This window comes from Juglans microcarpa x Juglans regia, chromosome 3D (genome assembly GCF_004785595.1).
Source record: "Juglans microcarpa x Juglans regia isolate MS1-56 chromosome 3D, Jm3101_v1.0, whole genome shotgun sequence".
In the NCBI taxonomy this organism is placed as follows: Eukaryota; Viridiplantae; Streptophyta; class Magnoliopsida; order Fagales; family Juglandaceae; genus Juglans; species Juglans microcarpa x Juglans regia.
This window is the reverse complement of record NC_054598.1, coordinates 13,662,277-13,734,365: the sequence shown is the minus strand read 5'-3', so window position 1 is coordinate 13,734,365 and position 72,089 is coordinate 13,662,277. Positions and strand designations below refer to the sequence as shown.

The 72,089-nt window shown below is 36.8% G+C and overlaps 3 protein-coding genes across 12 annotated transcripts in view; 1 reads left to right on the top strand and 2 right to left on the bottom strand.

The window, feature by feature from the left end:
* LOC121254922 (pyruvate dehydrogenase E1 component subunit alpha-1, mitochondrial-like) overlaps positions 1 to 8,160 on the bottom strand; it is a 12,111-nt gene extending 3,951 nt beyond the window's left edge. Inside the window, exons 1-3 of the mRNA XM_041155155.1 lie at positions 7,292 to 8,160; positions 7,125 to 7,204; positions 4,547 to 4,624 (exon numbers count right to left, since the gene is read on the bottom strand). Of these exons, the coding sequence (XP_041011089.1) occupies positions 4,547 to 4,624; positions 7,125 to 7,204; positions 7,292 to 8,006 (873 nt within the window). The 5' untranslated portion in view covers positions 8,007 to 8,160. The remainder of the gene's footprint in view (positions 1 to 4,546; positions 4,625 to 7,124; positions 7,205 to 7,291) is intronic.
* A 31,993-nt stretch (positions 8,161 to 40,153) lies between these two features.
* On the top strand, positions 40,154 to 47,263 carry LOC121255626 (DExH-box ATP-dependent RNA helicase DExH15 chloroplastic). Of its 9 annotated transcripts, none has more exons than XR_005938817.1 (9): positions 40,154 to 40,700; positions 40,860 to 41,035; positions 41,129 to 41,242; positions 41,966 to 42,074; positions 42,162 to 42,248; positions 43,162 to 43,280; positions 43,708 to 43,885; positions 44,020 to 46,589; positions 46,803 to 47,263. XR_005938817.1 is itself a non-coding variant. In XM_041156035.1 (9 exons), the coding sequence occupies exons 1-8, from the start codon at positions 40,221 to 40,223 to the stop codon at positions 46,273 to 46,275; spliced, it is 3,519 nt and encodes a 1,172-aa protein (XP_041011969.1). In that variant the 5' UTR covers positions 40,154 to 40,220; the 3' UTR covers positions 46,276 to 46,295; positions 46,803 to 47,263. The 9 variants fall into 9 exon arrangements, 5 of the variants coding, with proteins under 5 accessions (XP_041011969.1, XP_041011968.1, XP_041011966.1 ...); XR_005938815.1 differs by having other exon boundaries at positions 46,788 to 47,263; XR_005938816.1 differs by having other exon boundaries at positions 44,020 to 46,608.
* Positions 47,264 to 48,005: 742 nt separating this feature from the next.
* LOC121254061 (paired amphipathic helix protein Sin3-like 4) lies at positions 48,006 to 65,711 on the bottom strand. Of its 2 annotated transcripts, XR_005938565.1 has the most exons (25): positions 65,276 to 65,711; positions 65,019 to 65,160; positions 64,368 to 64,523; positions 64,061 to 64,247; positions 63,889 to 63,987; positions 63,588 to 63,755; positions 63,173 to 63,512; positions 62,432 to 62,568; positions 61,364 to 61,439; positions 61,261 to 61,290; positions 60,772 to 61,076; positions 60,513 to 60,667; positions 59,899 to 60,026; positions 59,515 to 59,769; positions 58,321 to 59,016; positions 58,077 to 58,147; positions 50,548 to 51,195; positions 50,329 to 50,429; positions 50,077 to 50,215; positions 49,824 to 49,976; positions 49,537 to 49,700; positions 49,348 to 49,459; positions 49,049 to 49,224; positions 48,721 to 48,773; positions 48,006 to 48,281 (listed from the first exon to the last, which is right to left on the bottom strand). XR_005938565.1 is itself a non-coding variant. In XM_041154025.1 (24 exons), the coding sequence occupies exons 2-23, from the start codon at positions 65,090 to 65,092 to the stop codon at positions 49,075 to 49,077; spliced, it is 4,344 nt and encodes a 1,447-aa protein (XP_041009959.1). In that variant the 5' UTR covers positions 65,093 to 65,160; positions 65,276 to 65,711; the 3' UTR covers positions 48,006 to 48,281; positions 49,049 to 49,074. The 2 variants fall into 2 exon arrangements, 1 of the variants encoding a protein (XP_041009959.1); XM_041154025.1 differs by lacking the exon at positions 48,721 to 48,773.
* Between the last annotated feature and the right edge of the window lie 6,378 nt (positions 65,712 to 72,089).

The following is a 72,089-nucleotide window of genomic DNA, read 5'->3' as shown; positions in this document are numbered from 1 at the left end:
ATAAATATTTTGATCTAAGGTGGTTTAAAAACATAAAAACAAACAAAAATGAGTCAATGACTCAATTAGAAACCCAATATAACGTAAACATACTTAACATAAGGTTTTTCACAAAACATTTCATGCTGAGAACTTAAAATCATGACTATTCATACATATGTTATGACATACATGACTTATCTGAATTAATTGACTTGTCTGGCTGATCTAAATTATCTAATTAACCAACACACTTAACCATGTGTGCAATATTGTACACCGGTCCCACATCCTGTGGCCAAAATGGGAACCGCTGATATAATCTAATAAAATAGTATGGTGGACCACGCGGAGTCTGTGACTTGCACATCCATCCTGATTGCATTGGTACCATGCATCTGAATGAGACCATATGATTAATTGTTCTAAGCTTATTTACACTTGATCTTATAAAAGCTTATGTGTTTTATACAACGTGAGATGCATGAGATGCATAATACATATATAAATGTAATATGCAGAATGAAACATAATGAATGACGTGCTTGCAAATATCATGACATGTGTGGTACATAAACACCGACTTCCAAAGAAATGACTTTAATAATAATATATATAACTAGCTAACGTATGTTAATCATAATTTATGATCAAGCTACTTACCTTGTAGCGCTAATCCGATATTTTCGAGACACGATTGATTTCCTTTCATGGGCTCGGCTCTGGCTAGAGAGAAATAGATTAACCGAGAGCTTGAGAGAAACCAAATGAGAGAGGAGAAAGAAAACGTGAGGGATGTTGTGAGAGGAATTAGGTAGTCGGCTATTGGCGTGGTGAACGTGGGACACGCACGGTGCTGGACTGGATATCTTGGGTTTGGCTGCTGCACTTCTGGAGGTTTATGATTTTTCCAAATAACACAGAAGGGAATATATTTATAGAGAGATTTGGGAGAGGGTGCTGATGAGTTCGAGTTCAAGTTCGAGTTGGACTTGGTTGCAATCACTCAAGAAGAGAGTTTGAATTTAAAAACACAATCTAGTAGTTCATTCAATGTAGGATTGGCAATAATTGAGACTGTTTAGGGGACTTGAATCAGTGATATTTTAAATTGAAATAAATTTCTAATGGGTGATCTTTAAATTTTAAAACGAGTCTAACTCGTTCAATAATTAATAAATGAGATTTAAACTAGTTATTGAACCTAATTAAAACTCTTAATCAATCTCAATAATTTATAGCTCGTGGGCTAATCTAATGGCCCATTAAATATAATTTAGGGCCAATAAAAATTATCAATATTCCGACCTTAGAATTATTGAACCGAGTCGTTACAATCCTGGATTGTCTTAGGAACAAAAGGTTTTGAAAGTTGAGAAGCAAAACATGAGAATGAAGGAGATAAAATCATGACAAGAGACAAATTGGCTAACTGAGTGTTGAGTAACCCAAGAACAAGTACCTTTCCAAAAAACAATAGGCTGAGAATCTGAAGTACTAGGTAAATTAGGACATGAAGACAGAGACGAGGTTGGTGGAGACATGGGAGCAATGACCACAAGCGACGCGAATAAACCTGTAAAGGAACGGTGGAAGCCACTGGGGAAGAATGAGTAAGGGTGGGCAAGGGTGAGAAAGGAAGGGTCAGAGTAGGTAATGGTAGAAGATCACACTCATCAGTCGAAGATGTGTCCGGGAAATAGAATATGGACTCAAAAAACGTGACATAAGCACTATTGAAGTAGCGTCTAAGAACGGGACTATAGCAACGATATCCTTTTTTGAGTCCGGGAATAACCAATAAAGATAGCTTTGGTAGCATGTGGGTCAAGCTTTAACAAATTCTAGGCCAAGGTTATGAACATACTAAACAAACCCAGAGATTTTTGGAGGAAGAGAAAATTAAGGAGATCTAGGGAACAAGATGGAGAAAGGAGAGGCACCATCGAGGACTGATGAAGGCATGCGGTTGATAAGGTGACAAGCAGTAAGGACAACATCACTCCAAAAACGTTTAGGAACATGCATGTGAAGTAAAAGTGCTTGGGTTACATTTAACAAATGACGATTTTTGTGTTTAGCCACACCGTTCTGTTGGTGGGTATAAGAACATGAGGTTTGATGAACAATTCCTTTATTAGTAACTTAAATAGCATAGGAACTAGATCAATATTCTTTTTTTTATAACGGGGGAACCACCCCACAGCAGAGCCCATAGAACTCATCCATGGAACCTAAACCCTAGGGAGACTAGCACAGCAATCCATTGTCATGGCCTTCCACTTCAATATTAGTTTGATTCCAAGGAGAATCGAACCTGTGGCATGGGGCACATGCACCCTTGTTTTAAATACAATACTGTACCGGCCGGTACGGCCGGTATATGCAGTACCAACCATTGGTCCAGTACAGGTATTACAGATATTTCGTACCGGCCCAAATACCCGTCGATATTTATATATAATTTATTGACCCCCAATTCAAACTAGGCTATTTATAATTCATATATATGTATTTATATATAATTTATTCATATATAGACTATTATTTTAGAATATAATATATATATATTTATATATATAATTTATTCATATATTGACTATCTCGAAACGGTACACGAAACGGTACCAGTACCGAAATATTTCGTTTCAATGCCTTGACCGATACGACGTCCGGTACGATATTCAAAAATTTGACATGCACACAAGTGCGCCTTACCACTTGGGCTATCCACAATATTCTTTAGCATTTTTAGAACAAAAAACTTCAATTTTATATGTTCTAGGTTTATATAATATATATGCCCTAACTTGAGGGGGAGTGTTAGAGGGTATTATTGTAATAAGTATAACTTATGCAGGTATAATCGTCAATTGCATGTTTAGTATATATATAGTGGAAACGTAATGAATAGCGTGAGAGTTTTTTTTATCAAATGGTTGTTTGGGTTTGCTCCACATTTCACAACATGGTATCAGAGCGTGCTTCTTGTTGATTCCATTTGTAAGTTTGATTTCGCCCGGTCTATCTACATACATTAAAAAAAGAAACTCACGCTATTCATTACCGTTCCGCTATATATATATATATACTAAACATACAATTGACAATTATACCCTCACAAGTGATACTTATTACAATAATGCCCTTTAACAAAGCTAAACTAAAAGCAAATTATTATCCAACACTTAAATATAAGAAAGACTTCTATAGCCACCCTAAGGAGATGGATTGAGACCATCTTGGGCATGCGTTTCTCCAAATACATGATTGATAAATTCAATCCTACTACATTTATATTGAATTCAAAGTGTAGATTTGCATTGTTTTTACTTTTTACCAAGTAATTATCATATTCTTTGATTAATGATGTGAGGAAATTAAGTGGACTAGAAATTAAGTGGAAATTTAACTACTATCAACAATAGCTTCTAGAAGGAACTCCAAAAATATTAATACCGGAACAACTGAAAAAATAACTCACAATTGGCCTTAGGACTCACCCATGGAACCTAAACGCCCGGGGAGACTAGCACAGCAATCAACTGCCATAGCCTCCCACTTAAATCTTAGTTTGATCCCAGGGAGAATCAAACCTGTGACATGGGGCACATGCACACAAGTGAGTCCTTGCCACTTGGGCTACCCACAATTTTCTTTAGCATTTTTAGAACAAAAAACTTCAATTTTATATGTTCTGGGTTTATATAATATCTATGCCCCAACTTGAGGGGGAGAGTTAGAGGGCATTATTGTAATAAGTATAACTTATGAGGGTATAATCGTCAATTGCTGTTTAGTTATACATAGTGGAACAGTAATGAATAGCATGAGTTTTTTTTATCAAAGGGTTGTTTGGGTTTTCTCCATGTTTCACAACATGGTATCAGAGCTTTTTTATCAAAGGGCTGTTTGGGTTTTCTCCATGTTTCACAACATGGTATTAGAGCGTGCTTCTTGTTGATTCCATTTGTAAGTTTGATTTTTCCCGGTCTGTTTGCATACAGTAAAAAAAAAGGCTATTCATTACTGTTCCACTATATACATATATACTAAACATACAATTGAGAATTATACCCTCATAAGTTATACTTATTACAATAATGCCCTTTAACAAAGCTAAACTAAAAGCAATTTTTTTTTTTTTTTTTTATAAGTGCTGGAAACTAAAAGCAAATTATTATCCAACACTTCAAATATAAGAAAGACTTCTATAGCCACCCTAAGGAGATGGATCGAGACCAACCTGGCCATGCTTTTCTCCTAATACATGATTGATAAATCCTACTACATCTATATTGAATTCAAAATGTAAATTTGCATTTTTTTTTTTTTTGATAATTAATATGAATTTTATTACCAAGAATAGGCACAGCCCAAGTACACAGGAAGTATACAAAGGAAATTTGCATTGTTTTTACCAAGTAATTATCACATTCTTTGATTAATGATGTTGGGAAATTCAGTGGACTGGAAATTAAGTGGAAATTTAACTACTGTCAACAATAGCTTCCAGAAGAAACTTCAAAAAATATTAATACCAGAACAACTGAAAAAAATAACTCACAATTGGCCCATTCTTCAAAGCATGCTCCTTGGCAAATTTGCATGCCTGTTTCACAGCAAGGACATCCATGCCATCAACCTGTTTTGTATATACAAATATGTGAAGCCATTAGCAATATTTTAATTCAAAAACAGCAATATAAGTGATCCCCTAATATTAGAAAAGAAAATCTGCCAATAGTCTAGTACTGTAATCATTTCTGCATGCAAAGAACATGATATTTTCTTTCCTCCAGAAGACATTGATTCTATTGATACTCAAACCACCGACTCCAGAATGACCAAATAATTTTCAACAGACATAAAATTTAAATGTGTTAAACATACTTCATAAAATTAACAAGTGGATGTCTATCAGAATACTTTAATCCATGTATTCACCACATGGGCAACAATAACTCTTAGAGCTGCTCTCTCAAAATAATTCCCATTATCAAAAGGTTAACCCTCTAGCTTTGATTGCTGAAACAAAACATAACATATAAAAAATATAAGATAACATGAGTTGTTAAATGCTATTTAAAAGTGCAAGTTATGGAGACCGCACATATGCAACTTGTTATAAAAGAAAGGAAAGGAATATCAAAGCATAAAACTCTCCTATCCGGATTGATGACAACAATTCTTTGGAAACACACAATTGGGCTTTTCCTTCCCCCCAACCTTTTTTTTTTTTTGGGGGGGGGGGGGGGAGGGGGAAGAAAAATAACCGTGTTGAAAAAGAAAATAACAATATGAGAAATGCAAAAGATGTCCAATAATACATAAGTATGAAACAAATAGCTCGTTTATAGTTCTTAAGAAAAAGCCAATTATATGTCACACTCACACAGCATACAAGCAGCAGCCAAATTCAGATAAGAGTTAAATGTATTTTCTTTTACTTATCATAACAAGAAATCAGATAGAGGAAACCGGACTCCTTCAATGTCAAAAGCATTTTCCCCACTACCATTTTGTGTCAGCATTCTACAAACCAATATCCCTAAGACAGTTTTCCATCTAGAACACAAGTTTCCAAAGTGATACCTCAAAGGAAAAGGAAAAAAAACTATGGAAAATAAAATAAAGCTATTCAGACACTCTAAAAGATTGAATATATGTTATATCTTAATCTTGAACATGCAACTCATAAACATTTTAGCATCCAAAAAATCTAAAAGTCATAGCAGGTTAACCACATCTAAAATGCACCAATATTTACAAACAGCAAGCATTTCCATGTCCTGTTCATAAGAGTAAGAGTGTGTTTGGATGTTGAATTGAGTTGAGTTGAGATGCTAAAATATTGTTGGAATATTATTTTTTAATATTATTATTATTTTGAGATTTGAAAAAGTTGAATTGTTTATTATATTTTATATTAAAATTTGAAAAAGTTATAACGATGAGTTGAAATGAGTTGAGAATAATTAAACATCCAAACAAAGCCTAAGTCACAATAAATGGACATTAAAGACATCAGCGCCACATTCTTTAATCAACTTACCTAAAGAAAAAATGTGAATTGCAGAAGAGTAGAGAACTGATGCACCTAACAGGACCGGCAATTAAAATGATAACGATATCAAACAAGAAAATTACTGAATCACAAGACAGGCTAAGCAGTCTCGGGACTTTTGAAATGCAATTTGAACACTCAAAACACTAACGTGGCGTTAGGATGTGGGTTTTTTTCAGATTTCCAAGTCCTAAAAGATGGGGAATATGAATAACTTCACAACCCACTTTTGTTGAAAATGTGGATTCTCTTGTATAGAGATGAGAGTCCACATTCCCCTAGCCCAGGGATTGTTTTTTCTAAATTGAAAAACATTCCTTTTTTCAATTGCATGCTCTCTAGGAAGACTTTAGGCCATCTAAGTATTTATATGGAAATGCTACAAAAACACAAAAATTACTGTTTCAGTTGCTTTGACTTTCTTATCTGTTCTTTACCTCTTTGTCGATGTGCACAAGCAGAATTTTGTATGGTAAAAAAAAGGGATGAATGTTTGAATGAAGAACATATTGCTAGTTAATACTTTGTGGTTGCTGTCAAATCCTATAAACAAAGGAAAATGAATCTGATTATTTGGTTTGAGACAAAAATTAAAATAAATAAATAAACAGACTAGTATATACGATTTATATGTTGAGAAATGAAAGAAAAACCACAATTTATGTTTAATTTGTAAATATTTTTGTATAGAACAGTTTTGTGCACCTGAAGAGGGATACATAAGATATTTCGGTATCCATAAATGCATAAGAAGAAGTCAAACATAGTAATTTAATATTCCCAAAAAACTTATTAGATTCCTAGTCATTTCCAAACATGTGTTTAGTTACATTCCAACACAACCGAATTCCCCCTCAGGAGAGAATGTAGATTATTGAACCAAACGCCATTTTAGAAATACAACGCCACACTGATCTTATATTTTATGGCACATAGTTACTTCCTAGAAAACAGAAGCATATCGATTTTTCACTAACCACAACTTTTAATTACTGATAACAATGTAGTAACAACATGTGCAGAACGAGAGGATCCAAAATTTGATACATCAATCAACTAAAACGTGGATCAAACTCGCCTTCAATCCAGGAGCATAATCCCCACGCTTGTAATAGGCCGGACTCTTTGCCGCTCTCCACTCTGCCGTTCCCATACCATCTGTGATATATCAAGCACATCCAAATTAAAGCGCGCAGCATATACAACAAATAAACCATATTTTCCCTCAATCTGCCATTTCCTTACAATGATTGTTCTCGCAGACCAGAATCGCCGGCAAATCCCAAAGCGCAGCTATATTCAAGGCCTCGAACAGCTGGCCCTGATTAGCCGCACCGTCACCGTACAACGCGAACGCCACAGTCCCATCTTTAGAGTACTTCTGCGCGAAGGCCAAGCCACAACCTAGCGGTACCTGAGCCCCGACTATACCGTGACCGCCATAAAACCCAGCCTCCTTCTTATAGAAGTGCATAGACCCTCCCTTCCCTCTGGAGCACCCAGCCTGGCGGCCCATGAGCTCGGAGAAAACCTCGAGGAGGGTCCCACCGCGGGCAAGGTAGGTACAATGGTCGCGATAGGCGGTGACGATGCTATCCTTCTTAGTGATGGCGGCCTCCATGCCCACGGCCACAGCTTCCTGGCCGTCGTAGAGGTGGCAGAACCCGCGGATCAACTTGGCCTTGTAGAGAGAGTCTGCAGCGATCTCCATGCGCCGCATCGTTGCCATGTCGCGAAAGAAGGTGAGGAGCTCCTCCGGGGTGGTGTCCACTAAGCGCGACGGCGCCTCGCATTGATGGGCGGTGAAGGGCACGGAGGTTTCTATGGTGAGGGTGCTGCTGTCGTCGGCGGCGGCTGAGAAGATCGGACGGCGGAGAGATGGAGTGGAAGATAAGGCGGCGAAAATGGGCTTCAGGAGATTGGAGCGAGATGAGGATGAGGCTAGGTGCGCTAGAGCCATCTCGATTGTTAGAACGCAGTGGGCCGTGGACGTTGTGCTCTGATTTGTTAAGAGGCTTTAGGAGAGAAGAGGATTTGTTCGGAGGGACAGCGACGGAAGACTCGAAGCTAAAAAGACAGTGGAGCACAAATACTCTTCGTGTTGCTGCTTGGACTTCCTATTAAAATCGGTTTATCGCGCAAAATAATACAAACTTAATGATTTATATATATATATATATATATATATATATATGTATTTTATATATAATAAATGCCAATAAGTAATAAGCTGTCGTACAATTTCCTTTTTTATTTTTGTCCTTAGTTTTGTATTATATATTATTATTATATAATTTTTACAAATTTTCTTAATTAAAATATCTTTAAATAAAATATTCGATCACCTGTAATGAATCTTTTAAAAAATTATACTCATAATTATCGTCATACTATATATTACATAGAATTTTTAAATTTTTTTATCAAATGTATAATATATAAATAATGAATAGAATAATTTAATTAATTTAAGAAGAATAAAATTTAAAAAATAATAAAAAAATAAAAATACATATAGTGTTATATATAAAAATAACTAGAAAGCTTTTCTTTAAAAAAACGAAGCAAGCTTATTGCCTACTGGTGTGCGTAAGCTTGAGCCTGCGTAGTTCGTACAACTAAAACCATTTTCACAGTCAAATGTTGACTTCTTTGCTCCCTGGACGGCTGGAACGGCAGAGAGTAAACAAAAATGTGCTGCGCGTCTGAGTAGCCGCATTGACATAAGATTGACTTTTTTATTCTTTAAATTTTGATTAATATATAATTTTTTTATTTTTAACTAATCATTTAAAATTTAAAGTCTATATTAATTAGTTATTACACTCTCTATAATAATAAAATATTATTATTTTTAATTTTTATATTTTAATAATTAATTAATTCTATTTTCATAATCTTCTATAATCTTTAATAATCACGTTCATTTTTATTTTCACAATCTAATAAACAAAATTTTATCACATGATATCAAGAAAAAGAGCCGTAGAAGAGAGAAGGTGCCGAAATATAATAAACAATAGGTTTAGACTTGCTACAAGACTTTTCATCTTTAGAAAGAAAAATAAAATTACTATAACTCTTATTTGAAATAAAAATATTTGACTAATTCAATGTGAGCCAGTTATTATTAAAATTAGTCAAATATAAAGGTAAAAAGGCATTTGATCAATCTAATGTCAATGCTCTTACACTCTAAAGTCCAAACAACACTTAACTTTTTTTTTTCCTCAGCCAAAAAAGTCTTTTATTTTAAAAAAATATATATTCGTTACGTTCAAGGTTTTTTTTAAATCAATACTCAAACATATTGGCATATTGCTAATAAAATTCAAACATCACAGAAGGTCCTTCCTCCATGCAGACCTTTTTTCCCCTCTAAAGTCAAGGCATACTTAACAAGCAAACTGCCACAGTATTTCCTTATGGCATATCTCAGCTTTCGATGATATGACCAATCCATGAAGATCCTCAGCTCGCAGCATTGATGATTGCAATTACATTCCCGAGGATAGGTTTACTACTTTATTATAATTTATTTATTATTTTATTTTTTTTTATTTTACTTAATGATTAAGAAAGTGTGTATTAATAAAATTATATTTTTTTAATTTTTTTTAATAATTAAGAATGTTAAAAAAATACTTAAAATAAAATGATAAAAATAAAATTTGAAATGCAATTGGATAGTAAATGGGTGGGTAGTAACCCTATCACTACCCCTTCCAATATCACATTCCTGAAAGCTAGGTCATTACATACTTCAAAGTGCAACACTCTCTGCTAAGGTTGGCTCATCAATATTCATTCTATTAGCACACACAGAAGCCAATATCTCCCCATCAGCATATCTTATGAATTCTTAACCCCCTCCTCTTACTCTTTGAATCTAAAGTAGAATCTCAATTAGCCTTTACACCATTAATATCTAGTTTTTTTCCAACATTTAATTAAACTACTTGTATCAACTGGGTATGTATCCCTTTCAGCAACACCTGGGTAGATTGGAAGTGTTTCATCCCTTCTCGAGTCATCTGAATCACCTTTCTTGGCCTATAGAATTGATTCTCAAAAATAAATTTGTTTCTTCTTAACCATATTATGCACATGCTAATTGCATTCCACTCCATCTCATCCCTTTTAAACTTCCACATCAATTTATCCCACATCTCAAGGAAGTCCTCTTCAACTGTGACCCATTTCTGCACTGGACTTAAATTTTCTGCCCATACATCACTGGCAGATGGAGAACTCCATGGGGCATGCATCACTATCTCCTCGTGTCTTTCATAGATTGGACACAAAGGATTGCTTACTAGCTTCTTGCTATAAAGATTACTCCTAGTACGCAAAATGTTATCCCTTGCTTTCCAAAGAAGCATCTTCACCACCTCGGTGACATTTAACTCTCATATATTCTTCCAACTTGCTTCACTTGAGTTTGCCCCTTATGATTCCCCTTTTGATTTACTTTTTCTATTAATATTAGTATGTAAGCACTTCTAACAGAAAATAAATCCTCTTTAATGTATCCCCTTATTAATTTATCCTCTAATCCTAGTTTGCTTAAAAGTATCCTGCATATTTGATCAGCTTCTTCTTTCACAAATATTTCTTTAACAAGTGCCTCATCCCACTCCCTAGTTTGTGCATAAATAAGCTTCTTCACTCTAGCTTCCCCGTTGAGAATCTTAGTAAGAGATTGCACACAAAAAGATGAAGGAGTTGATAACCATTTGTCGCCCCATATTCTGATTTTTTTTCTCCATTGCCTACCCTCCACTTTAAGCCCTCTCTTAGTAAACCAATAGCCAACCATAAACTCCTCCAGATCAAGGATGGACATCTCCCAAGTTTGGCTTCCAAAAGATTAGTACTCTAAAGTACTTACCTCTATAAACCTAAGCCACAATTGATAGAGACTTCTGAATCATTCTCCAGCCTTGTTTTACAAGCATTGCTAAGTTAAAACTCTCTAAATCTCATGCCACCTTTAGCTTTTTGCAATCCCATCCTCTCTCGACTCCTCCATTGGATTTTCTTAGCCATCTCTCTATTGCCCCACCAAAATCTTGATAGCATCAAATTTAACTCCTTACACAGTGTTTTTGGTAGTTTAAAAACACTCGTTGTATATGTAGGTAGCAAGTTTTGATTAATACCTCATTCCTAGCTTGAGACAAAAAATTATTCTTCCAATTGTATATCTTTTGCCAAACTCTCTCCTTAATACATCTAAAAGTGTTATATTATATCTTCTGCCAAGCTCTCTCCTTAATACATCTAAAAGTGTTATATTTTGACTTCCCCGCCGTAGCGGGACGGCTCAAATACTTTTCATAATTACCACACACAACTCTTCTTACATCTATTAGGATCTTCCTCTTTTTCAGCTTCAACAGTTAAGGGTGGACAGCAGAGGCTCGCACCTCTCTACCCCGCCCCCGTCCCCCTCGCAGGAAGGAACCCCTGCAGGGGCGAAGGGAGGGCTGGCCCCATCGAGGCCTCGCACCTCCCCTTGCTTCGCCTACTTACATATATTTTATATAAATATATATTTATACATGTTTATAAATATACGTTAATAGTTTTACCATATATAAATATAGTAATATGTATTAAGTATAATTTGTACTTAATACTTTGTGCAAGTTACAATGTGGCATAGTGTAGTCTTTATATAGGAGATCAAGGCAATACAAATGTTTCACTTAAGTAATGTGAGACTCTTGTATTGCCTTATATCCCTATGACCACATTCTAATACTCTATATCACATTATCCATATGGCATAATTTTATTTATAAAATTTATTATTCTAGCCACACATCATGTTGCTAAGCATGCTAATGTAATTGCCCACAATAACTTATATTGGAGGAGTTAATATTGGTCTAGCTCAAACTAGGGGCCCAATGACCATCATTCATAAATGATAACTATTCAAAGAAGTCGTGTGGATCGAACGTAAGCCCTAGCCACCCTGTTTATTAGGGTGGATAAACCATCATTTTATGAATATGGATAATGTGGTGATTAGATAATTTCGATACATCAGGGATAAGGCTCATAATGGCTAAGCATTGTGCAAAGTTGACCAATTTATGGTGCTCATCCAATATTCCCCACGCTTATATATAGTGCAACAGGTAACACTTGAATCATCTGATTGAGTATTGTTGAGTTATAATCTCTCACTTATTGCTGACTTAGGCATCGGAGGTGTCACATGCACATCGTGCCGCCTATGTAACGATTTGCAGGTTAACGATCACAACTAGTGGTAGGACACATCCTTTACAGTGGCGCCTTCTATGAGATTCTGTAATCTGTGATTTCAATTTTTCATTGGACTTCAACATGGTTCCCTCATGCTGACCGTGACACATTTTCAAGCAACTCGTGAACCGGAAGTAATACCTACAGGCATGGAAACACGGTTAACAAAAGAAGAAAAGCTGAAGATGGCGTTAGACGCCATGGAAAACCTAAGGAAAGAGAACGAGGAACTAAAGCATCGCAAATCGAGCTTAGTGATGCTACCATACCCAGCCATAACGAATAAGGAGAAGGAGAAGCGCATAGCAATGAGGAAGTAAACACGGAGGATGTGGAAAAGAAGAAGCTGCATGACGAGCTATGTACTCGCCGGCAAGTACTAGGAGATGGCAAAGAAGATGTGAGGATCTTCTTTAGTGGAACAACTGTTAAGCCGCACGGGTTTGCCTTATAGAGTGCCACAGATGGAGATGTATGATGGGTTCAAGGACCCAGTAGATCACTTTGAGAACTTCAAGGCGCATATCACACTCCACAGTTTCTTAGGAAAAATTGCTTGCCGATCTTTTCCCTTGATCCTAAAGGGAATGGTGAGAGGATGGTTTGAAACACTTCGGCCGGGATCGATCGATAGCTTTGAAGAGCTATCCAAACAGTTCTTAACACAATTTATGCCCAGTAGGAGGCATAAGTGCCCAACAACATTCCTCCTGACTATCAAACAAAGGGAAGAGGAGAGCCTAAAAACATACCTCACCCATTTTGATAAAAGAGGTTGACGACAGATGATCAAGACGAGAAGATTACTCTAACCACCCAACTGGGCGGAATCTGGCCACGCAGCCCATTCATGACTGAGTTGGCTAGAAAGACCCCCTCTACCCTGAGAGAGTTTATGGATAGGGCAGATGACTTCGTCAATGTCAAAGATACATTGCAAGCTCTTGTAAAACCAAGGAAAGAGGAGCCAAAGGCAGAACACAAAAATAGTTCGGGGGACAGGAAAGCTACACCGAACCACCAAGACAGGAGGCGTGAAAGGTAACAAAGCATAACACCCAACTCATCCACAATAATTTGAATGTGCAAGAAAAAGAAGAATCAGAAAGAAAACACCGCCAGCCCAGAACCGGCAAGTGCTACTGCAAATATCATCAAACGGACTCACACTGGACAGAGAACTGCACGACCATGAAGAAAAAGGGTGACTGAACTGGCAGGCACTAGAGAGCTTGAACGAATGGTCGCGAAGTAAGCAAAACCCAAACGGAGATTTGAGAGAGGACATAACCCACGTAGAAGTAGCAACCCAGATAGGCGGCACCCATCGAGGGAAGACAATGACAAAGCGCCTCAAAATAAAGATAGGGACAGGGCGCATCTAGGCGAAATCAGGACAATAGCAAGCGAATTTGCTGGGGGTGGCACATCCTTGACTAGCAAGATGGCGCACACCCGAAGGGCGAGATACGAAAAAATCTATGTAGCAGACAAGTCGCCCAAGCACCAAAAACTTGACGTCTCAGTAGCTATATCTTTCAGGGAAGAAGTTGTGAAGAAGTACTGTACCCTCATGATGATGAGCTGGTAGTAACCCTCCTGGTCGCTAATTACATTACCAGGCGCATCCTTATTGATAATCGGAGTTCAACAGACATACTAAGGAAGGCTTTCGTAAAGATGAGGATACACGCCACTAAGCTGAGATCCTCTTCAACACTGCTGAAAGGCTTCTCTGGAGATTTGATCCAATCGGTGGGTGCCCTTACCCTCTCAGTCACGGCATGAAGATGGACGTGCACTGCGACCACCATGACCGATGTTTTGGTTGTGAAGGCGCCCTCCTTGTATAATGTTATACTAGGGTGACCAACACTGAACAATTTCAAAACGGTTACATCCACGTACCACCTCAAGATGGAGTTCCCAACTGAAGGCAGAGTGGGAGAAGCATGAGGCAAGCAAACCCTAGCACAAGAATATTATGTGCAGAAACTGAGGAGTAAAGGAGGAGAAGTATGCACTATCGCAAGCAATGGTGACCAAGCCATCCAAGAGGACGGCCAAGCTACATTGACCCCACCCATCACAGTCCTTTTGGACAAAGGCGTGGAGGTGAGGGACGAGCAAAACTTACAACAAGCAGAGGCGAATGAGCTCTTTGAGATCGTAACATTATACCCAAATCGCCCCAATGCAACAACACGGATTGGAACTCAAATCCCCCTAGAAAATCAAAAGGCCCTAAAGCAACTGTTAGTAGAGAACCAGGATGTGTTTGCCTAGAATCATGAAGATATGCTCGAGATCGACAACAACATTATCGAACACCAACTGTGCGTGGACCACATGCATAAGAATGAGCGTCAAAAGAGAAGATCATTCAACATGGAGAAATATATAAACATTGTTGAGGAAGTAGAATGCCTGCCTTGCCGCAGAGTTCATCAGGGAAGCTCATTACTCTGAATGGCTATCCAATGTTGTCCCGGTAAAAAAAAAGAAACAAAAAGTGGAAATTGTGTGTTGACTTCACCAATCTAAACAAAACCTGCCCCAAAGATAGCTTCCCCCTTCCACAAATCAATGTCATCATAGATGCCACTGCGGGGTACAAGATGTTGAGCTTTATGGACACCTATTCAGGCTATAACCAAATCTAAATGCACCGAGCAGACGAAGAGAAAACCTCATTTATCATAGACTGTGGGTTGTATTGCTACCAAGTCATGCCATTTGACCTTAAGAACACAGAAGCAACCTACCATAAGCTAGTTAACCAAATGTTTGAAAACCAAATAGGACGGATTATGGAAGTTTATGTGAATGACCTATTAGTCAAAAGTAAAGAGCCCGCCCAACATCTGGCCAACCTAAGAGAAGCATTCACAATACTACGGTAGTACAAGATGAAGCTAAACCCATCGAAGTGCGAGTTTGGAGTAAAGTCAGGTAAGTTCCTAGGGTTCATTGTGTCAGAAAGAGGAATTGAAGACTCCAAAAAAAAAAAATTGAAGCAAGCATGAACATGAAGCCGCAAAAAAATCTAAACAACATGCAACGGTTGGTGGGAAGAGTAGCGGCCCTGAATAGGTTCGTATGTAGATGCACAGACAAATGCCTCCCCTTCTTTAAGGTATATAGAAGTTATACCCCTGGAACGAGGAGTGTGACTAAGCTTTCCAAAAGCTGGAGCAGCATTTGACCAATCTGCCACTTTTGAGGCAACCTATAGAAGGAGACACGCTCTATACATATCTAATGGTATCACCCCACACCGTTTCAATTGTCCTTGTCAAGGAAGAAGGGGCGGTGCAATTGCCTGAGTATTACACAAGTCGCGCCATAAAGGGAGCGGAAGTCAAATATCCACGAGTAGAGATGTTGGCATTTGCCTTAGTGACAGCGGCCAAGAGGTTGGACCCATACTTCCAGGCCCACTTAATCAAAATACTCACAGAAAGCCCGTTGGCAAAGGGTATTGCGGAGACCAGACAACTCAGGGATATTAGTCGGGTGGTCAATTGAGCTCAGCGAGTTCGACATCGAGTACTTGCCAAGAAAGGCCGTAAAAGGGAAGGCATTGGCAGACTTTGTTGTCGAATTCTCAGGTTTCCCACCATAACTAGTCGTCGTCCCAACAGGAAAATCATAGATCCTTTTTGTGGATGACTCCTATTGTCATGTCGACGGAGGGCTAGGAATCCACATAATCAGCGACAAAGGGTAAGAGCATCGCTACATGGCAAAACTCACGTTCAAAACCACCAACAATAAAGCAAAATACGAGGCACTTGTAACAGGGCTCTCAGTGACTGAAGCATTGGGGGCGACTGAGGTAGAGGTGAAGTCGGACCCTCAAGTAATAGTCAACCAAGTGTTGGGAACATATGTCACGAAAGGAGAAAAACTAAACAAATACCTAAGCCAAGTTTGGGAGGCACGCGACCGATTTTCCTATTTTAGCATAACATAAGTGCTTAGAGAAAACAACGTCGTGGTGAACAGGCTAGTGTGTATAGCCTCTGGGATGGAGGACTCTCTCCTCCACAGGGTAGTCAAGAGAAGAATAATAGAAGTCTCAGCAATAGGACCAGAAGTCTACATGGTAGGCGGTAATGAGCCCGAGTGGGCCAGAAATATCATCAAGTACCTAGATGCAAGCGAACTCCCCGAGGGGAAAGAGGAGGGAAGACAGGAAAGAAGAAGGGAGGCGAGATTTGAAAAGGTAGATGGGATCCTTTATAAGAGGGATTTCACTGCCCCCTTCTACGATGTATATTACCATAAGAAGCACAATTCGTTTTAGCAGAAATACATAAAGGGATATGTGGAAACCGCTCCAGGGGATAGGCATTGGCCAAATAAGTGATAAGGGCAGGATACTACTGAGCCAATACACTCAAAGACGCTAAATAATTTACAAAGAAGTGCATCAAGTATCAGATGTACGCACCAGTATCACATGGCCCCCTAGAAGAGCTGACTTCCATGATAGCCCCTTGGTTGTTCGTCTAATGGGGGTTGACCTAGTTGGGCCCTTCCCTCCTGGAAAAGGTGGAGTCAAGTTCATGATCATAGCAGTGGACTATTTTACCAAGTGGGCAAAAGCAGAACCTTTATCAACCATCACGACCAGAGCCGTGACACAGTTCGTGGAAAAATGTCATTTCTTGGTATGGAATTCCGCAAAGCATAGCCTCGGATAACAGGTGGCAATTTGATTCAGAGCACTACCACAAGCCAAAGATACAGGTCAAATATTCATCCCCAGGACACACCCATAGGCGAATGGACAAGTAGAGGCTACGAACAAAGCATTGTTAGTAATTCTGAAGAAGAAACTTACGGACAAGAAAGGGAAATGGAAGGAGGATCTACTAGGAGTATTGTGGGCCTACATGACCACAATAAAGACCCATATAGGAGGGACCACATTCACCTTGGCATATGGGAGTGAAGCAATACCCCCTGTGGAAGTTGGTTTGCCAAGTTATCGAACTCGCCATTTTTTAGCACCCGAGAATGATGAAGCTATGAAAGAACACCTCGACATTCTAGAGAAAGAGAGAGATGCGGCTGAAGTTAGAATGATATTCGACAAGGAAAAGGCAGAACATTATTTCAACAAGAGAGTCAGACCTAGGAAATTCAAGATAGGAGACATAGTGCTAAGAGAAAGCAGGGTCACCACAAAAGAAGAGAGCAAACTCAGACCCCGATGGAAAGGACCATACGTGGTAGTGGCTAACCGTATGCCTGGGTAGTACCGCCTGAAGGATAGCCAAGGTAAAGAACTACAACACCCCAGGAGTGCAAACACCTGAAGAAATTTTACCATTGATTATGTTAATTTCTTGTCATTGTTAAAACTCTACTGTTGAATTCTTAATTATGTTTCGTAGTAAATAAAACATTTGTTCAAGGCCATTGCTAACTCACCCAAGGAAAAAGGGCACGGAGGTCAACAGACCACGCGACCCTTAAATACCAATGACGAGTTCGAAGACTCGCAATACGAAAAAATGGCACAGAGGTCAACAGACCACGAGACCCTTAAACACTAATGACGAGTCCAAAGACTCGTGGTGCCGAGGAAAAATGGCATGGTGGTCAACAAACCACGCGACCCTAAAACACCAATGACGAGTCTCAAGACTCATGGTGCCAAGGAAAAAGGGTGTGGAGGTCAATAGATCATGTGACCCTTAAACACCATTGACGAGTCCAAATACTCGTAGTGCCAAGGAAAAAGGGCGCAAAGGTCAATAGACCACGCAACCCTTAAACACCAATGAAGAGTCAAGACTTGCGGGGCAAAGGGAAAAAGGGCGCGGAGGTCAACAAACCACTAGACCCTAACACCAATGACGAGTCCCAAGACTCGCGATGCGAAGGAAAAATGGCACGGATGTCAACAAACCATGCAACCCTTAAACACCAATGACAAGTCCAAAAACTTGTGCTACCAAGGAAAAAGGACGCGGAGGTCAACAGAACACGCGACCTTAAACACCAATGGCAAGTCCAAAAACTCTTGGTGCAAAGAAAAAAGGGTGCGGAGGTCAACAGACCACGACACCCTTAAACACCAGTGACGAGTACAAAGACTCAAGGTGCCAAGGTAAAACGGCGCGAAGGTCAACATACCATGCAACCCTTAAACATCAACGTCAAGTACAAAGACTCGCGGTTCAAAGGAAAGGGGCACGGTGGACAACAATGACAAGTACAAAAATAAGCCACTCGTAGAGTAACAAGAAAGAGCCTCATGAAATCAAAGCAAAGTATAACATGATAAAAATTCAAAACCAGCTAAGTTTTCCCAACATACACAAGTACAAAAGTGTTCATATTGTTTACAAAAAATTGTTACAAGTGTAGAAATGGAAAACAACTATTACAAAAAGCTAAGTGCTAGGATTGTAGGAAGATGGAGGTGGGAGAGGACCATCAAAGGCATCAGGCATGGTGTCCCGACCAAAGGTGTCAACAAACTAACGCAAGGTTGCATCAAGTTTAAACGTCTTCAAGTCTAAGCGCCTCAAGTTAGTACGAGGATTGGCCAACATGTGTGATTTAAGCCGCAACACACCAACCACATACCCATAATCAAAAGCACGATCCATGACGCCACGGCCGACGCCAGCTGAGGGTGAAGGCAGACAAGTTCCTCCCTCGCAGTCGCAAAGTTAGACTCCAACGTCTTCACCTACTAGGTTTGTTCCTTCAATCGGGTATCCATGTGAAGAAGTGCTTCGCTACACTTCCTCTGTTGTTTGTCTGCATCGGCATGATTTTTCTTATATTCCTCATGCCGTTTGGTTAGCTCCTCTAGAGTATCGTGCTCCTCAAAGAGGTCAAGGTTAACTTGCCGCTTGCTTTCTTTTGAAACTGCCAGCGCCTCGCCTAGTTCGGAGTAGTGCCGCCGAGAACTAGACAACTTCTGGCGGATAGAATTTAGATCCTCCTCGAGGGTGGAGAGTTCAGAGCACGCACGATCCCACTCTGACTCTAACTCCCCCTGGGCAAGAGAAAGTTGAGCTCTGGCAGAGTCATGCTTTGATTCCAGTAGTCCCAATGAGAAGCTATCCTGGACCTTTACCCCCTAGCGTGACGGAGTTCATCACGAAGGTGGCAAACCTCGTCGCGAAGAATGTCCAAGTCACCTATCAAAGAGTACGCATAGTCATCCGCTTGCTCGAGTAGGATCTCCAACTTCGCCCTTTCAACCTTTAATTTCTCAAATTCCCTCTTGGCGTAGAAAGAAAAGACACACCTATAGCGAACTTCATCCTCCAAGTCAGCACTATCAGCCATGATTCAGGTTGCCAAATCGTTGACACCCTACAAAGGTAAAACCAAAGAATGTTAGAGAGAGAGAGAGAGAGAGAGAGAGAGAGAAAGAATCGAAGGTACTTCATAGAGGAAATTCCTTAGCCGACTAGCCATGCTGTTCACGGCTTCATCCCTAGCAAGACTAGAGGAGGTGGAAGCACCTCCCAAACACCTCCCCATCATCCCTCGCCTCAAGACTATAGTGGGGACCAAGGGAGAAAGCCATAAGAGACGTTGTCGCCGCTGAACCCGCCCAAATCCTGAGGGCCTTACCCAAATCTTCCACCGGGCGAACAGCGTCGGTGTAAGCGAGTTCCACATCCCCTAGGCCGATGTCCTCACTCATGAGGCCGCCTAGAGGAACACCCTCATCTAGGGAAAACGATTCAACATCATCCCCAAAGGAGGAGGCACAAGAAGAAGGGATAGAAACCTAGTCGCCGTCAGTCCCCAGGTCAATCGGAGGAGTCTCTCCCTCTAAGGCAGTAGTGGGCAAAGAGTGGGGAGGTGAACTTTTGCCATAACTCTCTTCTTCAAGTTCTTCTATAACAAGAGTGTCGCCGCCCTTGTCCCCAGTCTGGACACCACAGTCGCCTAGGGCACCATCTTCAACAAAAAGGCAATGTCCACATCCTCATTGACCTCGCCATTTTCCTTTGGCAAATCAGAAGCTTCAAATGTAGGGAACTTGTACACTAGACTGGACGCCGAATCGAGCTATTGAGGAGGAATATCAAAATCAAAAGAGGTCATAGGTCACAAAGGACTTGACCCATCAAGCCATCAAGGTTTCAAGACTTGGAGAAGGTGTGCGTGTTGGCGAACGATTGGAGGTAGAAGGCAGGGCACCCTGATGTTGGTTAGCCACAGGGGAGGCACCAACACTTGTGCCCACAGCCCCCTCTTCGCCGCAAGAGAAGGCATATCCGTAGTAGCAAGGCGAGGGCGCTTTCGCAAGGCTTTTGGAGTAGACTTAGAGGAAGCCTTCGTTGGGGGAGATGGCGCCATGACCTTGATCAGAAACAGGCGACCCTTGATGATAGGAACCAAGGTGGGCCTACTCTTAAAGATCCTTTGCAAGTTTCAGATGGGCCAATTACAAGATCAAGGGCCAAGAAGATCAAGGAAGCAATGCAAGGATTGGTGCAATCCACTTGAGATGAAGCCAGCAAGAGCCCAACACTGAAGATGGGTCTGAAAGAAGAAGAACCAGCTTTGATCCACTTTATTCATGCTGTGGAAGACATGACTTAGAGATACGGCCTATTGTTATTGGAGGCTTCTAATTTGGTTAAATGATTTATTTTACTAGTTTAGAATAAGTGGGATTGAAAATGCTTGGCTCACATGTCTTATTTCTTATGAACTATGTTTTTGGGAAGGCCTTGTATTTTGGCCAAGGGCTTATTTGGAAAGTTACATTTTAGGAACTAGGGTTTCATCAATTTATTGTTGGGGTTACTGTAGCCGCGGGTACTGTAGCCTGTACTGTTCATCAAGGGTAATTTTGGGAAAAAGAGGCTTTATTTTGGCTAGGGTTTTGATTAGGTTTGGGTATAAAGACTCTTTGTAGCCTCATTTGAGAGATTAGACAATATTGAATTTTATTTGTGAGTTGAGTTTTCTCCTCTTGTTCTTAATTGAACTCTTGAACTTATCAAAGGTAAATCACAACCTTTGTGGCGTTCCTCCTTTGTAATCTGGGTTCTTGAGATGGGTTCTTCAACGGGTCTAGATTTTAATATAATCTAGGTTCTTGAAACGAGCTCTCATCGGGTCTAGATTCTCCATCCTTGACTTGATTTTTGGCTTTCTTGGGGAGTTTTCAAATTGATTGTGGGTTCAAGGAATTCATTCCCACGGGTTCATATCATTTGGTATTCAGAGCAAGGTTTCCAATCAGGTCTGATTCTATCTTTTAATTTCTTGCATCCTTAAATTTAATTCTAGGGCTACATTGTCCTAGAGTTGCCAAAAAAAAAAAAATTGCTGAAACGAAAAGTGGGCTGCCAAAATTCTACGGGTTATTGGGTTTGGCTGAAATTTGCATCACCTAGGGTTTCAAAATTCTAGGGTTTAATGCATATCTGAGTTTGTCAATTGCTTGAAATGTCGTTCCATTGATTCTCTTCTATTTCGTTGTCAATTCTTGTGTGCTTCAATTCAATTGCTTGATTTTTACAATTGAGTATTTCTGTTTGTGATTGGATTAGAAAAAAAGAAAAGAAAAGAAAAGAAAGGAAAGGAAAAGAAAAGAAGAGAAAAGAAAAGAAAAGAAAGGAAAGGAAAGGAAAAGAAAAGAAAAAAAAATTCAAAAAAAAAAAAAAAAGAAGAAGAAGAAGAAGAAGGAGAAGAAGATAAGGAGAGGTAGCATATTTAAAGGTTGCTACATAGTGACAATAAAGACAAAGAAAAGCATTTGTTGATTGAGTTTTGTCCTCAAAGGGGCTGAATACATATTTATAGTTGGTATCTTCTTCTATAATTACTCTTTCCCTCGTATAAATTCCTTGAGTCCCGTGTCATTTTATTCCTTCCTTGTTTCTTGTTTCTTGGATCTATATTACTGGTTGGAATAATACAAAGTTGTATTGTCTTGATTTAGTTCAACTAGTTCTTAAAGAACTTGAGCGGGAAAACTATTGAGGTAAAAGGCAAAAGAGTGTGAGACTATTATCGGGGAAAAGCCAATTAGGAGTGAAACACGAGTGGAATGCCATTATTCGAGCGTAAACACGTAAGGGAGTGTGTGAGGTTTTTCCACTAACATTCATTTGTGCAGCACTTTACAATGTCTCATCGGAGTGGCTCTTCACCAAAGGGGATGGTAGATAACTCATCATTTGTGTTGCAATCCATGCAACAACAGTTTGAGCAGTTGAACTTGGTGTTAGGTGAAGTGAGGGATAGGATGGATCATCAAGAAGTGGTAATTAGAAATTTACAAGGCAGGAGAGATAGGAGGAGGAGTGAACCTTGTACTGAATATAACTGTAAGAATGAAGAGTATGGTGAGTCTCTTGTTGCCAGGCATGCTCTCAATATACAAATTAAGATGGATGATACAGAGAAGCAGAGCGAAAACATTTTTCATACTAGATGCCACATCAACAACAAGGTATGTAGTATGATCATTGATTTACGGAGTTATATTAATTTGGCTAGCACTACTTTAGTTGAGAAATTGAATTTACCTACCTTAAAACACCTTAGACCATACATGTTGCAGTGGTCGAATGATTGTGGGGAGGTTAGGGTCAATAAGCAAGTGCTAGTTACTTTTTCAGTTGGAAAATACCAGGATGTGGTCCTTTGTGATGTAGTGCCTATGCATGCTGGTCATATTTTGTTGGGGAAGCCATGGGAGTATGATAGGAAGGTGATCCATGATGGGTTAAGGAACATGTACAGTTTTGAAAAGGATGGAAAAACAATCAAACTTGCTCCTTTAACTCCAACACAAGTCCATGGGGACCATTTGAAACTGAAAAGTGAGGTTGCTCAAAAAAGAAAGAATGAAAATGAGTGTGATCAAAAAAGAAAAAGTGAAAAAGAGATTGAGCTAAAAAGTAAGAGTGAAAGTGAGATTGAGAAAAAAAGAAATAGTGAGGCCGAAAACGAGAGAGAGAGTAAAATGAGAGAGATAAAAGATGAGGGTGAGGTTGAAACCTCAAGAGAAAGAGAGAATGAGTTGAAAAACAGTTATCAGGTCGAGAGTTTAAAACAAAATGAAGGAAAAGAGAGTGACAGAAAAAAAGAGAGTGAAAAGCAAAAAGAGAGTGAAAAAGAAAAGAATTGTGGAAAGAAAAGAGAGGGTGAAGAAAGTGAGAGAAAAACAAAAAGAAAAGTGAGTTTTTATGCTAAGGCGAGTCTTAATACTAATGAACTTGACGTATCTTTGCCTAGTGTTATTGTCTTTTTGTTGCAGGGATATGAGGTCATGTTTCTTAGAGGTGTGTTTAGTAGATTGCCACCTATTAGGGAGATAGAGTACTACATCGATTTTGTGCCAGGTGCGACAATTCCTAACCGACCTTTCTTTGAAGAACATGTGTCGTTTTCACACTTGAAGGGACAAGGTAAGTCGTTGACTATAATGCATGCTAAGCGGGAGGACTGTGTTGAGACTTTTCTTCACGTATTCAAATACACACAAGGTATGGAAAATTTTGTGGTTGATGCTTCAGCAAGAAGGTACGTCCTTATCTTCATTTTAGATGTAAAATTGTTGAGACTTGAATATAATAAAGAATTGCATGCTAATGATGTTGACTTTGCTAGTGTGTATAGAACATGTGAAAAAATATCGTTTGGTAAGTTCTATAAATTAGATTGGTCCTTGTTTAGAGAGAATAGATTTTGTGTGCCAACTAGTTTTATGCTTAAGTTGCTTGTGTGTGATAGACATGGTGGTTTGTTGGGTATCTTTAGCGTAAGGAAGACTTTCAATATGTTGCATGAACGTTTGTGGGAGTATCATTTGCCATTCGCTGATGTATTGCATGAACGTTTGTGGAAGTATCATTTGTCATTCATTAACGTGTTGCATGAACATTTGTGGAAATATTACTTGACATTCATTAAGTTTGCATATAATTGGAGTGGTGTAAGAAAAACTTTAGGTGTGTTTCATGAACGTTTGTGGGAGTATCATTTGCCATTCATTGAATTGCTACATGGATATTTGCGGGAGTATCATTTGCCCTTATTAAAGTATGCATATAAAACCTTGCATACTACTATTTCTTCTTCTCCATTTGAGGTTGTTTATGGTTTTAATCCACTTATTCATTTACCTTTGATGGCTTTGCTTATTGATGAGAGGAGTAGCTTAGATGAACATTTTCAATTTCTTGAGAAAATTAGTGACAATGCATATAAAGTGGATCTTCCAGGTGAGTATAAAGTTTCTGCAACTTTCAATGTTTCTGATCTTTCTCCTTTTGATGTAGGTGAAGATTCGAGGTCGAATCCTTTTGAGGAGAGGGGGAATGATAGGAACCAAGGTGGGCCTACTCTTAAAGATCCTTTGCAAGTTCCAGATGGGCCAATTACAAGATCAAGGGCCAAGAAGATCAAGGAAGCAATGCAAGGATTGGTGCAATCCACTTGGGATGAAGCCAGCAAGAGCCCAACACTGAAGATGGGTCTGAAAGAAGAAGAACCAGCTTTGATCCACTTTATTCATGCTGTGGAAGACATGACTTAGAGATACGGCCTATTGTTATTGGAGGCTTCTAATTTGGTTAAATGATTTATTTTACTAGTTTAGAATAAGTGGGATTGAAAATACTTGGCTCACATGTCTTATTTCTTATGAACTATGTTTTTGGGAAGGCCTTGTATTTTGGCCAAGGGCTTATTTGGAAAGTTACATTTTAGGAACTAGGGTTTCATCAATTTATTGTTGGGGTTACTGTAGCCGCGGGTACTGTAGCCTGTACTGTTCATCAAGGGTAATTTTGGGAAAAAGGGGCTTTATTTTGGCTAGGGTTTTGATTAGGTTTGGGTATAAAAACTCTTTGTAGCCTCATTTGAGAGATTAGACAATATTGAATTTTATTTGTGAGTTGAGTTTTCTCCTCTTGTTCTTAATTGAACTCTTGAACTTATCAAAGGTAAATCACAACCTTTGTGGCGTTCCTCCTTTGTAATCTGGGTTCTTGAGACGGGTTCTTCAACGGGTCTAGATTTTAATATAATCTAGGTTCTTGAAACGGGTTCTCATCGGGTCTAGATTCTCCATCCTTGACTTGATTTTTGGCTTTCTTGGGGAGTTTTCAAATTGATTGTGGGTTCAAGGGAATTCATTCCCACGGGTTCATATCATTGACCTTCAAACGGTCAGACGTTACCAAGAAATGATTAATATTGGCAGGTGTCAAAAAGATCTCGGTCCAAATCTCGTCCTCATGCTCAGTCGCCCAAGCAGCGACCATGTCAACACCGGATTGCTCCCGTTCAAACAGAGGGTCCAAAGTCGCTGCCAGGCCTTCCTCGCTGGGAACCTTACTCCAGGAGGCTCTAATAGGGAAGTCTCATAGCCTTTGAATTGGGAAATTTCCAACCTACGCTAGAAACAAAGAAGAACTTCCTTGTCCATTGCTTGGCGTTTGAATGTTGACTCTCAAAACGAGCTAACCGCTAATTTTTAATCTAAAAACTGCAAATGTTGCCCAGAAAGCTCCTCAAAGAATAAAATGCTAAGAACTCTCGAGCGGTTAAATTTGGGTATTCTTCCCTGAGCTGGTTCCAAAACCAAACGAAACATGATGCGAGAACAAAGAAGAACCTGCCACGCATGAGAAAGTTGTGCAAGGCTAGCTGCAGAAGATCAAGAACATCAGGTACTGGGCAATAGAAAGGAAATCGCAAACCGTGGGTGAGGGCACAAACAGGAAGAGCAACCTTTACGGCGAATCCTTCTTCATTGACACAATCACGACGAAGGAGTTCAAGGAGTATTGAGTCTAGAATCCCGTAGATGTTGCACAAATTTGCTAAGTCCCTAGCAGTAAGGGTGGAACGCCACCCAAAACATTCGAAGCATAGGACATCTTTAACAAATGAAGACTTTGGGACAAAAAGGGTTTGGGATGTGTTTCGTTGGGCCATGAAGATGACAGAGAAGCAGAGGGAAAGGGGAAATGAGAGAGTGAAGAAACAGAGGGAAAGTAAAAGATGAAAGAGGTCAGGGTCACAGATAAAGACGTCGATATAGTGGGGTCTAAAGAACGTAAAGAAGACATGAAGAAATTGGGAAGAAGATGAAAAATGAGGAGGAGTAGAGAAATTAAGAGTAGGTGATGACTGTAGATCATCATTACTTGACTGAATGACATGACTGAAATAGAACGTGGCGATGGTTACTGGGCAACGTACGCACGTTTCTCAAGTTTGAAATTCCTGCCTCTTGGTAAGTGGAAACAAGGAGCAAAGTAATTAATGGCCCAGCGGGGTAGTCCATAGGTCTAAAATCCTTCATTGGTGAATTCTCACGCTTACACACGAAAGGAATTAGTGGGCTAACTGGAAGAATTAATATTGGTCTAGCCCAAACTAGGGGCCCATGGCCCATCGTCTACAAGTGATAACTATTCAAAGGTCGAGTGGATTGTACACAGGCCCTAGCCGCCCTGTTTATTAGGGCGGATAAACTCTCATTGATGGGCACCAATATGGACATAGTCTTAAAGATCATTTGCAAGTTTCAAATGGGGCAATTACAAGATCAATACCTAAGAAGATCAAGAAAGCAATGCAAGAATTGGTGCAATACACTTGTGATGAAGCTAGTAAGGGGCCAACACACAAGATGGGCTTTAAAGAAGAAGAATCAGTTTTGATCCACTTAATATAAGCTATGGAAAATATAACTTAGAGTTATTGTTTGGGCCTATTGTTATTGAATGCTTTCAATTTGTTTAAATCATCTATATGATTTATTTTAATAGTTATAGGAATTAGTCTAAAATAATCGGGCTTGAAGATGCTTGTAACATACTTGTCATAGATTTAGGGTATATAAATAAATCTTCTAGTCATTTTTTCTATTATTATTATTATAATCCTATCAGATTTTATATTTATTTATTTTAATAATTACTATTATAATTTTGTTTGAATTTACTAGAGTTTTGTGTTATTTTTTAATTCTAATAATTATTACTAGATTTTACCAGATTTTACATCCCTCTAGAATTTTGGTTTGAATTCAACTCGTAGTTCCTCCTATCTCCACTGAACCTCATCTCTTGATTTTAGCCTCTGAAATAAGCACAATAAACCTCCAAACCCATACGTCTCTTACTGTTAGTTGTTAGTATTCTAATAGAAACCAACTTAGTTGATGATCAATTTCTCCACTCTGCACGTCTCCACTCCCACTCCCATGCACGTCTCTACTCCTCTAGGTTTCATTTTATTTCTCAATCATCTACATATATATTACGCTTATCCCTTCTGCATGAAGAGAAAACTCCAAGCCAGTAAGTCTCACCGTGAGCCACCCCATTGTTGAAACTCCTCCACACCGTGAGCCCTTCCCCCACTCTCAACCACCGTGCAAGGCCAAGAGCCCCCCAACACAGTAAGCCTCACCGTGCGCCACCCTCTTCACAGACTCATCTTGGTGAGCCTCTGCTTTCCATGTCCAAAACAGAGCAGTCACCTCTCTTCCACGGTAACCACCTCAAGAGACACCAAACCACCTCTCCGACAACACAGAGATTGCTAGCCATCCTTTTTTCGTCGCACCCACTCCCTTCCGATAAGCCCATCGCCGTCGACCACCACTTTCTCTCCTTAGCTTTTCGGTTTTACAGTTTTCTCTCTCTCTCTCTCTCTCTCTCGGTTTCGGTCTAATAGTTTCCCTCTCTAAACTCTCCCTCCCTCACTTGGCATCGCACCACTCTACCAGAAGACCCAGTCATGCCGCCTTAACTTCCAGCCGCCAGAACCACAGCACCGTCGCGTTTCCCCCTCTCGGTGAGTTCCCTACTATCGACCATCCCATTGTTTTGAGCCTATATATCTTCTAAGGTGAAAGACACTTCATGATGGGCTGTGGGCCTTAAAGCCCATCTGGCCAAAAGCTCTAGTTCCTAGTGGACTTCTTCTCACGGGCCACAGGCTTTCTTATTTTTTTATGAAATGAGCTAATTTTTATATACTGGTATATGGTTTTAATTGGGCTTGGACTCTTGTGGGATTGATTATTTGCAATTGAGTTGTGCTTAAGAAAATGTTCAAGGAATTTAAAATGTGTTTTGAAGTATATTATGGAGCTTATTATTTTAGTTAATATTCATTTATCTATTTAGTCGGATGTTAATAAAATTATTATGTTATACTTTAAAAAGAAATTAATGAATATGTCATGAGTTTTGAATAATATTATGATTAAGTTTACTTTTATTAATCGAATGTTTTCACCAATTATTTTAGATTCATATATATATATACACAATTAAATTATATTTGAAAGATTAGATATCATATTTCAGCAGTAGAAGTTTTTAAATTATTTTGAATGCTTTATTAAACGAGATTCTATAGTCTACTTTACTAGATGTTGTTATAATTATGCTATTAAAGTTGTAGGTTGAAAATAAAGAAATATGTTAAGAATATTTAAATGATATTAATATTTATTAGATTTCTTCTAAGATTTAATAATTCTTATTTTAAAATAGCTCAAGTATTCTACTAAATTATAGTATGTTATTAGTATTTAAGTAATTTAAATACTAGGATTTATTGATGATGGTGTTAAACAAAAGATTTATTTGACTATCTTTTAGATTGTGAATTTAATTAAGTAGGATATTAGTACATATTGTTCCCGAACAGATTTAGTGATAGTTATTATTGCGTATAGGTGACAAGTTACGAAGTGATATTTAAGAAGAAACGCAACGAGATAAGTAATTTGATCACAAATTAGGATCATCACAGTTTAGCTTATATATAATTATTATTCAAGCCAATTCATTTCCAGCCATTATTTATGCACCACTCATACCATATGCAAACATGACATCCAACATGCATACGATTATGTCATTTCGCACCATGCTCAAATTTAGAAATTAAAATTATATATGTATTATGTCATGCATCTTATGTGTATAAGACCCATAAGCTATCTTAAGTTCAAGTGCAAGATAAGATAAGATCAGTTAATTAGATGATCATTCAGATGCATAGTATCAATGCAGTTCAGTTGCAGGGTGGATGTGCAAGCCACGGGCTCAAGCGTGGTCCATCATAGTATGCCAGAATACTATCAGCAGCTCCCCTCGCAGCCGCTAGAAATGGGGCCCGTGCACAACCTTGCACACAGGGTTAAGTGTGTTGGAAAATCAGATCAATCAGTTAAGTCAGATCAATCAGTTAATTCAGATAAATTAGTCATGCATAGCATAAGCATCAGTATGAGCAGTCATGAATTTAAACTCTCAGCATGAAAACTTTTATGAAAACAAAACTTCTATGAAAACCTTATGTTTATTATGTTTACGTTGTGATGGATTTCTTGCTGAGTCATCGACTCATTTTAGTTTATTTTCATATTTTTAACCACTCAGGTGAGGATGATGAATACGAGTAGACAGGCAAGGGTTAGAAGGAGCAGTTAATTTTAGTTTCAGACTTTCTAAAATAAAATTTACTTTTATAACATGAATTTATTCAGTTGATTCATTTAATGTTTTTGGAAGAAATTTTATTAGACATTTTTTCTACAAAATAAATTTCTAATTTCATTTATGAAATATATGATCTCTTACCGGGTTTATTTTATGAAAAATATGTGGCACTCCTAGTCTAGGGGAATGGGGTGTTACAATGTTTGGCCCACATATATTTTATTTTGTTGAACTAGGGTTTCAAGAGGTTACTGTAGCCGCGACACAATTCATTTAGGGGTATTTTTGAAAGAAAGAGTTTTATTTTGGCTAGAGTTTTAATTAGATTTTGGTTTAAATACTCTTTATAGCCTCATTTTAATTAGTTTATGAAATTAGATAAATTTATTTATTATGAGTTGAGTTTATCTCCTCTTGTTTTTTAAAGAAATTTTATACTTGTCAAAGGTAAATCACAACTTTTGTAGCATTTTTCCTTATAATTTAAGTTCTTAAGACAGGTTCTTTAATGGGTCTAGATTTTCATATAATCTATGTTCTTAAAACGAGTTCTCAACGGATCTAAATTTTCCATTGGCTTGATTTTAGCTTTCTTGGGTGAGTTTTCAAATTGATTGTGGGTTTAAATGATTCCATTCCTACGGGTTCATATCACTCATGTTACGGATATGGATAGCGTGGTGATTAGATAATTCCGATACATTAGGGGTAAGCCTTTTAATGGCTAAACATTGTGCAAAGTTGATCAATTTATGGTACTCTCCAAATATTCTCCGCGCCTATATATCGGGACAATAAGTAACCCTCAAATCATTTTATTGAGTATTCTTGAGTTATTATCTCTCACTTATTGTTGACTTAGGCATTAGAGGTGTCACAGATACATCGTGCCGCCTACGTAATGATTTGCAAGTTAACAATCACGATCGATGGTGGGATACATCCTTTACATATATTGTACTATTTCAACCGACATCGTCAACTACCACGACACGAGGGGCTTGGTCTGTGCTAATGCAGTAGTCCCACCCTCATCACTAAGGGTGTAAGTTTGGACCGGAAAATCGAACCGGTCCGGACTAGTTGGACCGGTTTTGAACCGGTCTGGTCTGGGACGGGTTCTTGTAACTGTAAAACTGGTTGGACCCGGTCCGGTTCCGGTTCCATGGTTTCCAAGACCGGACAGGCCCAGTTGGAAAAAAATATAAAAAATATATATATAAGTTTTATACAAAATTAATATTATACAAAATATTTCTTATATATAAGTTTTATATATAATATATAATTATATATGAAATAATTTCATATTATAATTTAAAAATTATAACATAAAATATTAATCTTAAATATGAACATTTGTAATTTGTTGATCATATGTTATTAATATAATTATATATAAGATAATGTTATTATAATTTATAAAATAAAATTTTAATCTTAAATGTGAAAATTTAATTTATCATATGCTTTAAACATAAAATATATATTTAAATTATTAATAACATTTTATTTATAGCTATACTAATATATAACTAATTATACTGATAAAAATAATCACATATAAAATAATGATATAGTAATTAATTAATACTAATTACTAATACTAAATTACTATACTAATACTATCACTATAATAAATTACTATACTAATACTATCACGATAATACTATCAATAATATAGTTATAATAAATTAAACTCACTATAACAATTAACAAACTCACTATAGCTATAGTTATACTTATAGTCTAATATAGACTATAGTTATACTTATACTAATATAGCTATACTAAATCACTAAAAGTTTATAACTAACACTAATATATAACTATACTAATAGGCTAATATTAATACTATTATATAGTCTAATATATTATATAGCTATACTAATATACAAGTCTATAACTACTAAACTAATAGTCTAATACTAATAGTTTAATATAGACTATAGTTATACTTATACTAATATAGTTATACTAAATCACTATAACTAATACTAATATATATAATATAACTATACTAATAGACTAATATTAATACTATTAATCTATTATATAGTCTAATATATTATATAGCTATACTAATATATAAGTCTATAACTATTTAACTAATATTAATAGTTTAATATAGACTATAGTTATAGTTATACTAATATAGTTATACTAAATCACTATAACTAATACTAATATATAACTATACTAGTAGGCTAATATTAATACTATCAGACTAGTCTAATATATTATATACCTATACTAATATATAAGTCTATAACTATTTAACTAATACTAATAGTTTAATATAGACTATAGTCATACTTATACTAATATAGTTATACTAAATCACTATAACTAATACTAATATATAACTATACTAATAGACTAATATTAATACTATTAGACTATAGTATATTAAATGTATTACTAATATTTATATATAGTTATATTAAATCACTATAGTCTATTAAATATATTACATTGAAAATAATATCATTTAAAAAAAAAAAACACATTGAAAATAATCAAATATTAATTAAATAGAAAAGCCAAACGGCGCCCTTTTCATGACAATTAAACGGTTAAACACTTAAACCCTAAAAACTAAAATCGTCTCTCGTCTGCTCCAGCCTCCAGTCCCTCGTCTGTCGTCTCTCATGCAGCTCACTACTCTCAACTCTCTCGTCTGGCCGTCTCTCACTCTTTCGTCTCTGAAGTTCTCAATTTTCTCGTCTGAGTCGTCTCACACTCTCTCGTCTCTCACTGAGTCACTCTCTTGTCTCTTAACTCTCCTGTCTCTCACTATCAACTCTCACGTGTCGCACTCTCTCGTCTCTCAACTCTCTCGTCTGTCGTCTCTCACTCTTTCTTCTCTCAACTCTCTCGGAGTCGGCCCGTCTCTCTGTTGATTTTGCCCACTCGATAAGTTTTTTTTTTTAAATTACATATTATTATATTAAGATTTTTGTGATTGGATTTTGTGATATTAGGATTTTTGTAATTGGGTTTTGTGATATTGAGATTTTTGTGAATTTGTGATTGGATTTTCAGTTTTGTGATATTAAGGTTTTTGAATCCAAAATTTAAGATTTTTTGTGATTGTGTTTGTGATATTAGGATTTTGTGATTGGGTTTGTGAAATTAGTTTGAAATTATGATAGATAATATTTGCGATATTAGGGTTTTTTAAATTCGAAATTAGGTTTGTGAAATTAATAAATTACATTGATATGGTTTTGTAATTTTTCTACTTAAATAATATATGTGTAGTGTGGCTTGAAATTAATGTTTATCAATTGGGGTTGATAAACAAATGTTTATCAATTAAGTTAAAACAGATTTTTTTTAATAAAAGTATAAAACATATTTTTTTAAATCAATTTTTTTTTATAAACAAATTTTTAATAACAAACTGTGAAACTTATATTTTAAAAAAGCTGAAAAATCGGACTAGTCCGGACTGGAAACCGATAAAATCGGAAGTACCGGTTTAGGAGGGTAATCGGTACATAATCAGTTTTGAAAAATATAAAATCGATACATACCAATTTGATCTTAAATTTTATCTAAAATCAGACCGAACTGATTACACATTATACTATCACACATTATACTCATCACACATTATACATAAGCACCCCTGCAAAGTGCAAACTCCAAGAGCACTGCATGCCCAACACCGAGCAAGACGCGCCCTTGGCAATCAGCATGGCAACCAAAGTCTTTCTCACGTGCATGGCACAGCCGATCATCATGGGACGTCCACGTATGTCCTGTACAGGCACAACATTCCCTGCTATAATTTTTAAAATTATCATACATGTACATCATGGGACGTCCACGTATGTCCTGTACAGGCACAACATTCCCTGCTATAATTTTTAAAATTATCATACATGTACGTACGTGCGTGTGTTTAGGTATTGTGAATATATTTAATAATATTTTTTTTAAGAGAAATATTTTAATTATAAAAAAAATTATATAAAAATAAATTTACAAACTGATATACTTTAACGTGATACGTTAAATTATAAAATTATTTTTATTATAAAAAATTATAACATATTATATAAAAACATATCAATTCGTAAATTTTATTTTGTATGATATCTTTATAGGTATGGTTTTTTTAAATAGTTTCATAAGAGTCTTGCATAAGATAGAGATAAAGAAAAGTTGGCATTTAATAATGCTTCCTCACTACATGCTATTGCTTTAAAAAACATGTGTATATTTAGGTCTAGTTTGGATATAAAAATTCTTCAATTCATCTCAATTTATCTCATATCATCTAATCATTATAATTTTTTTAAATTTTCACATAAAATATAATAAATAATTTAATTTTTTCAAATCTTAAAATAATAATAATATTAAAAAATAATATTTTAAAAATATTTTATTAAATTTTTAACTTTCATCTCAACTCATTTCATTTCGACTTATTGTCTAAATATCCCTCCGGCCGTATGTATGGAAAAGTGGGTGAAGCACCCGATACGCTGGCCCTTGGCTGTAGGTCGCTAATTGAGCCTTGATGTTGAGATTCAAGACCTGGCTAGATCTGGATCATTGGATCATTCACAATAAAATTAATTATGGAAAATGCTTGTATGACTTTCAATCAAATATGTCCGTTTATATATTTTAATTTTGTTTTAATTATCAAAAAAGTAATTATTAGTAAATTTGTATTTTTTTTTTATTTTTTCTTAACAGTTAAGTATGTTTAAAAATACCTAAAAGAAAAAGAAAAATACCATTTGCACTGATGTACACATTTAGAATGGAAAAATAATTTATACACAATATTTTTACAACACTTTACACAACTATATTTTAAATTATGAGTATTTTTTATAAAACATCTTATAAAAGTAACATCATTTTATAAAAATATCTTCATTATATAACATTATTGTATAATGTATTGTATATATATCATTACTCGATAGAGTGTACCCTAACATTATCCATTAATTATTAGACAACCTTGGAGTATGCATAAGTGGTACTCCTATTAGCATGCCATTAAAATTTAATGTATATGCAAACAAACATGGCTCTTATTTTCTTGCAAGAGCACTAGGAGCACAAAGTAGCGGTTCTTAGCAACTTATATTATTATCAACAACATTTTTAAAATGAGAGCAGAGTGTTATTTATATTCTTAAAGTACTAATAATTTTCATAAACACAAATCCATCAGTCTTATCTTAACACTTTTCATCCAAAAGAAAATTAATTACTAGGTAGTTCTGGAATACAAATATATGGTACTTTTATTGGCATGCCATAAAATTAATTAATGCTTATATACTTATAAAAAAAATTAATACTTATTATATAAACAATTTTAATGAGATGATCTCATGTATAGAATAGAAGTACTACATTTTTTCTTAAACACTATCTAATAATTTTCTTCAATTGTTTCTTATTTTGCTTCATTAGTATAATTGGATTTATTAATATTTCTGTAATTTAAGAAAAAACATTGCATTGATTTTGAATGGGACAAAATGAAAAAAGACTTGATCAAAGTTCAAAGATTTATTTTTTTCAACAAAAACAGAATTAACGTTGATTTTACTGTCAATTTGCTCTCAATTGTCCCATTTAGATACAAGAAGTGTTTAATTTTATCATTACAACTTTTCAAAATTTTCATAGATAATATAATAAACAATTCAATTTTTTCAAATTCTAAAACAATAATAATATTAAAAAATAATATTTTATTCAACTTTCATCTCAACTCATTTCATCTCAACTCACCATCCAAACCACAGATTAAGTTAAATTTGTAGCCTAAAAACTCTTTGGAGTGGACCTTCTTATCTCATGGGTTTAACACCTTCCAATACTTACACAAGACCTCAGCACCTATACACAATTTTCATGAGCTGCATCCCTGAGGATGAAAATCAGAAAACTATCATATTCTCCCATCTCTTCTGAAAGCAACCTATTTCCTATTGAAATCACCATTGTTCTGCATCCTTAACCTATTTTTAAAGTTGTGTTTGGATAGTGAGGTATTCTCAAGTATTTTATAAATAGTAGTGAAAAAGTAATGAGAATATAATAATATAATATTGAATAGTATTGAAAATGTAATGGACCCTTGCTAACTGTATTCTAGAAAGGTCCAAGAAGTAGAGAGAGAAAGAGAGAGAGACTTGAGAGAGAGAGAGAAAGTGTATGAATTGAATAATTCTCGTTGCTTTCTTCTTCTCTCTTTTGTTTTTATAACATCTTCATTCTTCATACGGCATTGTTTTATACCAAAATTACATCAGAATGCCGTGACTGAATTCATACTATCTACAATAGTAATCCCTTATGTTCTACTGAAGAGAGCTTAGCAACCTCAACATCATCTACCAAATTGTTAGAAGTAGAAGGTAAGACTTTTAAACATGTTAAATTACCTTTATAAGTGAATTGCATGTGAAGCTTACCAAATTCCCAAAGAATAGAACCTAGTGACAGCAGCCACTACACTCCCAATACAACATCACAACCACCCAATTCTAAGATAAGCAAATCAGTTACAAAGGTGGTACTTGAATGTGTAGGGCCACATTGCTACATTTCCCACCACTAGTAACAATGTCTCCATTTGCAATTCTTACCTGCATAGGAACAAACTCATGTACCAGCAATCCACACTTCATTGCTACTGCAATATCTACAAAGTTGTGAGTACTGCTAGTATTTACTAATATAGTCAGCCTTCTTTTTTTAATCTGACCAAGAACTCTTATAGTTTTTGGGCTTGGTGTTCCAATCATTGCCTAGACTGAAACAGAAGCAACTCCAACAACATCTTGCACATCTCCACCCTCAACTTCAATCAACTGATCATTATCTTCCTCTGACTCCCATGATTCACCCTAAGGCAAATCCATCCCCTCCAAAACATACAATTTTGGCTTCGAACACTTATGGCCTAGATGCCATTTCTCCTCACAGAAATAACAAAGTCCTTTTTTCCTTCTATCCTGCATCTGAGCCTCTAAAATTTTTTAGTAAGAGACTTTAGGAGCAGGCTACCCCTTAGGAGTCCTTAAAATAGATGGAGCTTAGGTTGTCCTCTTTATATTAGCCATTGCATCATAAGAATTGTTTTGCCAAGCCTTCCTTATGCTCCAAACATACAATTCCTGAATCTTGGCCAAACCAAATGCATCATTCAAATTCTTGGGATCGAGCATCCTCACAAGTAACTTGACTTCATCTTTCAACTCACTCAAGAAACAACTAAGCTTATTATTCTCAGAAATACCTCTGATTCGATTCAAAATCAACTCAAATTTTGTCTTGTAGGCTATCACAATACCTACATGTTTCAATCTCGTGAGAGCTCCCATTGGATCATCATAAGGAGATGATCCAAATCTGACTTGTATTGCTTGCGTTAAATCCTCCCAAGAATGAAAAACTCCTACTTCACTAGCATTTTGGAACCAAACTAATACCTCTTCATCCATATGAAAAGAAGCAATAAAGATTATTTGTCCCGATGGCACTTGGTGATATAGAAAATATTGATTAGCTCTATACACCCAAGCCAAAGGATTTCTACCAGAAAACCTTGGAAATTCCAACTTTATGCCTTTAAAGATTGCCCTATCCACACTGGTTCATGATAATGCACTTCCTCACTGCCTTCATGTGCTTCATTGTTTTGTTCAAGATTCTGCATGTCTTCATGAGCCATTGATCCATTAACTGATATGCTCGAAATTTGCTGTAAAACTTTTGCAAACCTCTTTTCTGGTTTTTCCCTGTCGATTCTTGTAGTTTCTTGTTGTTGAACCAAAATCACAATTGTATCTTCAATCTGTTTTTGCTGCCGATCATGTTGCTGCCTAAGGTGATTCATAGAATCCACCACCTGTGCATAGGATCACGTCCCTTCCTCTATGACTGCTGATACCAATTGTAATGGACCCTTGCTAACTGTATTCTAGAAAGTTCCAAGAAGTAGAGACAGAGAGAGAGAGAGTGTGTGTATGAACTGAATAATTCTCGTTGCTTTCTTCTTTTTCTCTTATGTTTTTACAACATCTTCAGTCTTCATACGACATTGTTTTATACCAAAATTACATTAGAATACCACGACTTCACTTATTCAACTAAACTAAACGATAGCGTTCTACTTATTTACTCACATTTCCATTAAAACTCAACCCAAAACGAAAACGCACAATTTAAAACATACGAATTACAACAACTCTAACGAACTAAATTGCCACTTTCCTTTTTATTCTTCCTACCCAGAATTTAACTACCTCTTCTACTCTTCCCACGCCTACCTTGTAATCCACCAATGCTTATATCTTCAATGACCATTACAGAAAAACAGGTAAAAAATATAATAAAATAATGAATAATAGTGAGATATTTTAAAAATACTTGAGGTATACCCAAACTAGGTCATACTCCGTTTCGGTGCCCCTGCATCATTGAGGGAGATCTCAGAACGAGGGAGAGAGAGAAAGAAAGTAATTTTTGGAAAAGAGAGAGAGGGAGGGTTGGGGAACTCAATTTCGTGTGTTGTTTCTACTATGCAGTGCAGCCATATGGTAAGTAAAATGAAGCCTCTACATGGAGCACCTCCATTGAAGGATGTTATTTGGAAGAGAACCGATGAATTGATTATAAGTTATTCTCTTTATAGCCACGCCTTTCAATCTGGCTACCATATAACGACTTTATTATAATTATTAACCTTGCCCTTTTAGCATCCCCTAATTAAGGTAACGACTTTGAACATGGTCAATTCCCATAAACAAGGCCTAATACGATAGACTAAATATGTTTGTACCCTCCTAAAAACATACATTTAACAATAATCAGAAAAAGAAGATTAAAAAAAAAACAATAATCAGAAAAAGAGAAAGATATAATAAATTTTATTAAAAAGTTTTATTTGCAAGGGGTGTGGAGGATAGTCATTTTATATCATAGATATAATATGATTTAATTTAGGAGATAAATTTAAAATTTCGAATCTTTCAAATCAATTTGTGATATGTCAGGTTAACGATTGTAAAATATAAATGCTATGTTTTCACTTTTTCTTTTTTTGAAACAGACGTTTTCACTTACTTTTAAGTAGAATAATTCATTAGTTTATATTATAATAATATAAAACGTTGTATTTACAAGTTGGTATTAGGGCTGGAATCGAGTCGAATTGAGGCAGTCTTTAGCTTGCTGAGCTCGGCTCGACTCAAAATACTCGAGTTTAAGTTCAAGATTTTTATTTATTCTTTGTTTAAATTTGACTCGGTAAACTAAACTCTCAACTCTAGCTCAATTTTTTAAAAATATTTTGAATAATTATTAATAATTAAAAAATTAGATAAATAAAAAATAAAAAATCTAATATTGAATTTATGCAACTAACAAGTAAAACATCTACTGAATTATACGATTTTAAAAATTTATAAATAATTAATATCTAACTTGTTGATATTTATTCATAATAACAACATATTATATGTTTACGTATATTATTAATACATACACATAATATGATAGCATATATCTATTTCATATGTGGTTTTCACATACTAATATATGAATTTATTAAATCTTATTGACTAATTATTGTACAAATTATAAAATATAAATATGAATAGACATAAGTAACTAAGTTACATATTATATAATTAATTATAAAAGTGTTATGCTTATATTATTAGTTAATATATATATATATGGAAAATGATAAGATTACTACTCTTCAACTACTTGTTTTATATTTTATTTTTTTTAATTTTTTATTTTATTTAATGGTTAATAAAGTAACTATTAATAAAATTATATATTTTTTTAATTTTTTTAAATAATTAAGGATGTTAAGAAAATACTTAAAAGAAAATGATAAAAAAAAAATTTCAAATATAGCAGTAAAAGAGCAGTGAACCGGTTGCAATTGTATCATTACCCTATATATATGTATGTATATATATGTGTATATATATATTTATCAATATATGAATGAGTTTTAATCGAATCGATGTAACGAATTGATTCAAGCATAAACAAGGGTGATTTAACAAATTTTAACTGAGTTGAATTGAGTTTTGTTAGGTATGTATCATTTACTAATCAAACAAATATATGCTTTCATAGGCAAATTTTTTTTCATAAGTTAAGTTTAATTTGAGTTTAACCGAACAAGTCAAACATTTTAATTCAATTATTGTCCTAGTTGGTATTAAAGGGCAAAATTATAAACTATGATACAGTATAATTTAATTTGTAAAACAAATTTAAAGATTTAAAAATTTTACAAATTAGATCTTCCACCAGTGGCTCGCTCCCCATAAAATCACGTGATTCCGTATTTAGCCACGGTGGAATCCAAATATCCCCGAGAAATCTCTCCCGCCATGAACACGCTCCCTATCGTCTCACCTCCATGTCCTTCGACGCTTCCTGTCCTCGCCTTATCGACTTACACAATCTCTCTGTATCCCCAAACTCCCGTCATTTCCCAGTCCCTAGGGTTTTGTTCCCCCAAGTCACTTGGCACACTTCCACAATCAAGATCTTCAATTAAGTCCCCGAGTTCTCTATACCCCGTAGAACCCCAAATCTCCGACGCCGACGACTACGAGGACGACGACGAAGATGACGATGTGGCTGCTGATGAATACTACGACATCTCCGGCGATGTATTGGAAGGAGTTGAACAGAGCGACGATGAAACCGAAATTCCTATTGCTGCAACAGAGGCGCCGACTCCGCATGAGGAGTCCAAGTGGCAGAGAGTGGAAAAGCTTTGCAACGAAGTCAGAGACTTCGGCGAATATATTATCGATGCCGATGAGCTCGCTTCGATATACGATTTCCGCATAGATAAATTTCAGGTTTATTTCTATGCAAATATTCAAATCTTAAACTCACTTTCCTATTCGCAAGCATACAAAGATTATATGCATTTCTTATCTTGTATTAAATGTAGATATTCAGGTCCAAGAAAATTTTGACACTCTTAGTAATTATTTTATTTTTTCTCTTTTGGGCAGCGTTTGGCGATACAAGCATTCTTGAGAGGCTCATCGGTTGTGGTATCTGCGCCGACGAGCAGTGGGAAGACTTTAATTGCCGAAGCCGCCGCAGTGGCCACAGTTGCCAGGCGAAGGCGAATCTTCTACACGACTCCACTCAAGGCACTATCCAATCAAAAGTTTCGCGAATTTCGGTATATAAGTCTTTCTAAATCAGTGTAAATAGTAGAAATTTGAATTTGTCAACTGTACTTATGCCGCTGTATTAATAATGTTTTGTGGTTCAGCGAGACATTTGGAGACAGCAATGTTGGCCTTCTTACGGGGGATTCTGCAGTGAATAAAGATGCTCAGGTTTTGATTATGACTACGGAGATTTTACGCAATATGTTATATCAGAGGTACATTATAGTGAATTTAAAACTCTAGTTGTAGCTTATGGGAATTGCTTAATGAAGGCGTGATGTAATGTATAAATTTGAACTAATGTTATGATCTGGTTTTGCAATCCATTAGCTGGCTGCGGACTACATATTATCGTTTTGATCTGTAAACTGACTGCATATATCTTCTGCGACAAACTATACAAACTATACGACACATCTCTTTTGCCTACTTCTCATTCGTACCTTGTAGTTTCAATTAAGGTTAACTGATATGATAACTGGATGTGAGATTAACAATGCCAATAAGGCCTGGTTTGCTTTTAAGAGCCAAAATCTTGAAAACTTTGAAAACCTCTCATCTCATAATTACAACTTTTCCAAATCCCCACACAAAAAAAATAAACAATTCAATTTTTTCAAATCACAAAACAAAAATAATATTAAAAAATATATTCTAACAATATTTTATTCAACTTTTTAACTTTAAGCTCAACCTGTCTCATCTCATCTCATCTCTGAAAACAAACGAGGCCGTGTGGAGAGATGTGTACAGAAGCTTTGTAAATAGAATTATCGAAAAATGTATGCCGGTAGGAAATATCATTAGTGCAGTAAGTGTTTCCTCAACATGGTTGCTACATCTAGAAATTATCTGTGACCTCCATAAATTTGTTCTTCATTGGTTAAGTTGATTCTCTAAATTAAAAGGATGGTGGTTTACTTCATATTCACATGCAGTGTTGGAATGGTTTCTTCTGATAGTGGACTGTTCCATGTTGATGTGATTATTTTGGACGAAGTTCATTATCTAAGTGACATATCTCGGGGTACAGTGTGGGAAGAAATAGTAAGTACATTTTCTTGTCCAGGATCTCATTTATTGCCAATGATTTCCTCACACTTTTTCTTCATATGGCGTAATCAATTATTTCAGGTTATATATTGCCCAAAAGAAGTCCAACTCATATGCCTATCAGCAACAGTGGCAAATCCTGATGAGCTTGCTGGTTGGATTGGTCAGGTATTGTTCCCCCCCCCTCTAGCTGACCTAGTTTATGTTTTGGATATAGCGATACCATTTGTCACATGTTGAAATGGAAAGATGAAGGCATTATTTGTTCTCCTTGCAGTTTTCTATTTACAAAGAAAAAAAATGTGCCATATGTCGATAAGGAATTTTTTGCGATATTTTTTTGGGGGAAATACAGAACATTTTCAGACACCATCTGATGTTAGAAAAAGGACTTTGTCCAGCAGATAGATTTTCTTGCTTTTGTTAATTTAGGAGAGCTAAACAAATCACATGAGACATTTCTATTGGGATATTTTTTGTTCATTAGGCAAGTGATTTGTGCTATTGATCCTGCTGTGCACAATTAAACATATAGTTATCAGACATACAAAAAACAAAGGTTCAAAGTGAACTGAGGGGGTTTCTTTAAATATTTGCCTCAGTGAAGCTGTGTCTTAGCAATGCCATCATCCACTATTTTCTCTATTATTTCAATGTGGAGTTAGTTACACAAACTGATAGTAAATCTATATTTTCAAAAGGGATAGCAGTAAGGACTCATAAATTGGGGTCGTAGTATATTTCATAGTGGCTCTTTCTTTCCTTTTTTTTTTTTTTTGTGAAGTTGGCAACCCGAATTTTGATGTCTAGAGAAAATATTTCTGATTGAAGACCCTTTATGGTTCTCTTCTACATTCTTTCTGCCTTCTGGTGTGTTGGCCTGTCATTTCTTGCTGCTAGTTCCGTCATGTAATCATTGGTTGTCTCCTGGCATCATCAACTCATCATTACATGTTGTTTTCATACAAAGATAGATTAATTTCCACTGTCAACTCTAGCATTGGTTTCTAACTGCTGTCGGGTTGACTGATCTATAGACTTGTGGGAGGATTGAGTCTTTCTAATTTCACCCTTTTTCTAGATTCATGGTAAAACTGAGTTGGTAACATCCTCAAAGCGTCCAGTTCCATTGACTTGGCATTTCTCTATGAAGACAACTTTGTTACCTCTTCTTGATGAGAAAGGAACGCAATTGAATAGGTATTTTTCTTAATTGATTCTTATGTCACTTCATTCACTTTGACTTATAGTTTCACTATAGATGAATGCAAGAATAGGGATACCTTTAAAGCATTGAATAGTTAATGTTTTTTGTTAGACTAGTTGCTTTGTTTTCTATTGAAACATCATTTTAATACTTAACAAAACAAAAGTAGCTTGATTCTGCCAGCACTTGAATAAAAATTGCTAGCTATATTTTACCAGTGGTTATTCACGTGAACATTCACAGTGAAAGTTCGAGGTTTGGTTCAGATTACCGTAAGTATGATACACTGTACAACATATAATTTTTTTTCCCTCTTCCATTAGTTCTATCTATCCCCTCCCTTAATCTGTTATTTGAACGCATGGATGGAAAGTTATTATTATCAACCATTTTCATTTCCTTTTTTCTAAATTGGAACAGGAAGCTGTCACTCAATTATCTGCAACTTTATGCTTCAGGAGTTAAATCTTATAAGGATGATGGGTCTAGAAGAAGAGATTCAAAAAAAAGAGGAAGTAACATGAGCTATGACAGTGTTGATAGCATGTCCGAATCACCTCTTTCAAAGAATGATATAAACACTATTCGACGTTCACAAGTATGGGCTCATTGCATCAATTCTTTTATATAACAGTACTGTTTTCATTTTTATGGTCTTCATCTACCTGATGCTTTAATTTTTTATAGAATGACAAATCAATATGATTACGGGAGTGAACTATTAATTTTCAGGTCCCTCAAGTTATTGACACGTTATGGCAGCTTAAGGTAAAGGACATGCTGCCAGCAATTTGGTTTATTTTTAGCAGGAAAGGATGTGATGCAGCTGTCCAGTATCTTGAAGATTGCAATCTCTTGGATGAGTGTGAGATGAGTGAGGTTAAACTAGCCTTGAAGAGGTTCCGCATTAAGTATCCTGATGCTGTCAGGGAGACTGCCGTTAAAGGACTGCTGCAAGGGGCTGCTGCACATCATGCTGGTTGTCTACCGTTGTGGAAATCATTTGTAGAAGAATTGTTTCAGCGAGGACTTGTCAAGGTTGTCTTTGCTACTGAAACACTTGCTGCTGGAATCAATATGCCTGCTAGGACAGCTGTTATTTCATCACTCACGAAGAGGAGTGATAGTGGACGAACCCAATTAAGCTCAAATGAATTGCTTCAAATGGCTGGGCGTGCTGGACGTAGAGGCACGGATGAAAGGGGTCATGTAGTACTTGTTCAGACTCCTTACGAAGGGGCTGAAGAGTGCTGCAAGCTTCTATTCACTGGAGTTGAACCTCTTGTTTCACAGTTTACTGCTTCCTACGGTATGGTGCTGAATCTTCTTGCAGGTGCAAAAGTTACTAGCAGATCTAATGAAGTAAGTGAAATGAAATCTTTAAAAGCGGGACGAACTTTGGAAGAAGCTAGGAAGTTGGTTGAGCGAAGTTTTGGAAACTATGTTGGCAGCAACGTTATGCTTGCTGCAAAAGATGAGCTTACTAAAATAGAGAAAGAGATCGAGATGCTGACTTTAGAAGTTAGCAATGAGGCCATAGATAGAAAGAGCAGGAAACTTTTGTCAGAGGTAGCATATATGGAGATTGCAGATTTGCAGGAAGATTTGAGGATGGAAAAACGTCTTAGGACAGAACTGCGAAAAAGGGTGGAAGCAGAAAGAATTGCTGCTCTGAAACCTCTTTTAATGGAATTTGAAAATGGACACTTGCCCTTTTTGTGCTTGCAATATAAAGATTCTGAAGGAGTTCAACACTCACTGCCTGCTGTTTATTTGGGGAAGATTGACTCACTCAATGGTTCAAAACTTAAGAACATGGTTTTTGCTGACGATTCTTTTGCACTGAATGTAGTTGGGACAGAGTCAAGTGTTAATGACCTTGAAATGGGCCGAGATGTTGAACCATCTTATTATGTGGCCCTTGGTTCAGATAACACGTGGTATCTATTTACCGAAAAGTGGATTAAAACAATGTATAGGGCAGGCTTGCCTAATGTTGCACTAGCTCAAGGTGATGCTTTGCCTCGGGAAATTATGACAATGCTTCTTGATAAGGAGGAAATGAAGTGGGAGAGGCTTACTGCTTCTGAACTTGGTTGCTTATGGTGCATGGAAGCATCTCTAGAGACATGGTCTTGGAGTTTGAATGTGCCAGTTTTGAATAGTCTTTCTGAAAGTGATGAGCTGTTACATATGTCAGAACCATACTGTGAAGCTGTTGAACGCTACAAGGAACAAAGAAATAAAGTTGCACGCTTGAAGAAAAGGATAGCACGTACACAAGGCTTTAAAGAATATAAGAAAATCATTGACATGACGAAGTTGACCGAGGAAAAGATAAAACGTTTGAAGGCTAGATCAAAACGTTTGACCAATCGAATAGAGCAGATCGAACCATCTGGCTGGAAGGAGTTTTTGCAAATCAGCAATGTCATACATGAAATTAGGGCATTGGATATCAATACACATGTAATATTTCCTCTGGGTGAAACTGCAGCTGCAATTCGCGGAGAAAATGAGCTTTGGCTTGCAATGATTCTCCGCAATAAAATCCTTCTAGGCCTAAAGCCTGCACAACTTGCTGCTGCCTGTGCAAGTTTAGTTTCTGAAGGGATCAAAGTTCGTCCTTGGAAAAACAACAGCTATATATATGAACCTTCCACAACCGTAATCAATTTAGTCAAGTTCTTGAATGATCAAAGAAGCTCCCTTTTGCAACTTCAAGAAAAGCATGGGGTAAACATTTCTTGTTGTTTGGATAGTCAATTTTCAGGTATGGTTGAAGCCTGGGCATCTGGGCTATCTTGGAGGGAAATGATGATGGACTGTGCAATGGATGAAGGAGATCTAGCACGCCTCTTACGGCGCACTATTGATATATTAGCTCAGATTCCTAAATTACCTGATATTGATCCACTGTTGCAAACCAATGCAAAGATAGCATCTAATGTCATGGACCGCCCTCCAATCAGTGAGCTGGCTGGATAGTGTCGTATTGCCACCATAAGGTACTTGTAAAATTGTGACCATTGTTTCCTACAGGGTCAATAGCTTTTCAAATTTCACAGCATCTGTTTAATGTATCTGATTGAACTTCAATCAAGAAAGATAATCGGCTTCACGTTTGCGATGCATAATGGATTTTCCACACGTATTACCAGCAAAAGGCCCATTTGTATTCTGTGGAGGTAAGCCTTTATGGCTAGGCTGAATACTGTCCATGATATCGAATGACACATCACTAACCCCAGAATAAAATGTTGGCAACAAGGATGCAACTACTCAGAGGACACTAAAACCAGGTGCCTGTCAGCAACTAAGGTTGTTTGCCATTTGCTATTTCAAAGCCAGGAAAACTTTTGCACGATTAAATTTTTCTGGCTTGTTTATTCTCAGATGCTTTGGGTTTTTACTTAGCTCACTTCCATTGTGCAGTGCAATGATTTTGATAAACTAATCAATTGATTTGTTATTACAATGATTTTGATATCTCATTACAGGTCGAATGCTTTCAGATTATATATTGGTGGGAAATGATGTATGGAAGCTGTTCCCCCAAATGCTGTCAGCGGAAGATGCAAAGTCTTCAACTTGTCTAATTCTTCATCCATTGTTCTCTTGATTGAATGGTAACATTTAAAGACTCATTTTATGTTTGATGCAGTAATTGGCATCGAAGTCTTGAGCTTTGCTGCAACCCTGTGTCATACTTGAATCTCTCAGCCCTACCTTTTGGAAAAATAGGCCCATCTTGTGCTTAACAGGGTGTGTTCATACTCCATGCTCCTTTTTTAGATCTATCCACAAAAATACTGTTACTCTTTCTAGTTTTTTGTGCGTAGTGATAGAGGCTGAGCAGTCTTCCCCCTTTCTCGTACTATACTTTTATTCGCACTTTAAAGAACAAAAAAGAGATTCTTGAACTGCAGACCTAATGTCTCGAAATAACAAGCAATTCTATTCTCATTTCGCGTTATTGGAGATTGTTGCATTCTTTACTTCCATCATTTAATCGGTTTTTTTTTTTTTTTTTTTTTCAAACGACAGATTAACCATTTTAAGTAAGAACTCGTTCTGATTCCTAATTTGGCATGCCATTTCAAAGAGTATTTAGTTCATATACAAACGCATCCTCGCCGCAGCTAAATGTCAATAATAAACACTTACCGATCATGTAGTTGACCACATTATTAACATGCTCCATTCAAACTTTCACAGCATGAATACTTTAGCGACTATAGTTTTAGAGCTGGCAATTTGTTAGGTTCGCCTTGATGGAGATAGGTTATGCATATACGAGAGTCAAGCCGCACAGAATTCAAAGAACTTTACGATCCTTGCGGGATCTGCGTGTTGAACCCTTTTGACAATTTAATTATTCCAGTCAATCAATCCTAATCATTCATTTACAAACAAATTGTCGGGCATCTTGGTCTAACGTGTGCAGGTCACACAGATTGAGCTTTGACCCAAACTCAATCATGTGAAGGAAGCCCAGTCCTATTATTTTATTTTTTGTCCGCAACCCAAGTCAAAGATTTACCAGTCCCCTTTACCAATGCAGCCGTTGAACATTTTATCACACGGATAATTAGTAAGAAATCATATTTAGGATTGCTATAATGTTAAGAAATCACAGGAAGTTTCAAATGCTGAGAGAGAGAGAGAGAGATTTTGTGATAAATGTTAAAGGACAAGGGAATCTCCCTAGGGGAAATAAAAAAGATTTAACAATAATATCGATGAATGGAACGGACGCATATCTCAAGTTTACATCACAAATTACCTCTATTTACATTTATTGTGGCTAGAAACGCCACAAAAACATGCAGTATACTACAACCGTCGAGCGATATCCCCCCCCCCCCCTTATTTGGTCGGTGAGACAGAAATGTGAGAATACGTGAAAGATGATTCCACGAAAGCTTTTCCCTTCGTGGCGTCGTAATCATTCCAACTCTGGTGGCCTGAGTAACTGAAGCGTGCAAAAACTACTGCAAATCAAAAGTATCCACATCATCATATTAGAGAAAATTTTCATCTATTCGAGCAACATATAAGTCAGCAGACTCAGAACCAACTAATTTCTCTAGTACATGCATTCCCTATTGCATTACATCTTCTAGTTCAAACCCTAACACCAGATGCAAAAAAGCCAATCCTATCGTAACGAAACTCTGAATTTAGCCTTTTTACCTCCTGTTTCTTCGCACAGTGCAAAGACTCAGTACGCTATCAACTTCAAATTTAAATTAAACTACTCCAGTCCAGAGGTCATAAGCCTCAACTGCGGCCTCTACTTTCATGAAAAATATAGGAATTTAAATCTAATACGAAAAATTCGCTGGAAACACTAATGATGAAAATATTCTGTTGTGGGAAAAAAGGAACAATCCTGATCCAAAATAAACTATGAGCTACAAAAACACATACAAGAGGTAGAACTCCCACCGCCCACAGACCCTCACACCCTGATACAACAAATCCTGCACTATTGAAAAGCAATTTGTGAAAAAGAACATTATAATACAGCAGAGAAAGAGCCAATTACAACTTTCCCTGGTGACACATGCTATGATTTGACTTAAATACAGACATTTTGGCCCTCATTACTGACTTAACATGGTAGTTTTGGGGTGAGATAGGAGATATGCATATTAAAAGCTAAACCCAACAGACATGTTCCCCAGACACATGTTTTAGCAAAATGGGATATCAATCCTAGTCAAACCAGATTCAACAACAGAAAGTTAGTACATACAAATATCTACTTGGGGTCACAGGAAGTCATATTATCCAGCTAGAAAGCAGTCTGTGAAACCGTTGTCGTCTACTTGAACTGCTTGAAGACTTAGCCTGGTCATGGCATGAGCTGTAAGTGTCCCTTTTCCTTTTACCCCGGAACAATAGGTCTTCTGTATCTAAAACATATGAGACCTACAACATACAACAGAAATCTTCCGTATTAATTACATGCTTATCTGCTCTTTTATATCTAAACTGCAAACCATATCATCATTGGAACAAAAGAGACAAGAAATAAATTTTCGTATAACATACCTTGGATGAATTGCAAGCTATCTTACACTCTAATCCATTGACAACTTGAACTCCTTCCATTGCCTGGCAAGCAGTGGAATTTTCATCGCCATTGGCATATTTGCGAACATTCCTGCAAACAGCAGCAGGCATTATTAGCCATGACCACTTAACAGTAATGACTATCTTTTTCTCGTATTTATTACATACCTCTTCAAGAAGATTCCAGACTTCTCTTTCCTTTCAGGAACAACTGAGAGGAAGTCGGTGTGCAGATATGCTGAAAAATTAGGGTCCATGGAAACAGCAGTCACTTCAGGCTTATCATGCCCGTAGTCCATAAGCTGAATAGACAAATGGGTTGGTGTCGATGACTGGAAACAATTTACAATCACACAATTTAGGGCACATATAAAGCTTCACACATTTTAATTAAAAATAAATAAAAGAGCACGCTTATTCAAGAAAGATAAGGAGACAACATCACTGAGGCATACACATTCAATACGATATATGTTCTCATCATGAAGAAGAACACGTGCGTTTTCGTGATAAACTATATCAACAAATCGTCCAGGTTTTCTTGATTTTTCATATGCATATAGTTGGAGAAGCTTGTTGTCCATCTCATCAGTGGCAAGTGTTTGAAGCTGAAGCAAGTGCATGAAGATGACCCGAATAGGTCAGATGAGAATAACAAAATGGAAAGAAAAGGAGATAATTAAAAGTAAAATTAATTATGGATCTTACTTGTTTAACAAGTTTATATATCAGCTTGTCTAACGTGAACAAAACATATGATTGAGTTCCAATAATAGCTCGGCAATCATCTTCAAACTTTGTATTGTCAGAAGAACCATCAAGTAAATTGTAAAGCGCTATCATGAATCTGTAACACCAAAAACATTTTTTTTATAAGTAATAAAAGCAAAAACATAAAGCCAACTGATTGGTAGACACCGACATTGAGTTGATTTGAGAAACAAACAAGAGCTAAACCACCTGGCATAAAGATCGGTAGGGCTTGAATCATTTGAAGCCCTCCATTTCCGTTCAGCAGATGATGAATTAACCTTTGCTGATTGTATTCTCTCATACAATGTCTGCCAAATCAGTAAAAAAAGATACAAGTATAGTTTATGATAACGATCATATAATACATTTAGAAAATCCCCTTTTTAGAAAGCCAAGGAAATCATATTAACAAATGATAAGCCTTACTTGGTGAAGCCTAAGAAGCACATAGAAGGAGTCATTTCCATAAAACACCCGAGAATCCTTTTCTTTCTCATGTGATGCTGAAGGGACATGCTTAGCCAGAGGCTTCACGGTAAGAAGAAAACGTTCTGAATATGGGAGTGATGTCCCATCCCCTTCAACATCATGTGCATCAGCCATCCCTTCGGCTTCACCTTCACTCTCAGCCTTATTATCATGCTCATCGTGATCTCCATCTTCCTCATGCTCTTCACGAGAACACTCCTCACCATCAGCAGACTCACTTCCTGATACGTCCCCATTCTCAGAGGCATTCTCAGTGTCGTCTGAAGACCTCTGAGCACTTTCCTCACCTTCGTCATCGGCATCAGCATCATTTTCTCCTGCCTCTGCACCACATATATTTTCTTCTCCATGTCTAGTTGGATATTGCCTGCCTACAGCACCATCCTTTGCTTTCTGCACGGCCTCTAAACCAGAATCTCTATAAACTGCAAAATTATCTTCCTCAAAATCTCCATTTGGAGATACTTCACCCTCTTCTCTTTCAACTTTGAAGTGTCCAACAGATTCTTCATGGTATCTGCGAACTTTGATACCATCTGACATCACCCCATTCGTGGATATAATTGGTCTTGTAGAATCACCACCCTTTAGGATCAATTGAAAAAGAAAAAACATTTTCTCAGCCCATATTAATTATGATATTTGTAACCATCAAGAGTCGAGACCCAGAACCTAGCATCAAGCTCAATTATCAACCAAATAGTTATTCTACAAGTGGATTATCAACCATATTATTAATCAAATTTTTTTTTTTTATAAGTAATAGGTAAATTTCATTGATATGAATGAAATAGGCATAGCCTGTGTACACGGAGTATACAAAAGAACACCTAAATACATTCTAGGAACGATAAATTAAGGACAGAAAATCATAAGCACTGTTCCCATTAAGTACAATAGCAGAAAACCAAAGCAATAGAGTGTATAAAAAAATTCTGAAGCTCCGCCATTGTGCACTCCCTACCTTCAAAGCAATGCTCATTCCTATCCACCCAAATACACCACATAATACACAGCAGAATCATCTTCCACACTGCCACCACTTGATGACAGCCTTCAATCTCCTTCCAACCAGCCAGTAAATCAACCGCCCTTTGAGGCATTACCCAAACGACGTCAACTCTTCTAAAGATCTCATCCTACAGCATCCTTGTCACCTCACAATGCAATAATAAGTGATTCACCGATTCTCCTTGCTTTCTACACAAGTAGCACCAATCCATCACAATGAGTCCCCTCTTCCCCAAGTTGTCCATGGTCAAAATCTTCCCAAGAGCAACAGTCCAAATGAAGAAAACTACTTTAGAAGGCACACAAGATCTCCAAATATTCTTCCAAGGGAATGGATCATTACTTTGTGATGCCAAAATTTTGTAATACTCCCTGACTGTAAACTTCCTGTTGCCTTTGGACCTCCACTGCATCCTATCCCCCTGTGCTGTATTGTTTCCCGTAGAGTATATCAATCTGAAAATTTCTGAAACAGTGTGCAGTTCCCAATCATGAATATCTCTATTAAATAGGACATTCCACTGGTGAGAACCATGAGAAGATACCCTCAGATCCGCCACGGAGGCATCCCTGTTGGCTGCAAAATGAAAGAGATCTAGAAATGCCCTATCAAGAGCACAATCTCCACACCAAACATCATGCCAAAACCTGATTCTAGTGCCCTCTCCAGCCACAAAATGGATATGGTTTTCTAAAGTTTGTCATCCCCTCCTAATAAATTTCCATAATCCCCCTTCACTTCTGTGTCTAGAGTCTATGATTTCCTTCCACAGTGAATCCCCCTCCAAGTGGAACCTCTATAACCATTTTCCCAATAAAGCTTTATTGAAAATCCTTAAGTTGCACTCTCAAGCCACCATTCGAAATTGGAGAACAAACTTTCTTCCACTTAACAAGATGGATTCCCCCCCCCCCCCCCATTTTCCAAGATAGATTCCCCCCCCCCCCCCCCCCCCCCCATTTTCCCAATAAAGCTTTATTGAAAATCCTTAAGTTGCACACTCCCAAGCCACCATTCGAAATTGCAAACTTTCTTCCACTTAACAAGATAGATTCCCCCCCCCCCCCCCCAAAAAAAAAAACAAAAATGCCCGAAATAATTTCTCAATCCTATTCGCCACCCCTGCAGGTGCAGGAAATAGAGATAAGAAATAGGTGGAGAGGTTAGATAACGTGCTCTTAATTAAGGTGAGACGACCCCCTTCGATAAATATAACTGTTTCCAACCAGCCAGCCTTTTCTCTACTTTCTACACAACCCCATCCCAAATAGCTCTAGCCTTAAAAGGTTGCTCCCAACGGTAGGCCCAAATATTTCATAAGCAAGGATGATACTTTACAATCCAAAAGGCTCGCCAAGCTATTGAGACTAGGCACCACACCCACTGCAACCATCTCAGACTACCAAGGTTCATTTTAAGCCCCGAAAGGCTTCAAAGCATATAACAAAAGTGCTCGTAAATTTTGAATCTGGCCATGGTCCGCTTCACAAAAAATGAGAGTATCAGCAAATAAGATATGTGAGATTAAAATAGAGCCATTAGTACCATTAACCACCAGAAATCCAGATAACAAACCACCACCCACAGCAGCCTTCACCATCCAACCAAGTGCCTCCATAACGATAACAAAAAGTGGAGGAGTCAATGAGTCCCCTTGCCTCAAACCACAAGAACTGTTAAAAAAACCAGCAGGGAGTGCCATTAATTAATACCGAGAAGTGAGCGGTAGAGATACAATGTCTAATCAATGAAATTCACTTATCACCAAAGCCACACCTCCCAAGCAAATATAAAAGAAACTCTCAATTCACAAGGTCATAAGCCTTTTCCATGTCAAGCTTGCATAGAATACCCGAAACTCCCTCCCGCAGCCTATGATCCAAGTACTCATTGGCAATAAAGACCGAATCAAGAACTTGTCTTCTCCGAACAAATGCATTTTGAAACTTAGAAATAATTTGTTCCAAGACCGGGCTTAGCCGATTTACAAGAACCTTCGAAATGATCTTGTACGCTCCACTCACAAGGCTTATGGGGCAGAAATCCTCAACTACTGTAGCCCCCTGTTTCTTCGATACAAGGGCAATGAACGTCGCGTTGAGACATTTCTCAAATTTCTTGAAAGATTGGAATTCAAAGAAAACCTGCATAACCTCACATTTCACAATATCCCAACAAGCTTGAAAGAATCCCATCGAAAAGCCATCTGGACCCGGTGCTTTATCTTTCGCCATGCCGCAAATGAACTTATGGATTTCAACTTCATCAAAAGGCCTTTCCAACCAACTCGCACTCTACGGGTCAATAGACTCAAACAACAAATTATAAAGCTTCGGCCTCCAGCAAGCTAATTCTGTGAGGAGGTTCTCATAATAATGTACAACATGGTCTTCTATTTCAAAGGGTGAAGATAGCACTTGAGTACCTGAATGGAGTGTCTCAATAGCATTGCTACGCCTATGTGAATTAGCCACTTTGTGGAAGAATTTTGTACATTTATCACATTCCTTTAACCAAAGTGCCCTGAATTTTTGGCGCCATGAGGTCTCCTCCATCAACAACACCCTTTCCAGTTCCGTCACAACCAAACTCTTCCTCAATAATGCTTCCTCCGAGGTATCTCCCAACACTTCCCTCCCTTCTAACTCTTGCAGCTCCTCCATGAGGGCAGTCTTCTGGTCATCAATGTTGCCAAAGACTTCCAAGTTCTACTTCTTTAGATCTTGCTTCAGAGTCTTTAGCTTACCTGCAAGAATGAAACTTGGAGTACCTGTGAACTGATAAGAAGACCACCAAGAACGGACCTTCTCTATAAAACCCTCAGCTGTTAGCCACATATTTTCAAACTTGAAATACCGGCGTCCCCCATGAACACCTCCACAATCTAAAAAAATAGGAAAATGGTCTGAGCAGACTCGAGGCAATCATTTTTTACACAACTCTGGAAAATGAGCCTCCCACAAAGGGGAGACGAGAAATCTGTCCAATCTGGACCAACCCTGGCTATTTGACCATGTGAACTCGCCCCCAACAAGGGGAAGGTCCATGAGGTCTAAATCAAATATGAACTCAGAGAACTCCTCCATGGCCGAGGAGTTCCGATACGCCCCGATCGCTCACTAGGAAAGTGGGTAATATTGAAATCCCCACCCATGCACCACGGCACATCCCATAAATAGTATAGACCCGCCAACTCCTATCTCCATCCATGCTTGGCCCATAGGTGCCTACAAAAGCCCACTCCCACCCATCTTCAACATTTTTAAATAAGCTAGCAACTGAGAAATTCCCAATACACTCATCAACCGCCTCCACCACTCTCTTATCCCACATTAAAAGAACGCCGCTTGAAGCTCCCCTAGAAGCCAAAAAAGACCAGCCCATAAAAGTGCATCCCCACAAACTACGAATGATTCTTCTATCAATAACACAACTTGGTTTCTTGAAAACACAAAACATCAACCTTCCACGTCCGTAACAAAGATTTTATGCAAAGGCACTTCTTGAGATTCTTAAGCCCCCACACGTTCCAAGAAAGGATCTTAGGTTTCATTAACAAAAAGAGCACCCCCCTTTCAATCTATCCCTTCATCCACTCCCCTCCTTCGCTGCATAATTAATGGTACATTTAAGCCTTCTGAGTTCTCTATCTCTATTTGTGGCTGACTTCAGACAAGTATCTTCAATAGCTACAAGGAGGGCTCTAAACTACTCTTTGAAGCCTACACAAGAAATCCCAATAACAGTTTGTACCTCCTCAACCTTAAACACCCACTCTGATATAAACCTCTCTGAGTTTAGACTAGGAGATATCGTGCATAGTGGGGTTGGTTCAGCAATTCCCCTGTCATTGCACACTCCATCATGGGGGATTAATTGCAGGTTCGAATCATCCGACACCCCCCAACTACATCCTCCATTCTCGGGTCTTTGGCAGGGAAGTTTGGGCCAAGATTGTCGCCCGTCTCCATGTAACTGCCCTGAGGGCCCTCTCCTCCACTATCTGGTAAGTTTTCTGATGCAAGAATACCAATAAAAGAGGCAAAAGCCTCTAGTGATTCATTTTGTGGATACCACCCCTACGATCACGACACTTCACCCACGGCCTCTTCGAAGCTCGCCACCCCTTATCTACAGAAGTTGTCGTTGGCACACTTATCAACAAGGTAGCATCAGTCAAGGCACCAGCTGCCTCCGTCGACCTCGTCTGTGTTGATCTTGGCACCTCAATGACAAGCAAGACATAACAGGTGCTAGACGCACCCCTCTACCCTAAGAAAACACCCTAGGTGCTCGCCGACGACAACGAAACACCCGAGAAAAACCCCTAGGTTGTCAACGACAACTGATCCCCACGCACTGATGGGCTTGCATCACTCCCTTTATGTCTCCTCCACACGAGGCTTGCATGTGGGTTAGGGCCTTGCTGGGCCATGGGCTAGATCCCTACGCCTAAGCCCAAACCCATTATTTCTTTTCCTTTAGAATACTGCTGAAGCCCATTAGACTTCTATTTGCCCACTAAACTCCCTGAAGAAGCCCTCCCATTTGTCTGGCCCATTGCGAGACCCACACCCACCCCTTTCTTCTCTTCAACGCAGCATATATGCCAATCTAATTTGTCTTCTATTTCTCCCATTTGTCTCTTCATCTCATACAAAACATGCTACTACTTTTCCTCAGTCAGACCAACAGCGTCCCTACCACCTTTCACCATACTCTAAGCATATACGAAAACGGCACCACTACATGACTTTTGCAGGCCTACAACACCTCTCGAGCAAGCCAATACATCAGAGCTAGCTCTCCCTCTGACACCTTCATGTCTAGGTTGTTGGAGTGCCTCCCAATACGACCGAGGCTGGTGATGATGTTGAGCTACCGTCGTCCCTGGTTGTGACCAACGTTCAGTAACATCTTCTCTTCTAGCTTCCCTCAACACCTTCGCCAGTTTCCACCATCCCCTGTTTTCACTATCTTTTGGTATAAAAATGAAACTCCGATGGCCACCTCCACCATATTCCACCAATGCCATGTAACATACTCGTGCGTTAGAACATCGCGATGCAATATAGCCCCTGGCTCCTTCGCGATGAGCGAAATAAAATTCCTAACTCCCAGACTTCATGCAATCCTCCAGCAATTTAGAGAACCATCGTGCCATGGCTGTCCCCAAGCTTAACTCTTTCACAACTTTCCATCCCCTTTTGATTACGAACACGTATCTACCATCCCTTGATATCTCAAACACCTTAGATTTGATCCCAACAATCTTCAAATAACCCATTGCACACTAGCCTCAAACACAAATCACGCCATAGAAAACACCAAAAACATCACCAGAAAAAATTACATCATAGGAGTTGGGTGTACGGAGAGAAGAATATATCACAAATTAAAAATTATTGATAAAACTTCATAGCCAATTGATCGATGATACTCCATGATGACTTACTAAAAGCTTACTTGAGAATATATATTTCATAATTACCCATCAAAACAGTGGTGGAACCAGAAACTCTAATTTTGGGGGGGGGGGGGGGGGGGGGGGGGGGGGGGGGGGCATATTAATCTGTGCAATGACGACGATGCTTCCATACATGCCTATGCCTATGCCAATGTGTATGTGTATGTGTATGTATGTATTATACACTTTGTTGTTTATAATTATAAGAAAATACATTATAGACATAATTTAATTTCATATTCCTTCAATTTATAAGAAATATTTTTTTGATTGTATATTTTTTAAATCATTTTCAAGTTTTTAAATTTTTGGTGGTATATTTTTGGTATTTTTTATGTATGTATACTCATTTTTATATTTTGGATGCAAAAATTATGAATTTTAAGAAAATATAGAAACTATTTTTTCATAATTTTTAAGAAGACTCGAGAATTTTAGATGGGATTGAAGAATATTTTCAAACTTTTAAAATATTTTAAGAAAATTTAAATTGTTTTTGGGATCAATATTATTTTTTATCAATTTTTATTTGAATTTAAATAATAATGATTAGTTATTTTGGGGGGGGGGGGGGGGGGGGGGGGGCATGGCCCTCTCTAGCCTCAACATGGTTCCACCACTGTATAAAAAAAGGGAACCAATACAGAGGGGGCAGCCATTTTACAACTTCAAAATAAAATATTAATTTTTTTTAATTTAAATACACCAAAGTCAAAGCAATAGTCAACAAAATTTGATATGTAGTTGTGCACTACTTGTATACTAGTTGTGTCCATACCATTTTTAAAAAAATATATATATTTCATAATTAGTTAAAGATACTAGCCATAGCAACCACCAAAAAGTTTAATCCAACCAACATCAGGTGTCCAAATTAGGACCGATAAAAGCCCATAGGCAAAACCAACTAAATCTAATGGCCAAGGGACAAATGGGTAAACTTGAGATGTTAACTTTAGGGGGACAGCAACACAATATTAGCCATACCTCAGATGGAGGTAACTCGACCCCACCCTCAACAACATCATTGCTCGGTCTGGATGGAGTAGCACCAAGTCCTTGTAACAAAAAAAACAGTATCTCAGAATTCATACTGAAACATAATATTTATATATAAAAAAAAGTATAAAGTGGAACATATCGAAAAATCAAAAGAACTAGCAGTGACAGGCTCAACTGAAATTATTTTGTCACTAATACAGGCATAGGTAGTTCGAAGCATTATGCAAACCTGATGTGGTCTCCATGGTAGTTCTTCCATTACTTTGCTCCACTCCAGAGGCAAGCAATACATTTGAATTGCCTAACTGTTCATTGGATTTATCCTGCTTGCTGACTCTGGATAGTTCATCAGGCATAGATGCATTGATCTGTACTTTACCATGTGGAGGGGTATCACATGAAGCATCTTTCTTATGTACAATATGTTCTTCATCAAGAGGACTATCTTCTTTAACTCCATTATCCCCATTTACTGGCCAAGCCCTGCAAGAACTTGATTGTTCTGGTGCATTACTCTCATCTCCATTTCTGGAAAGATTTAAATGTTTAGGCTTTATCACATTAGCACTGCCACCAGCACAGAGATCAATTTCCCCCGCAGTTGCAGCACCACTTTTGACAGAATCACTCTTTGCCTTAACAACATCTCCAGTATCCTCTGCACCCTGAGGACGAGAAGGAACACCAAGCATGGGTTCCAGAAATGTTGTCCAAATCTTCATAACTTTATCCAACTGTTCACTTGTACAAACTTCTCCACAGGAATACTTAATGAGCTGATATAGATCTTCATGGATGTCAGGATCAGGGTACTCAAATTCCAAATTTGGAATGATTGGTCGTCTATTTCCAGCAGCAATAGCAAGTAGCACATCATCTTCCTTGCGCTTCTTCTCACTAATTTCTTTAATCTCCATCAATAAGGCTGCAAAACACATGACAAATAAACCATGAAAACTGAACATATGTTGCATCAGAACATCTCGTAGTAATTGGATGAGTCTATTGTCTTTTATATAATTATATATTAATAGGTAAAGCAGCCTTTTTTATTCCGGTAGTATCGAGACTTTTATATTTTCCTTGGAAAAATTATGGTGACATTATCATGTCATGCATTATCACAGTTTATTTATTTTTTTTATAAGTAATAAAACTTCATTAGACGGCGTAATCTAAGTGCAAATACATTTTGTGTACATTTGTAATCTTATGCACAAACATTGTTCCAAACAAGGAGACGAGAAACAAAACATCAACAATTGCACAGAGGAAGGAATTTATTCAAAAGGTTGCTAGTAATATTTATTTCAGTTATACAAAATTATCGTATGTCATGAACATTGAACATAACATATAAACTTTTTGTGGTGTTAAGGAGCTTAAAATGTATCAATAGACCAAGATGTTAATGCAAAATTACCTTTTGTGCTCAAGCTCTTTGTGTCCTGTTGCTTGAAATAGAAGCTACGATGATCAAGCGATTTGTGATAATTCTTGGCATAAATTTCAGCCCAGACTTTATTAAAATCAGAGCGACACCGTGCCCACTCTTCTTGTTTCTGCTTCAGACGTGTTAGTATAACTGGCAAAGCAAGAGGTGCATTCTTCCTCAACACATCCATCACATCAAGTCCATGGTCGCCATATAAACGTTCAATGCACCTGAGATTCAGTGCTACAAAAACAGACAAGGAAAAATCCCCATCAGAAAAAAAAAAAAAAAAAAAATGAGTTAGCTTTACATATTGTAATACATGTACTTGAATAATTTAAGTATTCTATTAGTCACTAATCAAAGTATAACCTGTGAAGTGTTCCTCAACACGAACTGGACTGTCTGTTTTCAATGTATTGTTGTTGATCTTTTCCAACAGCTCTTCTACACGCTTGGTTGTTACATTTACAGACTCTAACAACATGTCCAGTTCAAACCTGACAGCAGAATTAAAAAAAAAAATCACCTAAATTTCCACAGCACATATTTTAAACAACGATAAAGCTCCCAACTTTATATGATATCAATGGTGCTATTACCAACTCCAGAAGCTTAAGGCCCCATTTGGATTCGAAACTCACCTCAACTCATCTCATCTCATCATTATAACTTTTTTAAATTCCCACACAAAATATAATAAACAATTTAACTTTTTCAAATCCCAAAACAATAATAATATTAAAAATAATATTCTAACAATATTTTATTCAACTCATCTAAAACCATCTCAACTCATCTTAACTCATCTCTGAATCCAAACGGGGCATAAGTCTAAGCAATAGAACACAAGCATAGATGACAAATTAAGCAGCTACAACTAACAAGAGAAACAAAGTTAAGCCTAATGAGAACAATACATTGAAAAACACAAAAAGGGAAAGAAACAAGGAACATAAATATAATAACCTCAGGCAACCTCTAACCTGTCATCTTCACAACGAAACAAGCTTTCTTCATACTGATTTTTGCGCATATGTTTAAAAGAGTAATCCTCACTTCCTGATGTGACAGACACCCAATGATCGTTCAATACTTCAGCACCAAGTTCTGTTCTATGGCTAGCTGAAGGTACTAGATACTGCATCATTGAAAGGAAAAAAACCCCAGATGAATATGAAGAGTTACTAAAAGAAACTCAATCTCTAAAAATTATGAAATAAAAAAAAGAAAAGCATTGCATACATGCTTTGGCAGCAGACGGTAACTGGGAGTGCAGCGCTCACAATTGGATAGGTCAAGTTCATTAATAGGTTTTGTCATGTACTTATCCTTGCTGGAAAATAATGTCATCTTATGACCCCCAACGTCTTTATTGCCAAAGGCAGAACTTTTTTCAAGTCTATCCCTTTCCCGGTTTTCAAGTCTATCCCTTTCTCGGTTTTCACAGTCTCTATCTTTCACCCCATCATCCTTTTCACGATCTCGATCTTTGTCCCTATCCTCTATCTTTACAGGTCTGGGTGAAGGTCCATCAATCCACAAGGCTTCTGTAATGAAGTAACGGTTCAATTAAATTTTACACTCCAAACATTAAGTTAGAGAAAATCATAATGCATTCACAGGAAACTATAAAAAGGTTTTGTTCAGAAACAATGCCAGCCTAAAACAACTCCCACAAAAAACTACATCTAGCTTGAGAATAAAATAAGGGAAAGAAATCATCTTACGTACTTTTACTCATGACACCAGCAAGGAGAGCATCTGCAGTGCAAGACTTGGTTAGATACGAATTTAACAATGCAGAATCCATAGGTAAATGCTAGCTAAGAGTTACCATTCTTCTCACAGCGTGCCAAGAATTCATTAAATCCATCCATAAGATCTGGATATCTTCCAAGTAAATCAGCCACCTGACATAAGTCAAAGAATCAAAAAAATTAGTTATCCCATTCCTGTTAATGCCTCTTAAGTCAAGGGTGAAACTTAGCTAGTGTTATAAATGATTATTGAAAATGTTGAGCACACGAGCAAGCAGACACGAAATCTCTCTCAATAAATTAGTGCTGTCAGCAACACCAGACTAGAAACTTACTCAAATTACAATACGCCACTTGCAGCAACAAATGCAGGAAAGGAAGTATTTGAAAAACTAGAGTTTGGTCTACGGCTTTGCTAACAGACAGGGTTTAAAACATCTAAGGCATTAACAATTTCTCAATCTAAAAAAATACAATGTGCCTAATTCATCAAGGAAAGACCATAACAACATAATCTTTCTTCCATTTTGCTAAATAAGAATGTATACTTTTATTCCTTAATCCAGAAAAAGAATCAAAGAAACAAGCTTGCTACAGTCCCACTGGTTACCTACCCGAAGTTATAACAAACTAATATCCTAGTGAAACCCAATCTCGAATCATACAATTGTACTGTTAGCATTTTGGGAAAAACCAACCTAGAATTATACACCTTTTAACTAGAAGATACTTAACACACTGCATAGATACATATAAGTCATCTGGTCGGGGATAACTCAAGTTTTTCCCAAATATGAAATCAATTTTATCTTAACCAACCTTACCCATGTTATAGGAGATAAGAGAAGAAGAGGGTCTCATGCTAAGCTGGAGATTGACCAATTTAAACGGGCACCAACCACTGTAATTATGGCTGTGCATAGTGCCACCTTATGTCTATTCTTTATACAGAGCTCCAGCCAAACATTTGTATTTCAATAACTTAAGAATTTTAGCATGTTTTTTTTTTTTTTTGAGGTAATATCGATCCTAGTGAGTGATCAATAAACTCAAACCATATAACTTATCGAAATAAATAAATAAACTCAAGTATACAATGAGACGACAGTAAATTTATCAAATAACAGATACTTTATCAGCCATACCAAAGATTGCAATTCTGTTCGTGTAATTATTTCCTTGCTATAAATATGAAGGCATTTTAAAAATTCCTGGTAATCATCAGGGTTTCGTAATTTCTCCTTTACTTTCTCGCAAAAGGCAAACTCTTGACCGTACATACCTGCCAGAACATAAACCAAGTAAAAGAAGCAATGTAAGAAAAGGCAGGTTACAGAAAATTTACTAGATAAGGATTGATGAGAACTTATAGCATTTACATAGAAAATTCACAAAAAGATTTCTCTTCACATGATATGTAACATAGGATCGTAACTAAGAGAACAATACTAACAAAAAGGGAAGCAAACATGCTTAGTATACATGTCCGGGAAAAAGGGGGAAAAGATCACGCCGTTGAACACTGATAAAATTAAGCAATTAAGTTAATGTTGACATCTAGAGTTAATTATGAGGGACCTCTTTCTGAAAACACTGCAAATATTGAAGAACCTCTGAATGTTCCCATATAATTGATATCTTATCCAACAACAACAACAACAACATAAAACAAATGTGAATTACATATTTTGCAATCAACAATTTTCTAATGCAAAATGATAAATTATTTTGCCCGTTTCCCAAATTAAAAACCATATTCAGGCAGAAATAAGTTAAGAATGTACTTGAGAGATAAAGTGTTTTTGTAATAAGATTGGTAAGTGGAACAAGGGTGCAAAGTTTAGCAAAAGTCTTGAGTATAGCATCAAAACAGTTTAAACACTCACTTTTCAAGGAACCTTTATCTTCATAGGAGGATGAAATAGGACGCACTCCAAAGTTCTCGTCACCATCCCCACCTTGATGTAATTGGTCGGCAGAGTCATCAAGCCTACGAGAAAGTTTTCGTTTGTGGGGAAAACGTTGCATGTTGAAGTCCCTACTGCCATCATGCTCAAATTCTCTATCATCCCTTTCCCGTTCTCTCCTGTCTCTGTCTTCTCGCCTATCCTTTTCACCACGCTTCCGTTGCTCTTTCTCCACTCTCATCAAAGATCTATCATTGTCTGGATCAGGCCAGTCAACACTGAGGTCACGTTCACCATTTGAAGCCATTACCCTTTCTTTCTGGTAAAATGCTAGTATGTTAGCTGAATGATCAAGAAATTGTGGGGTGACATGAAGATTTGAAAATAAATAAACCTTGTCAACATGCATTGGCCGCATGATAGGCATGGCAGAAGTTCTATCCCGGAGCATTGAATTCCGACCAGATTGAGCATAAGGAGTGGGAGCCACGGCTGAGGTATCGGGCAGAAAATGGGTGAACTCATCAAGCAGGTCTTCGTGGTCTTGGAAAAGTGCAGCAACCTAAATAAGGCAAAGATAGAATCATCAATAGCAGAGACCAAAATCTCTTTTGATAAGAGCAGAGACCAAAAATCTCAAAAAATGTTAAGAATAAATGCTGCAGCACCATAATGAGGGACAAGAAGAAGCACACCTCCTGGTAGACCTCAGTGATGGACTTATTTTCCTTTCTGTACATATTCAAAATGTCCAAAAATGACTTATAAACCTGATCATCACCTTGAAATCGTGTCTGCAGAAGAGAATTGTTTAGATTACAACACCTGAAACCAAAAGCAAACCTCAGAAGAAGTTGTGGAATCTACCTTTATCTTGTTCACAAAACTTATAGCTTCTTCAAATTCCACGGGTTTCTTTGGTTGAGGTTGTTCATCCTCAAGTGGGAGGGTGATCTCATATCCCTTTGGCAAGAAGGTATTGAAACCCAAAATCAGGTCTCGATGTCCTTTAAATAATTCCTTTACCCTTGCTATGACACCCGTAGTGTCAATTCTACAATAAAAGTAAAAGTAATACCAATCAACAAGGTAAAATAAACAGTATCTCCATACCCCAAGAAAAGTATACAAAAAAAAACGCCAGGATAAACCATTAAGCAAATCATAATCAAACCTTTGAGCCTTGAAATCTTTCATGACTTCAAGAAAATCATCGTATTTTTCCCTTTTGTCTTGAAATATGTCCTTCACCGCCTTGAGATAGGCTAGGGCATCATTTGTTGTCAGTTTCTGTGTATTGCCCCCTCCCATCATCTGGGGCTGCCCAGACCTTCATTTCCCAAAAATAACACAGATAATTGGACAGATTGTGAGATTCACGAACTCTTCCAGTAGATCAATACCCAAAAAAATTCCCCCCCTAGAATAAAAAGTTAAATCTCCAACACATTCTCATCGTAAGCAGATGAGAAAAGTGCTCATACATACAAGAACGGTCGCTATTTTTTTGGGTTTCTCTATCAACATCTAAACGAAATCAAACATCTAGCAGAATTTATTATGCAAAAATAGGATCTTTTCTCAACGAATCAAACATATTTCATAGTCTCATCTAGAAAAATAAACAATAAAGAAAATAGTAACCACAAACGAAGTAAATCCATAAAAATTCATTGATAAACTCGCACAAAGACTGCCCCCCGGGGGGCCAAAAACAATTGCCAAAATTCACCACTTAAATTATTAAGAAGCTTAATCTCATCGTCTACACAGCAACACTAAAATGAATAAAAAAAACAAAAGAGAAAAGAGAATAAAAACTCACGGTTCTCCTCTAGAAGAAGCCATAGGCCGTTTAAGTTGAGAGGCCATGTAAACGTCGTCTCTGGACCTCTTCATCTCTGCAAGTGAAGTTATTCTCTCTTCAAGAGCAAATCATGCTTACGACTCCGATGGAAAGCAAAATCCTGCAAGACCAACTCGCTCATTCACACGAAAGAAACAACCAGAAAGCAGATCTAAACGACAAAAAAAGACGAAAACAGGACTAATAAAATCAGAAGCAAGAATTCTAATCCGGACCTCTCGAACAGATCACCTCTGAAGAGCCAAACGGTGATAAAAAAAAAATAAAACACAAGTAATTCGCGTTACTTGAAGATGAAGCAACGTCCAGAGAAATCGCAGGGAAAACGTTAATATTATCGAAGCGAAATTTGCAGGGAGAGAGATCGTTGAGTTGCCGAATACCAAAGTCTTCCAAACCAAGCTTTCAAAAAACAAACAAACAAAACAAAGAAAGAATCCTCGGTGTGAAGATTACACGTGTTTGTGCAACACAAGAAGGAGTGAATACTAACGATTGAAAACAAGTTTTTACTTTTTGATTTTCTCGGAACACAAACAGGAAACAGAGGACACAATGTAGAGAGAGAGAGAGAGAGAGAGAGAGTTAGGAAGAATGCGGATATAAAAACGCGCACACATACACACTCAATATACTCAAATAGAGGAGGAGGAGAATTGGGGTGTGGTGTGGAGGTAAAAGTCATTTTTATTTCTCGACGATCATTTTTCCCGGTTGCTTGATGTATGGGTTTACCGGCTACAGGCGGTACATCTAATTCGACGTAGGCAACAAAATTAGGGCTTTATTGGCTCCAGCGTTGGGAGCGTACCAACCACGGTCCAATCGTGATTTTCTTTTTTCTTTTTTCTTTTTTAACGAAATGGTGCAAAGGGGCAATCCGATGAAATTTTGTTAAAACAAAAGGGTTATATGTGTAACGTGGTTTGAATTGCAGCTTCCTTCCTGCTTGCCTAGGGTTTGGGGAGATCGGTGGTGATGGTGGTGGCTTTGCAAGGGAATTTAAGGGGTTATCTTTTGGTGGTGTTAGCTTTGGGGGATTAGGGTTTTTTGGGCAAAGTACACTTTTTTTTTTCAACCGGTTGTTGGTATTTGGTAAGTGAAAATTATGAAATTAGAGGGGTGAAGAAGTAATTTAGTTTTGATTTTTTTTGAAAAAAAAATTAATTATTTATTTGAATTAAAGTGAACCCGGGGTTACATAGAAGTGAGGCCTTCTATTCAGTTTGAAGTTTTAGCACCGGCTCCTTGTGCCAACTCTAAGCTCTGTTATTGTTTAGGGGTCAGGCTTCGGGCTCTGATGCAGAGGAGGTAAGGCCCATCCAAAAGCATGAATGGGCTAAAAAAGTTGAGCCCAATTCAGAAAAAGATAACACGAAGATGAATCAACCAATCCCATCAAAACATACTTGGATAAAAACCTGAAGACTGTTCCTTAATTTGCATGAAACTATGAGGTCTCTACGATATTCTTTTTTATTTTTCTAATTTTTATGAGAGGTCAGGAATTCGGTACCGGACAGCCTTCACGAGAGTTGGCTATTTACAGATGTTTATGATAGGTTTCCCTTCTCTTTATCTTCACTGATAAGTGGACCAACAAGTCGAGAAAAACACATTACTGAACAAGACAAAACTTTTTGGATCTGGTCAGGTCACGATCTTGTGGGACTTCTCTCTAATGGGTCGAAACAAGTTTGGTGGATTCATACTGGGCTTTAATGGTTTTTCCGGGACCAATCTTGAATGGGCCCTGTAGGGTAAAGGAAGCCCAAGTAACCCAACCTGCAAAGGTTGACCGAATGAACTGCTAAAAGTATTTAGTAGCCGCGCCGTACTAGAGGCTAATCTCATCGTATAAATGGTATTTACGGTCTTATTTGTATTGTATAATATTTTTAAAACAGTAAATAAATATATGGTCTACAAGAAAAAATAAATTTTTTAATAATAAATTCTACTTTTTTTTAAAATAAATATATAATGCTTGCATAATACATAACTATATACACATCATTACTCTACAAGAGAGATGTCAAAGTTTTTTTTGTCTCTCAAGGAAAAAAAACTCTTTCGTCAAATATTTAATCTTTAAGGAGTGTGTCATATGTTAATAGATTTTTTTTTCATTTTAATAAACATGTTTGATAATTTTTTATACATTGAACTATGTTTAAAAAATGTTTAATTATCCTAATACTAGTTCGGTCTCTCAATTTATTTTTTTTATTTTTGCAAATGGGGATTTCACATATGTGAAATGAGGCCAGCTTCCGAGTTTGGTCTGATTCCGTGATTGATCCATCTCTCAGGAAGATGGAATTATTGGTAGATCATGATTTGTTTTTTATCAACTTACGATATTCAGATTGGGCTGCACCATGTAAACTAGGCCACTTAAATCCTTCATTCACAAATATTTTATAAAAATAAATTTATAAACTAATATGTCTTGATGTAATATGTTAGATTGTAAAATTATTTTTACTATAAAATATATTTAACATATCATATTAAATTACATCAATTTATAAATTTATTTTTACAAAATTTATTCATAGATGGAACACTTCTCATTTGTATATTTACAAAAGTACTGGCTGACTAAATTTTCTCTGTTTTAGGATTGTCCCGTTATGACAAGTATTTGAAAGTGACTTGCTTATATTTTGAGGTCTTGAATTTTTCTTTCTCCCTTGGTGGTCCTAAGAGCATTTGCATTCAATGTGGTAAAGTATGTTTTCTCTTATATTTTGAGAAAAAGTTTAAAATTATTACCTCAAACTCTCCTTCAGCCGAATCCCTAAAACAGGAATCAACTATTCGAATGCTACAGTGGTTCTCCATATTTGGAGATCCATTATATATCCCCAAATCTGATTTCATGATTTCTCTGTCGTTGGTCTCACATCACCTTCTCTTCGACTGTTGGGTACCCTCGTTGTTTTCGCCCCTCCCTCACATCACAACCATTATCGATGGCAGTCTCTCCATCCAAAATCAATGTAAGTCCTCATCCCTTCTCGGTTACCTTCGTGGTTGGATCCCCTCCTCTCTTGCACATACTAATCTATTCGACTTCCTCCATGTCTAGACTTTGTGAGAATCAGGATCGTCCATGGCTAGCCACTGAACTTTTCTATCGCACTGATTTGTTCTTGCTTGTGCTATTTTTCAGATTTTTCTTGCAATATACAGAGCTTAGAGATTGGGATTTGCTATGCACTAATTTGGAGCTATTTGGTGCACTTAGCTATGAATTGCTTGCCTAACTTTTTACAAGCTTGTGTTATTGGATTGAGATTTGCTATTGCTGTGATTTTGTTTATTTGGTGACTGATCTGTTCTTACTTGTGTTGTTTTCAAAATTTTTTTGCAATTTACAAGCATGTGCTCAGAGATTGAGATTTGATTTTGCTGTGGTCTTGTCTTTTTGGTGCAGTGATATGTTCTTACTTTCTCAAAAAAAAAAACTCTAGCTTTTTACAAATACTCCCAACAGTGAATTAATCTGTGGGTTTATTTTTAATTAAAAACTGATGAAAAATCAATTCGTAGTTTTCTTTGTTCTTTTTTATTTGTTATTGCTAACTCAAAACCCTAACTTTTTTCGAGATTGAAATTTTTGTGCACTAATCTAGTTGGGTTTTTAGTGCTCTATTTGCATTGAAATTAGTTTTGACGGTGTTGTTTTTGTACTGTTTGTGCCATTGTTGTGTTATTTTTGCATGTGTAGTGCTATTGCCAAAGCGCTTGCTATTCCACAGTGCTATTTTTGCACTGTTGGTGTATTGATTTTGCATTAAAATTGGTATTCAAGGGTGCTATTTTTTGCACATAAATTGGTATTGGTTTACTGTTTTTGCACTGACATTGCAATCGAAGATGTTGTTTTTGCACTGTTTGTGCTATTGTTGTGCTGTTTTTGCATGTGTAGTGCTATTGCCAGAACTATTTTTACACTGAATTTGTTAGTTCACTGATAAGAAAGTTGGCAACTAGTCTAGTGAGCATGTTTTATAATTTAATTTCTCAAAGAGCATATTTTATGCTGCTCTCCATGTCCTTTTAACATATTTATCTTTCTTTTCATTCTGAATTCCACCTTTCTTGGGTCTTTTCTAGCGTTTGGTATTGATCAATAATTATTTATCCTGAGGGGGGTGCATGTTTATTATAAGATTGTGATGATAGTTGTACTTTCTATTTGGGAGGGGCTTCATTCACAAGTGTTAATGGATCCGATCGATATGGCAGGGTAATTCTAACTCAGATAGTCATCTTGCAAATGTGTGATAGTTTTCACAAAAAGCAACCGGAGTTTAAGGTTTTGTAGCCATTCAAGGATGGGCTCCTGGCTTACTCATGTTGTAAATAGAAAAAGCCATTATGAGCCCCATGGAACACACATTCAATATACATCATCATCATTAAGGACAACATCCAACTCATCTTCAGATGATAAGTTAAGTAATAACTTGAGAAAGAACGAATGAACCATTTGATGAAGAGAGTGGAAGATGAGATCGAAATTTGGAAATATCTCTTTAAGATGAAATCAGACTTAAGTTCATGAGAATGTGAGAATGTGAATGGAACTAAAAGCCCTATTTACACTAAAAAAAATTACCATTACATTAGGATAAAAAAATGTTACCATTGGAGAAAAGATAAAAAATACTACCATTAGAGAAATGACAAAAAATGTTACTGTTAGAGAAATGACAACAAATGTTACCGTTGCCGGAAAGACAAAAAATATTATCCGTTGGATAAAGGACAAAAAATGTAATAACCATAAAGTGGAGAATGTGTGTTACTGTTGGAGGAAGGGAAAAAATATTACCGTTAGATAAAATGACAAATTGGTACCGTTAGACAACGCAAATTTAATATTACTATTATATATGCGGACAAAACATATTCAAAACTCTAATCGCGTTGGAAATCGCATATATTCAAAAAAAAATATTATTTGTAATATTGTAATAATTTAAAAGTATTATTTTATTCAAAAAAAATTTATAAAATGTTTACAAAATTAGTAGAATGTGATATTTGAAAACAAGAGGAAAAGAGAAAATAATTAGTAGTTAAAAATGAAAATGGAAGTGAGAAAAAAAATTAATAAAGAAAGAAGTAAAAAAAGTTATTTTAAGATAATAGGGAAATGATAGGAAATGAGATGTATGAGTTTTTTGAAAGATGGATAAAATTTAGGATAAATTTTGAGGAATATGAATGGTTTATTTTAGTTAAAATTTAAAATTTTTTACATAAAATCGGATGAGAATTAGTTTGATTTCAAACCAAATCATGAATGCTTTATTTAAGATTTGCTGCAAATTGTCACAAAATACCATATCATACTACTTGATTGTTAAAAATTTAAACATTGATCTAAAAATATTAAGATTATTGAATAGTAATTTGATTAAATTTGTAATAATCTTTTGGATTATAACATTCTACCACATTTTCGAATCCGACGTCCATGACCCACTTTATCCACACTAACCCAGTAGTAGTCTTTTCCTTTCCTACAGCTTCACTCATTTATTAGTATTCAATGACTTAATACTATACATTTTAATCCAGCCTATAAATCATTCACTCTGTGACTTGAACTCGTAATATGGTTTCTACTTTAGAGCAATGCTACACAACCTTCTCAACCTTCACCCAATTTTTTTTAATTTTTTTTTGAGTTTATTATTTTTAAACTAATTCAATTTTTTTATTCATTATTTATATATTAAATATTTGATAAAAAAAATAAAATTTAAAAAAGTGTGGTGTGTAGAGATTATGAATAGTAAGAGGTTGTATAAATTTTTTCTCTACTTTAATACTAATTATTAAAGATCTAATCATTAATCTAAAAATTTAAAATTATTAGATACTAATGTAGTTAAATCTTTTAACGTTAAATATAGATGATATATTCAAGGGTCAAAAGGAGACTTGCAGCGAGCTTGAGAATTATGTTCTGGGTACTGGACAGTGGATATCTCGGTATAACGTGGCTCGGTCCCCGCGTGAGAGAACCTGTCAGAATTATGTAGTAGTCCTAATTCGTGTGTATTTTCTGAAGACAGCTTTCTTTGGAGATTTTATATACCAAAGATTCTCCTTTGTGAAGTTTGCCTGATACAGCTTAACTTGTGCAGAACGTGATTTGATCTGTTGCTCAGAACTAATGGGACACCACCAATTATTGTGAACTTCATCAATCGGCTAGCTCAGGTAAGCAAATGTGTATTCAAATCGATAAATTATATTATTACTCACTTATAAGTTTTATCAATCAAGTGATTTACATACCAATACACTTGAAAAATGTCATATTGGCCAACGTCACGACCATGAATAATAAGATATATTTAAAATAAAAAAAGAATATTGATATATACAAATTTTAGATGTACTGGCCTCGTGCATATAACATTTTTTATAAAAATGTATATCTTATTATAAAAAAATATGAATAGAGTCTACTTTTTTTTTTTATAAATATATATATATATATATATTTGTATTTTTTCAAGGCTTAGTCTGTTAATAATTAATTTCTGTCTTAATAATAGTAATGATAATAAAACTTGAGGCTACTATAGCTGTTTAAATACAAAAATTGTCTCTCTCTTCTGTGCAATACTCCATCTAGATGCTGTCAACCATCTCCGGGAGAGAACATTATATTTATATAATTATTTATATATAATAATAATTATTATTATTATATTATAAGAATAATTGAGTAATCATTGGTGGGTAAGCTTGCATTCCCCAAGGTTTAAGAAAAGAAAAGAATACATACCTATTTCAATGATCTGACAATTTAAAATTTACTAATAAAATGTTAAATTATTTGTTTATTTCTGAGCTTATCCATTTTGTATAGTTTGGTCACTGCAAACCCAAAACCACAGGCCATCTGCATTTACAAAAAAACCACTGACATCGCATCATTGTCACCTTCTAATTTAGAATTCATTGACACAGAAATTTGCTAATTTCTTTATAGCA

Bases quoted from the DNA above. Each gene is read 5' to 3' on its own strand.
- LOC121255626 (XM_041156035.1), top strand. From the start codon at position 40,221: ATGAACACGCTCCCTATCGTCTCACCTCCATGTCCTTCGACGCTTCCT. The intron at 42,075-42,161 runs GTAAGTACATTT...CAATTATTTCAG, and splicing joins GTACAGTGTGGGAAGAAATA to GTTATATATTGCCCAAAAGA. The intron at 43,886-44,019 runs GTATGGGCTCAT...ATTAATTTTCAG, and splicing joins ACACTATTCGACGTTCACAA to GTCCCTCAAGTTATTGACAC.
- LOC121254061 (XM_041154025.1), bottom strand. From the start codon at position 65,092: ATGAAGAGGTCCAGAGACGACGTTTACATGGCCTCTCAACTTAAACGG. The intron at 64,248-64,367 runs GTTTGATTATGA...CTTTTATTGTAG, and splicing joins AAAGATTTCAAGGCTCAAAG to AATTGACACTACGGGTGTCA. The intron at 62,569-63,172 runs GTGAGTGTTTAA...ATGTTCTGGCAG, and splicing joins AGATAAAGGTTCCTTGAAAA to GTATGTACGGTCAAGAGTTT.